Raw genomic sequence first — 72,089 nt, 5'->3', positions numbered from 1 at the left:
GTACAGAGTATGTATGGAGTATGTACGGAGTATGTATGGAGTATGTACGGAGTATGTATGGAGTATGTATGTATGAAGCATGTATGGAATATGTATGGAGTATGTATGGAGTATGTATGGGGTATGTACGGAGTATGAATGGAGTATGTACGGAGTATGTATGGAGTATGTATGTATGAAGCATGTGTGGAGTATGTATGGAGAATGTATGGAGTATGTACGGAGTATGTACGGAGTATGTATGGAGTATGTATGGAGTATGTATGGAGTATGTACGGAGTATGTATGGAGTATGTATGGAGTATATCTGGAGTATGTATGGAGTATGTATGTATGGAGTATGTACGGAGTATGTACGGAGTATATACGGAGTATGTATGGAGTATGTATGTATGAAGCATGTATGGAGTATGTACGGAGTATGTACGGAGTATGTACGGAGTATGTATGGAGTATGTATGTATGAAGCATGTATGGAGTATGTATGGAGTATGTATGGAGTATGTCTGGAGTATGTGCGGAGTATGTATGTATGGAGTATGTATGGAGTATGTATGTATGGAGTATGTATGGAGTATGTATGTATGGAGTATGTATGGAGTATGTATGTATGGAGTATGTACGGAGTATGTATGTATGGAGTATGTATGTCTGGAGTATGTACGGAGTATGTATGTATGGAGTATGTATGGAGTATGTATGTATGGAGTATGTATGGAGTATGTATGTATGGAGTATGTACGGAGTATGTACGGAGTATGTATGGAGTATGTATGGAGTATGTATGTATGGAGTATGTATGGAGTATGTCTGGAGTATGTACAGAGTATGTATGGAGTATGTACAGAGTATGTACGGAGTATGTATGGAGTATGTATGGAGTATGTATGTATGGAGTATGTGTGGAGTATGTATGTATGGAGTATGTACGGAGTATGTATGTATGGAGTATGTATGGAGTATGTATGTATGGAGTATGTATGGAGTATGTATGTATGGAGTATGTACGGAGTATGTATGTATGGAGTATGTACGGAGTATGTATGTATGGAGTATGTATGGAGTATGTATGTATGGAGTATGTATGGAGTATGTATGTATGTAGTATGTACGTAGTATGTATGTATGGAGTATGTATGGAGTATGTATGTATGGAGTATGTACGGAGTATGTATGTATGGAGTATGTATGTATGTATGGAGTATGTACGGAGTATGTATGTATGAAGCATGTATGGAGTATGTATGGAGTATGTACGGAGTATGTATGTATGGAGTATGTACGGAGTATGTATGTATGGAGTATGTATGTATGGAGTATGTACGGAGTATGTATGTATGAAGCATGTATGGAGTATGTATGGAGTATGTACGGAGTATGTATGTATGGAGTATGTACGGAGTATGTATGTATGAAGCATGTATGGAGTATGTATGGAGTATGTATGTATGGAGTATGTATGGAGTATGTATGTATGGAGTATGTACGGAGTATGTATGTATGGAGTATGTATGTATGGAGTATGTACGGAGTATGTATGTATGAAGCATGTATGGAGTATGTATGGAGTATGTACGGAGTATGTATGTATGGAGTATGTATGTATGGAGTATGTACGGAGTATGTATGTATGGAGTATGTATGGAGTATGTATGTATGAAGCATGTATGGAGTATGTATGGAGTATGTACGGAGTATGTATGTATGAAGCATGTATGGAGTATGTATGGAGTATGTACGGAGTATGTATGTATGGAGTATGTATGTATGGAGTATGTACGGAGTATGTATGTATGGAGTATGTACGGAGTATGTATGTATGAAGCATGTATGGAGTATGTACGGAGTATGTACGGAGTATGTATGTATGAAGCATGTATGGAGTATGTACGGAGTATGTATGTATGGAGTATGTATGTATGGAGTATGTACGGAGTATGTATGTATGGAGTATGTATGGAGTATGTATGTATGAAGCATGTATGGAGTATGTATGGAGTATGTATGGAGTATGTATGTATGGAGTATGTATGAAGTATGTATGTATGGAGTATGTATGGAGTATGTATGTATGGAGTATGTACGGAGTATGTATGTATGGAGTATGTACGGAGTATGTATGTATGGAGTATGTATGGAGTATGTATGTATGAAGCATGTATGGAGTATGTATGGAGTATGTATGTATGGAGTATGTACGGAGTATGTATGTATGGAGTATGTATGGAGTATGTATGTATGGAGTATGTATGGAGTATGTATGTATGAAGCATGTATGGAGTATGTATGGAGTATGTATGTATGGAGTATGTACGGAGTATGTATGTATGAAGCATGTATGGAGTATGTATGGAGTATGTATGTATGGAGTATGTATGGAGTATGTATGTATGGAGTATGTACGGAGTATGTATGTATGGAGTATGTACGGAGTATGTATGTATGGAGTATGTATGTATGGAGTATGTACGGAGTATGTATGTATGGAGTATGTATGGAGTATGTATGTATGAAGCATGTATGGAGTATGTATGAAGTATGTATGTATGGAGTATGTATGGAGTATGTATGTATGGAGTATGTATGTATGGAGTATGTACGGAGTATGTATGTATGGAGTATGTATGGAGTATGTATGTATGAAGCATGTATGGAGTATGTATGGAGTATGTATGTATGGAGTATGTACGGAGTATGTATGTATGGAGTATGTATGTATGGAGTATGTACGGAGTATGTATGTATGGAGTATGTATGGAGTATGTATGTATGAAGCATGTATGGAGTATGTATGGAGTATGTATGTATGGAGTATGTATGGAGTATGTATGTATGAAGCATGTATGGAGTATGTATGGAGTATGTATGTATGGAGTATGTACGGAGTATGTATGTATGGAGTATGTATGTATGGAGTATGTATGTATGAAGCATGTATGGAGTATGTACGGAGTATGCATGTATGGAGTATGTATGTATGAAGCATGTATGGAGTAAGTATGGAGTATGTACAGTGGGTCAAAAAAGTATTTAGTCAGTCAGCAATAGTGCAAGTTCCACCACTTAAAAAGATGAGAGGCGTCTGTAATTTACATCATAGGTAGACCTCAACTATGGGAGACAAACTGAGAAAAAAAAATCCAGAAAATCACATTGTCTGTTTTTTTATCATTTTATTTGCATATTATGGTGGAAAATAAGTATTTGGTCAGAAACAAACAATCAAGATTTCTGGCTCTCACAGACCTGTAACTTCTTCTTTAAGAGGCTCCTCTGTCCTCCACTCATTACCTGTAGTAATGGCACCTGTTTAAACTTGTTATCAGTATAAAAAGACACCTGTGCACACCCTCAAACAGTCTGACTCCAAACTCCACTATGGTGAAGACCAAAGAGCTGTCAAAGGACACCAGAAACAAAATTGTAGCCCTGCACCAGGCTGGGAAGACTGAATCTGCAATAGCCAACCAGCTTGGAGTGAAGAAATCAACAGTGGGAGCAATAATTAGAAAATGGAAGACATACAAGACCACTGATAATCTCCCTCGATCTGGGGCTCCACGCAAAATCCCACCCCGTGGGGTTAGAATGATCACAAGAACGGTGAGCAAAAATCCCAGAACCACGCGGGGGGACCTAGTGAATGAACTGCAGAGAGCTGGGACCAATGTAACAAGGCCTACCATAAGTAACACACTACGCCACCATGGACTCAGATCCTGCAGTGCCAGACGTGTCCCACTGCTTAAGCCAGTACATGTCCGGGCCCGTCTGAAGTTTGCTAGAGAGCATTTGGATGATCCAGAGGAGTTTTGGGAGAATGTCCTATGGTCTGATGAAACCAAACTGGAACTGTTTGGTAGAAACACAACTTGTCGTGTTTGGAGGAAAAAGAATACTGAGTTGCATCCATCAAACACCATACCTACTGTAAAGCATGGTGGTGGAAACATCATGCTTTGGGGCTGTTTCTCTGCAAAGGGGCCAGGACGACTGATCCGGGTACATGAAAGAATGAATGGGGCCATGTATCGTGAGATTTTGAGTGCAAACCTCCTTCCATCAGCAAGGGCATTGAAGATGAAACGTGGCTGGGTCTTTCAACATGACAATGATCCAAAGCACACCGCCAGGGCAACGAAGGAGTGGCTTCGTAAGAAGCATTTCAAGGTCCTGGAGTGGCCTAGCCAGTCTCCAGATCTCAACCCTATAGAAAACCTTTGGAGGGAGTTGAAAGTCCGTGTTGCCAAGCGAAAAGCCAAAAACATCACTGCTCTAGAGGAGATCTGCATGGAGGAATGGGCCAACATACCAACAACAGTGTGTGGCAACCTTGTGAAGACTTACAGAAAACGTTTGACCTCTGTCATTGCCAACAAAGGATATATTACAAAGTATTGAGATGAAATTTTGTTTCTGACCAAATACTTATTTTCCACCATAATATGCAAATAAAATGATAAAAAAACAGACAATGTGATTTTCTGGATTTTTTTTTCTCAGTTTGTCTCCCATAGTTGAGGTCTACCTATGATGTAAATTACAGACGCCTCTCATCTTTTTAAGTGGTGGAACTTGCACTATTGCTGACTGACTAAATACGTTTTTGCCCCACTGTATGTATGAAGCATGTATGGAGTATGTACGGAGTATGTATGTATGAAGCATGTATGGAGTATGCATGGAGTATGTATGGAGTATGTATGGAGTATTTATTTTTTTCATTCAACACATTAGCCGGATGATGGGACTACTACTGTCCCATCATTGGCTAATGTGTCAATCACTGTCAGTGTAGCAGGCATAGCCCGATGGGACTTGTAGTCCCATCGGACGATGCTTGCACACACGCATAGAGACGGGGAGAGAATGCACAGAGGAGAGGAAGGAGAGCGACACGGGGAGAGAACGACACGGGGGGGGGGGGGCGGGGAGAGCAACAGGGGGGGGGCAGAGAATGCAGGGGGAGAGGAGGGAGAAGGACGCGGGGAGAGAATGCAGGGAGGAGAGGAGGGGGGAGAGAATGCAGGGAGGAGAGGAGGGAGAGCGACACGGGGGGGGGGGGGGGGGGAGAATGCAGCTTACCGGGACTGTGTGTGAGGAGGCGGAGACATAGAAGCAAAAGCACCAGGGAGGGCAGCGTGTGAGGAGCAGAGGATGTCTGCTCAGAACGTGCAGTGCTTGGAGTACAGACAGGAGCAGGGGGATAAATCACTCGCACTCCCCACTCTCCGGCTCCAGTCAGCATTTCTGTCCTGCAGCGATAGAGAGCAAGAGTATCTGGGCAGATAGCACTGGGCTATAGTAAAATGGCTGCTAGTCTCACCTACAGCAGTGAATTGTGCAGCCCACAGAGGCGTGCCCAGCTCACTGCTAACGCCTCTCTAATGTTATAGATAGGGTCCGCGGCGGTCTATTATCTCCTATGTCCATGGGGTGCCGTATTCTGACACTGATAGTGACGTGCTACTGCTGTGAAACCAAGATGTCAGCCCCCAGTTCCTTCTTTCTACTGATATAACACACAAAATCTGTTTTACATGCATTCAAATCTTGGTTATAACAGCATGTTATGCTACATTACATTCATTAATGAATGATCTACAAACGCGGTACCTTACTTAAGGGTGGCATGTGGTTCAGAGATCGACGTATCTACGTCCCGGAGGTCGTCCGTCTGTAGATCCTCAAGTTGGTACATGACTCCAAGTTGGCTGGTCACAGGGGGGTACAGAAGACACAAGAGTTCCTGAGCCGATTCTTCTGGTGGCCAACTTGCCTGAAGGATACCAAGGACTATGTTCTCTCTTGCGAGGTATGTGCTCGTTACAAGACTCCTCATGTGGCACCTACGGGTCTTCTACAACCATTACCTGTTCCGTCCCGCCCTTGGGGGTCTATATCAATGGACTTTATTGTGGAGCTGCCTACATCGGGGGGCATGTATACAATCATGGTGGTAGTTGATCGCCTGACTAAAGCTGCTCATTTTGTTCCGTGCACCGGCCTCCCCTCAGCTAAAGATACAGTGAACTTGGTTATACAGAATGTCTTCCGGCTGCATGGGGTTACGGATGAGATCATCTCTGACCGTGGAGTGCAGTTCACTTCAAGATTCTGGAAGGGGTTTTGCTCTGCACTCAATATTAATGTCTGTCTCTCTTCCGCTTACCATCCCCAGACAAATGGTCAGACTGAGTGTACCAACCAGACGCTGGAACAATATCTAAGATGCTATGTCAGCCATCTCCAGGATGATTGGTTGGAGTTGCTGCCATTAGCTGAATTTTCATATAACAATTCTCAGAGCGCCTCCACTAAATTTACACCTTTCTTTGCCAATCTGGGTTATCATCCGTGTATCTTACCTAGGTCTCTAATTAATTCTCCGGTTCCGGCAGTGGAGGAAAGGCTTACTGCGATGAGACAGAATCTGGAGGTTCTGAAGGAATCCCTGACCACAGCTAAAGAACGTTATAAGAGATCAGCTGATAGATTCCGTAAACCTGCACCCATGTTCAAGGTAGGAGATTCCGTGTGATTAGCAACTAAGAATCTGAAGTTAAACATTCCTTCACAAAATCTTGGACAGAAACACCCAGTTTTTCATGTATCTTTACTAAAGCCCGTATCTCCTAATACCTTCCAGGGACGTGTTGTGCTACCACCGCAGCCTGTGGTGATTGATGGGCAAGAACAATTTGTGGTGGAGGAAATCGTTGATTCCAGGATTCACAGGAATCGGCTCCAATATCTGATAAGATGGCAGGGATATCCCCCTGAGGAAGACTCTTGGGAACCTGTGGAAAACATCAATGCCCAACAGAAGATTTCTTATTTTCATCAGAGATTCCCTGAGAAACCCGGTCCAGGATCATCCTGAGGCCGCTTCTAAGGAGGGAGTAATGTCAGGACTCTGAACATTTGTATTACCTTTTGTGCATTACTGCCCTTTTCCAAGATGGCATCTTTGTTCTCATGTGCACTGTGTCTTCCTGCTATAAAACTCCACCCCAGCCTTCGGTCTGTGCTAGAGTATTCTGCCTTGCATCCAGCTCCTGACTCTGGTGACTCCCTGGCTATATTCCTGCTCCTGTGAACCTGTGGGGTTATCCTGCTACTCTGCTCTGAGTTCCTGCTGCATACACCAGTTTCCAGTAATCCTCCTTCATCTGCTGCTCGTGTTTACTTCCATCTGCATTTGCTGGACATGTAAGCTGTTGCTGCTCTACAAAAACCTGAGACTATTACCCAGGCCTCCCTGGTTGTGCTAAGATATTATTTGAACTGCCTTATAAGCATATCTATCTGTGTTTGGACTAAAACAAGGACTTATTCATGTCAAGTATCCTCAAGAATAATTGTGCTTCATAGACTTTCTGCGTGATTGCATTTTCCTCTGAAGTTTCCTATAGACTGCTAAGCTGTGTTTAATATTTACACCAAGTGTTGTGGACTTGAGTTTCTCTCTGCACCTGTTTGAATCACCGTGTGATAATATAGACTTTACCACTTATAAAACTGTGTCCTGTAGTTGTCTTGTTCCACGCAAAGAGTCTCCTGAGTTATCCCCTATAATTATTACAGGTCTACTGTCTGATTGGGATGTCCCATCATGAATATGAGTATTGCTTAGCGATGACCCCTTCAGAGAACAGATGGTGGAGGTGGCAGCCCGGGCCATCTGATGGGTCTGCATTTATGTATATGGATGCCCGAAGAGGATACATTCAGATCAAGGAGTCTGTTGTAAGATATTCTGAGGCTACGTTTTCCTTCCCTATTCGTAAAGCTAGCGCTGACCTAGCTATCCCTGTACTCTGGATTACTTCTGATAGTGAAGTTGCTGGGGCCACATCCCTTGCTGATCTCCTGAATCAGCCCTTATCTGTCCCCTCCCCACCCAAGGAAATGGGGAGTTGTGGTGCATAATTATTCACAAACCAGACTAACAAGGGAAGACATACATGGATAAATGAAAACACCAATCATACCAATATGCACTCATAAACAACATAGGATAATACCAAGAAGTAAAGGAAGGAAAACCAAATAGGAGAGGATGAGGATATGCACATAGACAAATCATCAGTCTTCTGAACAACACTCCAAACACCTCTACCAACAAACGACACCTCCAACAACAGAATCAGGCAGTATGAAGCTGACACTGGCAATGCCTGTTTCAAGAGATGAGTATATATATATATATCGCATCAGGGAGTGGCCAACACAGAACAGCTGAGAGCATCACAGTAGGAATGCTCCAGAAGCATTCAACTGAACCGTTTAACCCCTGCACTGCTGGCAGAAACCTGCACTGTTTAATATGATGGTGTGTTGTGAATTCTGCTCTTGGGCTCCCTCCGGTGGTTGTAAGTGGTAGCACTGCTGTCTCTGAATCACAGCATTTATCAGGTGTGTTCACTTTTTGCAATTTGGACTGGGCTATTGAGTCTTGCTTCACCCTTTAGTCAGTGCCAGTTGTCCATTGTTCCTGGAGGATTCACATCCCTGCCTGGTCTCTTCTGCTTGCAGTTCTTTTCAACAAAGATAAGTTCTGGCCTTGATTTTGCTGTCCACATGCTGTGGTCTTATTGTTCAATTCTTTTCTATGTTTTGTCTTGTCCAGCTTGGTCTGTATAAGGATTTTTTTAGCCAAGCTGGTATCTCTGGAGATGCAGATATACCCTCCATATCTTTAGTTAGCTGTGGAGATTCTGTATTTTCTGTGGTGGATATTTTCTAGTGTTTTAATACTGACCGCATAGTACTCTGTCCTATCCTTTCTATTTAGCTAGAAGTGGCCTCCTTTGCTAAATTCTCATTTCAGTCTGTGTATGTTTTTTCCCTCTCCTCTCACAGTCAATATTTTTGGGGGCTGCCTATCCTTTGGGAATTTTCTCTGAGGCAAGATAGTTTTCCCTTTTCTATCTCTAGGGGTAATTAGTCCTCCGGCTGTGTCGAGATGTCTAGGGAGCGCTAGGTACATTCCACGGCTACTTCTAGTTGCGGTGTTAGGTTCAGAGTCTGCGGTCAGTACAGGTACCACCTTCTCCAGAGTACGTCCCATGCTGTTCTTAGGCCACCAGATCATAACAATAGTGTAGTGGTTCTAATAAGTGCAGAAGTACAAATGATGAAGCCTCTGCAAGAGCCACGTGATAGAAATTGCTAGCAAAGAAGAGGAGTGGCTCCCTGCGCTTACAGGACAGCGAGATGCCACTACCACTCCCAGCGGAGTTAGAATATGGGGTGGAAGACAATCTTTTCAGTGGAGTGTCCAAAGCCCTGGAAGTTCTGGAATCACTCCTGCAGGAAGAGCAGTGGAGAACTGAAAGTGCTAATGTTGTCGTCCCTCCTATCTAATACGCGCAGGACATGTTCATGTGGGAACAAATGATGCAAAATGAATGTTCTCAACTTCTGCCAGAGATAGGTTCACGCCAAGGCTCCCCTTGCTCGCAGACTGGCAAACTTAAAGGGAGGAGAAATGCAAAAGGGTGTGCCGCTAAAGGATGCCATTCCTCTGCGTGATATGGCATTTGTGTCCATTGACTGCCACCTACTGCCCCATCAGAACCCTACGGAATTAACACGAAGAGGAAGAGTTTTGGGGAGGAAGAGTCTAGACAGGGCACTAGGGTTGAGCGAAACGGATCGTTCATTTTCATAAGTCGCCAACTTTTGGCAAAGTCGGCGTCTCATGAAACCGAGCCGATCCCTGTGTGGGGTCTGCCATGCGGTACGCGACTTTCACGCCAAAGTCGCGTTTCAATGATGCTAAAAGCGCCATTTCTCAGCCAATGAAGGTGGACGCAGAGTGTGGGCAGCGTGATGACATAGATCTCAGTCCCCACCATCTTAGAGAAGGGCATTGCAGTGATTGGCTTGCTTTCTGCGGCGTCACAGGGGCTATAAAGGGGCGTTCCCGCCGACCGGCATCTTACTGCTGCTGATGTGAGCGTAGGGAGAGGTTGCTGCCGCTTCTTCAGAAGCAGGGATAGTGATAGGCAGGGTACATAAAGCTACAAACCGCTTGTGCTGTAGCGATTTCCACTGTCCAACACCACCTTTTGTTTGCAGGAACAGTGGAAGCTACTTTTTTTTTTCCTCAGCGCTGTCGCTCATTGGGCTGCCCTAGAAGGCTCCCTGATAGCTGCGTTGCTGTGCCTGTGTGTACGCCGCTGTGTAAACCAACTGCTTTTTTCAAAGCACAAATCCTGTTTTTCCTTCCTTTCTGCACAGCTATCTTGTGTTTGTCCACACTTTTGTGTGCAGCAGTCCTTTTTACAGCTGCCTGCCATACTTTTCTGAGATAACTGCAGGGAGATAAATATTGTCAAGTCTGCCTCCGTGCCATTGCTGTGTGTGGCATCTCTCTCTCATTGTGTGGCACCGAAAACACTGTGTAATACTTGGCCTTTTTTTTTTTTTTTCTAAATTCTCCCTTTTCCAAAAAAAAAATAGTGGGAGATAAATATTGTCAAGTCTGCCTCCGTGCCATTGCTGTGTGTGGCATCTGTCTCTCATTGTGTGCCACTGAAAACACTGTGTAATACTTGACCATTTTTTTGGGGGGGTACATTCTCCCTTTTAAAAAAAAAAAAAAAAATTATTGGGAGATAAATATTGTCAAGTCTGCCTCCGTGCCATTGCTGTGTGTGGCATCTGTCTCTCATTGTGTGGCACCGAAAACACTGTGTAATACTGGGCCTTTTTTTTTTTTTTTTTTAGGGTAAATTCTCCCAGAAAAAAAAAAAAATAGTGGGAGATTAAGATTGGCATTTCTGCTTGAGTGCTGGGCCTGTGTGTGCCATCTGTCTCAAATTATTGGGCCACAGAAAACCTAGTGTGTAACATTGGGCCTGATTTTCCTTTCAGTGTCAGGCACCTATAAAGGTATATATAAATCCTACAGAAGTTTGAGTTCACCTTATAAGTTGTTTTACAGTAACAAATAGCGATACTTTGGTTACGTTTTGCAAACAATGAGGAAGTCTAGTGGAAGAGGTCGTGGCCGTGGGCGGTCATTGTCAGCTGGTAATGATGGTAGTGGTGGTGGAGCATCAGGTGGTCGTGGTAAAAGCAGTACAGCACCTAAGTCTCGAGTTGTTGAGCCAGGTTCGTTGTCTGGCTACACAAGGCCTCGAACGCTCTCTTTTCTGGGAGTAGGAAAACCACTTTTGAAGCCGGAGCAGGAGGAACAAGTATTGGCTTTCATTGCTGACTCTGCCTCTAGCTCTTTCGCCTCCTCCTCGGAAAGTGCCAAATGTCAGAGCAGTGCATCGTCAGTGGATGCTCCCGGTCGGGAACAAGTCGCTTCCTTGTGTCCTTCACCCAGAACAACAGTGAAGGATGCGTCAGTCGACACAACAGGTTACTCCATGGAGCTCTTTACACATACCGTTCCTGGGTTAGACAATGAAACAGTTAACAGGCCATGCCCATTAGAAGTTGAATCGGACATGGAGTGCACAGATGCACAGCCACAGCCAGATTACTATGCTGTTCCTTTGACTCAGACCAGAACATTGCCCTCGCAGTGTACTGAGGCAGAATCAAACCCAGCGGAGACTATGGTGCCCCGTCACGGACGCTATACCACCGGCTTACACGGTGACACAGACGAAATCGCACACGACATAGAAGAGGAGGTCATAGATGACCCAGTTGTGGACCCCGATTGGCAGCCATTGGGGGAACAGGGTGCAGGCGGCAGTAGTTCTGAAGCGGAGGAGGAGGAGCCGCAGCAGGCATCAACATCACAACAGGTTCCATCTACCGGGCCCGTATCTGGCCAAAAACGCGTGGCAAAACCAAAACCAGTTGGAGGACAGCGTGGCCATCCGGTTAAAGAAGCTCAGTCTGCAATCCCTGAAAAGGTATCCGATAGTAGAAAGAGTGCAGTCTGGCATTTTTTTAAACAACATCCAACTGATCAGCGCAAAGTCATCTGTCAAAAATGTTCAACTACCTTAAGCAGAGGTCAGAATCTTAAAAGTCTAAATACAAGTTGCATGCATAGACATTTATCCACCATGCATTTGCAAGCCTGGACTAAGTACCAAACGTCCCTAAAGGTTGCAGCACCCTCGGCCAATGAAGCTAGTCAGCAACGCTACATCCCTTCCCTCCCTGTAAGCCGACCATTTCCCACACCACCTGCAGTATCTGTGCAGCTTTCGTCGCCAGGCCAAAGCAGTCAGGGAATCACCAGGTTAGTAGTAGGAAACACTGCATGTAGGGCACCGGCAAGAATACCATCTCCAACCCTCTCTCAGTCACCCATGTCCACCGGCACCACCGCTAGTTCCACGATCCCCAGCTCTCCAGTCCAGCTCACCCTACATGAGACTCTTGTTAGGAAAAGGAAGTACTCATCCTCGCATCCGCGTACACAGGGTTTGAACGCCCACATTGCTAGACTAATCTCATTAGAGATGATGCCCTACCGGTTAGTTGAAAGCGAAGCTTTCAAAGCGCTGATGGACTACGCTGTACCACGCTACGAGCTACCCAGTCGGCACTTCTTTTCTAGAAAAGCCATCCCAGCCCTCCAACAGCATGTTAAAGACCGCATCGTCCATGCACTCAGGCAGTCTGTGACTACAAAGGTGCACCTGACAACAGATGCCTGGACCAATAGGCATGGCCAGGGACATTACGTGTCCATCACGGCACACTGGGTGAATGTGGTGGATGCAGGGTCCACAGGGGACAGCAATATTGGGACAGTTCTGCCTAGCCCACGGTCTAGGAAACAGTTGGCTGTAGGCTTTTTCACCTCCTCCTCATCCTCCTCCAGAAGCGAAAGCCCACGGTCAAGGAAAGAGTTGGCTGTAGGCGTTCACCCCCCCTCCTCCTCTTCCTCCTCCTCATGCAGAAGCGAGAGCTCATCCACACACCGCAGTCGCACATCCACTCCATCCGCAGCTGCCACTGTTGCACACCAGGTGTCCCATTATGGGACAGCTAGTGGCAAGCGTCAGCAGGCTGTATTGGCAATGAAGTGTTTGGGCGACAACAGACACACCGCGGAAGTTCTGTCCGAGTTCTTGCAGAAAGAAACTCAGTCATGGCTGGGCACTGTACATCTTGAGGCAGGCAAGGTTGTGAGTGATAACGGAAGGAATTTCATGGCTGCCATAACCCTTTCCCAACTGAAACACATTCCTTGCCTGGCTCACACCTTAAACCTGGTGGTGCAGTGCTTCCTGAAAAGTTACCCGGGGTTACCCGACCTGCTCCTCAAAGTGCGCAGACTTTGCTCGCATATCCGCCGTTTGCCCGTACACTCAAGCCGTATGCAGAACTATCAGCGGTCTTTGAACCTTCCCCAGCATCGCCTAATCATAGACGTTGCAACAAGGTGGAACTCAACACTGCACATGCTTCAGAGACTGTGCCAACAGAGGCGTGCTGTTATGTATTTGTGGGAGGATACACATACACGGGCAGGCAGTTGGATGGCAGACATGGAGTTGTCAGGTGTGCAGTGGTCGAAGCTACAAGACCTGTGTCAAGTCCTTCAGTGTTTTGAGGAATGCACACGGCTGGTTAGTGCAGACAACGCCATAATAAGCATCCCCTAATGCGTCTGCTGATGCAAAGTTTGACGCACATAAAGGAGCAGGCGTCTGCAGCCGAGGAAGAGGAAAGCCTTGATGACAGTCAGCCATTGTCTGGTCAGGGCCGTGTAGAGGACGCGGTAGAGGCGAAGAGGAGGAGGAGGACGAGGAGGATGATGGGGATGAGTACTTTTTTAATGAGGAAGCTTCTCCTGGGCCAACAGAAATTAGTGGCGTTGCAAGGCCGGGTTCTGTTTATTTAAGGGAGACAAGTGACGTAGATTTGCCTGTAACTGTCCCTCAAACCAGCACAACCACAGATTTGCCAACAGGAACTTTGGCCCACATGGCGGATTATGCCTTACGTATCCTCAAAAAGGCCCCACGCATTACTAAAATGATGAGCGATGACGATTACTGGTTGGCCAGCATCCTTGACCCTCGCTATAAAGGCAAATTGCAAAATATTATGCCACATGAGAACCTCGAACAAATCTTAGCAACCAAACAAGCTACTCTTGTAGACCGTTTGATTCAGGCATTCCCAGCACACAGCGCCGGTGATGGTTCTCACACGAGCTGCAGGGGGCTACATGGCAGAGGTGTTAGAGGTGCACAGATCAGAAGTGGCGTTGGACAGAGGGGTTTTCTGACCAGGTTGTGGAGTGATTTCGCAATGACCGCAGACAGGACAGGTACTGCAGCATCTATTCAAAGTGACAGGACACAACATTTGTCCAGTATGGTTACTAACTATTTTTCTTCCCTTATCGATGTTCTCCCTCAACCGTCATTCCCATTTGATTACTGGGCATCAAAATTAGACACCTGGCCTGAATTGGCAGAATATGTGTTGCAGGAGCTTGCTTGCCCAGCAGCTAGTGTCCTATCAGAAAGAGTATTCAGTGCTGCAGGTTCAATATTAACTGAAAAAAGGACTCGTCTGGCTACCCAAAATGTGGATGATCTCACCTTCATTAAAATGAACCACTCCTGGATTTCAAATTATTTTGCCCCACCTTTCCCGGCTGACACCTAGCTTTCCTATAAAAAGGTCTTGCTTGTGGACTGGTCTTACTGAGAATTCCAATCTCTTAATTTGCAGCAGCTGTTTGTCCAGCATACGACATGTTTACACCTCCCTCAATGGGAAAAGTCCCCCCACGGGGCCGTTGTCTCGCCACTTGGCGCAAGCACCCGTTAGAGTGGCGTTTGTCTGAAGAGGTGGGTGTGCTTGCTTTTGGTCGACGGCACTGCCACTGGGTCCCTCATAGTACAATAAAGTGTCTCTGGCGGTGGTGGCGCGCACCCAACGTCAGACACACCGTTGTAACATGAGGGGCCCTGGGGCGGTACCGCCGGCCACAAGAGAGTTCACCCCCCCCCAGCTCAAACTGTGCTCTACCACGTGCAAAATTATCTCGCACAGCTCCACCAATGTTTAGTCTATGCACTGACATCATTCAATGCCTGGCACTGACAAACAATACCAATTTGTTTGCATCTATGATGCTAGTTAAAGTAGTCTGGGTCAGTGTCCTATATTGACACCAGTAAATACTAATTTACTGCCAAATTACTTTGTCATAAACTCTGCAGATGAGCCCACCCCTGTACCTAAGTATGCCACCTTTTTTTACTTATAGTTGTTTTGCGAGACATTAACATCTATTTATTTTTTTGGAGTACTAACTGTGTCAGACACTCCTTGCAATACTCCTCCACTGACCACAATGCTGCCTGCCTGTGTATCCATGTAACCGATTTAAAACTGCCATGCCTGCCTATTGTTTGTTATTTTAGGCCTTTGATAGCCTGTCTGCGGCCCCTACTTGCAATACTCCTCCACTGACCACAATGCTGCCTGGAGTGCCTGCCTGTGTATCCATGTAACCGATTTAAAACTGCCATGAGCCTATTGTTTGTAATTTTAGGCCTTTGTTAGCCTGTCTGCGGCCCCTACTTGCAATACTCCTCCACTGACCACACCAATGCTGCCCGTGTACCCCTGGAACCTATTTAAAAGTTCATAGAGCCTAGTTATATATTTTATTTACTATTAATAAGGCCATGATGGACTACGCTGTACCACGCTACAAGCTAACAAGTCGACACTTCTTTTGCGAGAAAAGCCATCCCAACCCTCAACCAGCATGTAAAAGACCGCATTGTCCATGCACTCTGGCAATCTGTGAGTACAAAGGTGCACCTGACAACAGACGCATGGACCTGTAGGCATGGCCACGGAAGATTACGTGTCCATTACGGTGCAATGGGTTAAAGTGTTGGATGCATGGTCCACAGGGGACAGCCTACTAAGTCTGTCTGCAGTCCCTAATTCAAATTGTCCTCCACTGTCTAAATCGGAGCTTCCACCTTCTGGCTTTCGGCCAATAGTATCAGATATTAAACTGCATTTGGCCTTCAACTTTGGTAACGGCCTACTAACGGTGTCTGCCCCTCCCTGGTGTTTGTCCTCAACTGAATAAAGCTGAGCTTCATCCTTCTGGCTCTCATTAAGTGCTGTTTTTTTAAAAAAATGGTGTTTAGGGCCTACTAACGGTGTCTGCCCCTCCCTGGTGTTTGCCCTCAACTGAATAAAGCTGTGCTTCAACCTTCTTGCTTTGGGCCTATAGTATCAGATATTAAACTGCATTTGGCCTTCAACTTTGGTTACGGCCTACTAACGGTGTCTGCCCCTGCCTGATGTTTGTCCTCAACTGAATAAAGCTGAGCTTCATCCTTCTGGCTCTCATTAAGTGCTGTGTTTTCAAAAATTGGTGGTTAGGGCCTACTAACGGTGTCTGCCCCTCCCTGGTGTTTGCCCTCAACTGAATAAAGCTGAGCTTCAACCTTCTGGATTTGGGCCTATAGTATCAGATATTAAACTGCATTTGGCCTTCAACTTTGGTTACGGCCTACTAACGGTCTCTGCCCCTGCCTGGTGTTTGTCCTCAACTGAATAAAGCTGAGCTTCATCCTTCTGGCTCTCATTAAGTGCTGTGTTTTCAAAAATTGGTGGTTAGGGCCTACTAACGGTGTCTGCCCCTCCCTGGTGTTTTCTTCAACTGAATACAGCTGAGCTTCAACCTTCTGGCTCTCATTAAGTGCTGTGTTTTTAAAAATTGGTGGTTAGGGCCTACTAACGGTGTCTGCCCCTCCCTGGTGTTTGCTCTCAAATGAATAAAGCTGAGCTTCAGTCTTTAGGCTTTGGGCCTATAGTATCAGATATTAAACTGCATTTGGCCTACTAGTGTGGTTGGGCCCTTAAAACAGTGTCTGCTGCTCCTGGGTTTGCTACTCCACTGAACAAAGCAATGCCGCCTGTTTAGTCCTGTTACCAATTTTGAACTGCATTTAGCCTACTTTATTCTTTGGCCCTATATCAGTGTTTCCTCCTCATCCTGCCCATTGCCCAGCCACTGCTAGATGAGTCTGCTGGTACATTGACCTAGACCACTACATTCCCCTTGCACTCTACACAGCCAGAATCTGACCCTGCTGAAAGTAAGGTTCCCCTTCCCGCATATTATACCACCTTACACAGGGACAAAGAGGAAGGTGCAGATGAAAGTGCAGGTTCCTTCATCAGGTGGGGGGCATACTCGTTGGCGACGTCACTGGCACAGGGCCCCTCAGAGTACGCAAAAGTGTCGCTGCTGGTGGGAGGCGCCCCCGCCGTGCAAACACACCGCTGTACTATGAGGGGCCCTGTGCCAGTGCCAATGCCAATGAGTGGGCCCCCCCTGCTTGCTCAGGATCACAGCACTTGCAACGTTGAAATACTTTCCTCTCCCTGCTCCACCGCCGTGATGTAGTCCACGATTCCTAGGCCCACTAAAATCTTGAGCCAGCCCTACCCCCCCACAAATTTGCCAAATGACCCCCAAGTTCCATTGAACAACTATTATTATAAAGTTAATTAAGATTGACAAGCTTCAGAAACAAGAATGGATGTTTTTGGCATTAAAATGGGCACTGTAGGTGCTTTCCTGGCCTCCACTCACTGTCGACTATGCTTCCCCATTGACTTGCATTGGGTTTCGTGTTTCGGTCGATCCCCGACTTTTAGCGATAATCGGCCGACTGCACTCGACTCGACTCTGGACAAAGTCGGGTTTCACAAAACCCGACTCGATCTTAAAAAAATGAAAGTCGGTCAACCCTACAGGGCACCAGTCATGTGGCCTCGATGACGCAGTTCCCTGGTATAAGAGGCCAGAGTTGCATGTTGGGGACTAATTTGGCGCCAACTGGTGAGACGACCAGGGCGTGTGTGGAAGAGATCCCAAAATAAGCCAAGAGGCCTGAACCAATGTGTTAATGGTGTGCCCGTGAGCAGAATCCAAACGACATCTGGTAAGGTCCGTGAACTAGACCACACCATTCAAGACCTGAGGTCCAGCACTTACTTCCAACACTGATGTACGGCATAGGGTGCGGTCTGGGCAGCAGGTGGGACAGGGAGCGGTCAGTGTGAGGAAGACCCATAGAGCGTTGCTTGATTTTGTCGGAAGGACTTGTGGCCTAGCGGGAAAAAAACGGAGACCCCCTAGGACCTAGAAGAGCCAAAGGGAGCATTGTGATAATACTTTATATGTTTGTGGACACTATCAGAATCGGAGATTAGCTAGATAGTATGGAGAACTTATTATAACAATCCCACCTCCCCATCTGCATCCCAGCTTCTATCACTAACCACTTCTCTCGTCCTCTCACAGCTCTCAACCTCTGAGACAAACAAAGACGGTAACACCCTGGACCTGGACTTTGTCCGGCTCTGTTCAATTTCCTACTTAAATAACTAACCACTTCACCTCTCTGACCACAACATTCTCTCCTTCACGCTCATAAATCCTCGCCCACCCCAGCAGACTCCTACCTACCACACACTCAGAAATCTACAAGCCATTAACCCTCATACACTTTCAGACTCCCTACACTCATCACTGTCCCCAATCTCCTCTTTTTCGTGTCCTGATCGGACTGTACATCACTTCAATGACACTCTTAGAAGCCCCCTGGACCAAGTAGCTCCCCTCACCCTCAGAACCTCCAAACACAGAGTAGAACAGCCCTGGCTCACATCGCAAACCCAATTTCTCCAGCGATGCTCTAGGAGTGCTGAACGCTTATGGAGGAAAACACGCACAGCAGAAGACTTCACACACTTCAAATTTATGTTAAGGTCCTATAACTCTGCCCTCACCTCGCCAAACAGACCTACAACACCACCCTGATCGCCTCACTATCTAACAACCCCAAAAAACTTTTTGACACCTTTCACTCCCTCCTCAGCCTGAAAGCGCAAGCCCCTATCACAGTCATTTGTGCTGATGGCCTGGCCTCCCTCTTTATAGAGAAAATAGATCATATCCATCAGGAAATCCGCTCCCAATTACCAAGTGCAGTGACTCCCATCTATCCCCAGATCTCCTCTGGCTCACTCTCCACATTTGATCCCATCAGAAAAGTCTCCAGGCTCCTCTCTTCTCCTCTTTCGACTACATGCACTTCTGACCCCTTCCCTCACATCTCCTCCAGTCTCTCTCTCCAGTCGTCACTACTCACCTCACTACAATATTTAATCTTTACCTTTCCTCGGCATTTTCCCCTCCTCCTTCAAATACTCTATCATTACTCCATTATTAAAAAAAACCCTCTCGTGACCCATCCTGCACAAATAACTACAGACCGGTCTCCAACCTCCCTTTCATCTCTAAACTCTTGGAGCGCCTGATCTACTCAGAATTCAGTCCTTGGCCCCCTTATCTTCTCTCTCTACACGGCCCCAATTGGACAGAACATCAGCAGATTTGGCTTTCAGTACCATCTTTATGCTGATGACACACAACTATACACGTCATCCCCTGACCTTACCCCCGCTGTACTACAGAACACCACTGACTGTCTGTCCGCAGTCTCCAACATCATGTCCGCTCTCTATCTGAAACTCAACCTGTCCAAAACTGAACTTCTTCTACTCCCGCCGTCTACTAACCTCCCTACACCTGACGTTTCCCTCTCCGTGGGTGGCACCATAATAACAACCCGGCAGCAGGCGCGCTGTCTGGGTGTTACGTATGACTCCAATCTCTTGCCTACTCTTGTCACTTACACTTAAAGAACATCTATAGCATCCGCATCTTTCTCACCATGGAAACAACAAAGACCCTCACTGTTGCTTTGATTCACTCCCGCCTGGAATCAACTTTCTCCACCCCAGAACAACCTTAATGCAGCAGCCAGGATCATCTACCCGGCTAATCGGCACTCGGACGTGTCCACTCTTCACCATTCATTGCACTGGCTGCCCATTATTATAGCATCCAATTCACCCTGCTTGTTCTCACCCACAAAGCTTTCCACAGTCCGGCACTCCTACATCTCCTCCCTCATCTGTAGCACCCTACACGTCCCCTCCACAATGCGGCTCCCCTACATCTCCTCCCTCATTTTTATCACCCGACTCCTCCTCTCCACAGTGCAGCCCTTCTACATCTCCTCCATCATTTCTATCACCCTACCTGTACTCTCCACTGTGCAGCCCCCCTACATCTCCTCCCTCATTTCTATCACCTACCTGTACTCTCCACAGTGCGGCCCCCCTACATCTCCTCCCTCATTTCTATCACCTACCTGTACTCTCCACAGTGCGGCCCTCCTACATCTCCTCCCTCATTTCTATCACCTACCTGTACTCTCCACAGTGCGGCCTCCTACATTTCCTCCCTCATTTCTATCACCTACCTGTACTCTCCACAGTGCGGCCTCCTACATCTCCTTCCTCATTTCTATCACCTACCTGTACTCTCCACAGTGCGGCCCTCCTACATCTCCTCCCTCATTTCTATCACCTACCTGTACTCTCCACAGTGCGGCCCCCCTACATCTCCTCCCTCATTTCTATCACCTACCTGTACTCTCCTGTTATGGTTCTCAATGGCAAGAGAACATAGCCCAGCAAACATACGAACTAGCTCTTGGAAGGATGGAAACTAAACTGACCATGAACTAAACCTGCCGCACAACTAACAGTAGCCGGGTAGCGTAGCCTGCGTTTTATCCCTAGACGCCCAGCGCCGGCCGGAGGACTAACTAATCCTGGCAGAGGAAAATATAGTCCTGGCTCACCTCTAGAGAAATTTCCCCGAAAGGCAGACAGAGGCCCCCACAAATATTGGCGGTGATTTTAGATGAAATGACAAACGTAGTATGAAAATAGGTTTAGCAAAATTGAGGTCCGCTTACTAGATAGCAGGAAGACAGAAAGGGCACTTTCATGGTCAGCTGAAAACCCTATCAAAATACCATCCTGAAATTACTTTAAGACTCTAGTATTAACTCATAACATCAGAGTGGCAATTTCAGATCACAAGAGCTTTCCAGACACAGAAACAAAACTACAGCTGTGAACTGGAACAAAATGCAAAAACAAACAAGGACTAAGTCCAACTTAGCTGGGAGTTGTCTAGCAGCAGGAACATGCACAGAAAGGCTTCTGATTACAATGTTGACCGGCATGGAAGTGACAGAGGAGCAAGGCTAAATAGCGACTCCCACATCCTGATGGAAACAGGTGAACAGAGAGGATGATGCACACCAGTTCAATTCCACCAGTGGCCACCGGGGGAGCCCAAAATCCAATTTCACAACAGTACCCCCCCCTCAAGGAGGGGGCACCGAACCCTCACCAGAACCACCAGGGCGATCAGGATGAGCCCTATGAAAGGCACGGACCAAATCGGAGGCATGAACATCAGAGGCAGTCACCCAAGAATTATCCTCCTGACCGTATCCCTTCCATTTGACCAGATACTGGAGTTTCCGTCTGGAAACACGGGAGTCCAAGATTTTTTCCACAACGTACTCCAACTCGCCCTCAACCAACACCGGAGCAGGAGGCTCAACGGAAGGCACAACCGGTACCTCATACCTGCGCAATAATGACCGATGAAAAACATTATGAATAGAAAAAGATGCAGGGAGGTCCAAACGGAAGGACACAGGGTTAAGAATCTCCAATATCTTGTACGGGCCGATGAACCGAGGCTTAAACTTGGGAGAAGAAACCCTCATAGGGACAAAACGAGAAGACAACCACACCAAGTCCCCAACACAAAGCCGAGGACCAACCCGACGCTGGCGGTTGGCAAAAAGCTGAGTCTTCTCCTGGGACAACTTCAAATTGTCCACTACCTGCCCCCAAATCTGATGCAACCTCTCCACCACAGCATCCACTCCAGGACAATCCGAAGATTCCACCTGACCAGAAGAAAATCGAGGATGAAACCCCGAATTACAGAAAAAGGGAGACACCAAGGTGGCAGAACTGGCCCGATTATTGAGGGCAAACTCCGCTAAAGGCAAAAAAGCAACCCAATCATCCTGATCTGCAGACACAAAACACCTCAAATATGTATCCAAGGTCTGATTCGTCCGCTCGGTCTGGCCATTAGTCTGAGGATGGAAAGCAGACGAAAAAGACAAATCTATGCCCATCCTAGCACAGAATGCTCGCCAAAATCTAGACACAAATTGGGTACCTCTGTCAGAAACGATATTCTCCGGAATACCATGCAAACGGACCACATTTTGAAAAAACAGAGGAACCAACTCGGAAGAAGAAGGCAACTTAGGCAGGGGAACCAAATGGACCATCTTAGAGAAACGATCACACACCACCCAGATGACAGACATCTTCTGAGAAACAGGAAGATCCGAAATAAAATCCATCGAGATGTGCGTCCAGGGCCTCTTCGGGATAGGCAAGGGCAACAACAATCCACTAGCCCGAGAACAACAAGGCTTGGCCCGGGCACAAACGTCACAAGACTGCACGAAGCCTCGCACATCTCGAGACAGGGAAGGCCACCAGAAGGACCTTGCCACCAAATCCCTGGTACCAAAGATTCCAGGATGACCTGCCAACGCAGAAGAATGAACCTCAGAAATGACTCTACTGGTCCAATCATCAGGAACAAACAGTCTACCAGGTGGGCAACGATCAGGTCTATCCGCCTGAAACTCCTGCAAGGCCCGCCGCAGGTCTGGAGAAACGGCAGACAATATCACTCCATCCTTAAGGATACCTGTAGGTTCAGAATTACCAGGGGAGTCAGGCTCAAAACTCCTAGAAAGGGCATCCGCCTTAACATTCTTAGAACCCGGCAGGTAGGACACCACAAAATTAAACCGAGAGAAAAACAACGACCAGCGCGCCTGTCTAGGATTCAGGCGTCTGGCGGACTCAAGATAAATTAGATTTTTGTGGTCAGTCAATACCACCACCTGATGTCTAGCCCCCTCAAGCCAATGACGCCACTCCTCAAAAGCCCACTTCATGGCCAAAAGCTCCCGATTCCCAACATCATAATTCCGCTCGGCGGGCGAAAATTTACGCGAGAAAAAAGCACAAGGTCTCATCACGGAGCAATCGGAACTTCTCTGCGACAAAACCGCCCCAGCTCCGATTTCAGAAGCGTCGACCTCAACCTGAAAAGGAAGAGCAACATCAGGCTGACGCAACACAGGGGCGGAAGAAAAGCGGCGCTTAAGCTCCCGAAAGGCCTCCACAGCAGCAGGGGACCAATCAGCAACATCAGCACCCTTCTTAGTCAAATCAGTCAATGGTTTAACAACATCAGAAAAACCAGCAATAAATCGACGATAAAAGTTAGCAAAGCCCAAAAATTTCTGAAGACTCTTAAGAGAAGAGGGTTGCGTCCAATCACAAATAGCCTGAACCTTGACAGGATCCATCTCGATGGAAGAGGGGGAAAAAATATATCCCAAAAAGGAAATCTTTTGAACCCCAAAAACGCACTTAGAACCCTTCACACACAAGGAATTAGACCGCAAAACCTGAAAAACCCTCCTGACCTGCTGGACATGAGAGTCCCAGTCATCCGAAAAAATCAAAATATCATCCAGATACACAATCATAAATTTATCCAAATAATCACGGAAAATGTCATGCATAAAGGACTGAAAGACTGAAGGGGCATTTGAAAGACCAAAAGGCATCACCAAATACTCAAAGTGGCCCTCGGGCGTATTAAATGCGGTTTTCCACTCATCCCCCTGCTTAATTCGCACCAAATTATACGCCCCACGAAGATCTATCTTAGAGAACCACTTGGCCCCCTTTATGCGAGCAAACAAATCAGTCAGCAGTGGCAACGGATACTGATATTTAACCGAGATTTTATTCAAAAGCCGATAATCAATACACGGCCTCAAAGAGCCATCTTTCTTAGCCACAAAGAAAAAACCGGCTCCTAAGGGAGATGACGAAGGACGAATATGTCCCTTTTCCAAGGACTCCTTTATATATTCTCGCATAGCAGCATGTTCAGGCACAGACAGATTAAATAAACGACCCTTAGGGTATTTACTACCCGGAATCAAATCTATGGCACAATCGCACTCCCGGTGCGGAGGTAATGAACCAAGCTTAGGTTCTTCAAAAACGTCACGATATTCAGTCAAGAATTCAGGAATCTCAGAGGGAATAGATGATGAAATGGAAACCACAGGTACGTCCCCATGTGTCCCCTTACATCCCCAGCTTAACACAGACATAGCTTTCCAGTCAAGGACTGGGTTATGAGATTGCAGCCATGGCAATCCTAGCACCAAAACATCATGTAGGTTATACAGCACAAGAAAGCGAATAATCTCCTGGTGATCCGGATTAATCCGCATAGTTACTTGTGTCCAGTATTGTGGTTTATTGCTAGCCAATGGGGTGGAGTCAATCCCCTTCAGGGGTATAGGAGTTTCAAGAGGCTCCAAATCATACCCACAGCGTTTGGCAAAGGACCAATCCATAAGACTCAAAGCGGCGCCAGAGTCGACATAGGCATCCGCGGTAATAGATGATAAAGAACAAATCAGGGTCACAGATAGAATAAACTTAGACTGTAAAGTGCCAATTGAAACAGACTTATCAAGCTTCTTAGTACGCTTAGAGCATGCTGATATAACATGAGTTGAATCACCGCAATAGAAGCACAACCCATTTTTTCGTCTAAAATTCTGCCGTTCACTTCTGGACAGAACTCTATCACATTGCATATTCTCTGGCGTCTTCTCAGTAGACACCGCCAAATGGTGCACAGGTTTGCGCTCCCGCAGACGCCTATCGATCTGGATAGCCATTGTCATGGACTCATTCAGACCCGCAGGCACAGGGAACCCCACCATAACATCCTTAATGGCATCAGAGAGACCCTCTCTGAAATTCGCCGCCAGGGCGCACTCATTCCACTGAGTAAGCACAGCCCATTTACGGAATTTCTGGCAGTATATTTCAGCTTCGTCTTGCCCCTGAGATAGGGACATCAAGGCCTTTTCCGCCTGAAGTTCTAACTGAGGTTCCTCATAAAGCAACCCCAAGGCCAGAAAAAACGCATCCACATTGAGCAACGCAGGATCCCCTGGAGCCAACGCAAAAGCCCAATCCTGAGGGTCGCCCCGGAGCAAAGAAATCACAATCCTGACCTGCTGAGCAGGATCTCCAGCAGAGCGAGATTTCAGGGACAAAAACAACTTGCAATTATTTTTGAAATTTTGAAAGCAAGATCTATTCCCCGAGAAAAATTCAGGCAAAGGAATTCTAGGTTCAGATATAGGAACATGAACAACAAAATCTTGTAAGTTTTGAACTTTCGTGGTGAGATTATTCAAACCTGCAGCTAAACTCTGAATATCCATTTTAAACAGGTGGACACAGAGCCATTCCAGGATTAGAAGGAGAGAGAGAGAGAAAGGCTGCAATATAGGCAGACTTGCAAGAGATTCAATTACAAGCACACTCAGAACTGAGAAAAAAAAAAAAAAAAAAATCTTCAGCAGACTTCTCTTTTCTCTCCTTTCTCTGTCAATTAATTTAACCCTTTTAGGGCCGGTCAAACTGTTATGGTTCTCAATGGCAAGAGAACATAGCCCAGCAAACATACGAACTAGCTCTTGGAAGGATGGAAACTAAACTGACCATGAACTAAACCTGCCGCACAACTAACAGTAGCCGGGTAGCGTAGCCTGCGTTTTATCCCTAGACGCCCAGCGCCGGCCGGAGGACTAACTAATCCTGGCAGAGGAAAATATAGTCCTGGCTCACCTCTAGAGAAATTTCCCCGAAAGGCAGACAGAGGCCCCCACAAATATTGGCGGTGATTTTAGATGAAATGACAAACGTAGTATGAAAATAGGTTTAGCAAAATTGAGGTCCGCTTACTAGATAGCAGGAAGACAGAAAGGGCACTTTCATGGTCAGCTGAAAACCCTATCAAAATACCATCCTGAAATTACTTTAAGACTCTAGTATTAACTCATAACATCAGAGTGGCAATTTCAGATCACAAGAGCTTTCCAGACACAGAAACGAAACTACAGCTGTGAACTGGAACAAAATGCAAAAACAAACGAGGACTAAAGTCCACTTAGCTGGGAGTTGTCTAGCAGCAGGAACATGCACAGAAAGGCTTCTGATTACAATGTTGACCGGCATGGAAGTGACAGAGGAGCAAGGCTAAATAGCGACTCCCACATCCTGATGGAAACAGGTGAACAGAGAGGATGATGCACACCAGTTCAATTCCACCAGTGGCCACCGGGGGAGCCCAAAATCCAATTTCACAACACTCTCCACAGTGCGGCCTCCTACATCTCCTCCCTCATTTCTATCACCTAACTGTACTCTCCACAGTGCACCCCCCCCTACTTCCTCTCCCTCGTTTCTATCACCTACCTGTACTCTCCACAGTGCGGCCCTCCTACATCTCCTCCCTCATTTCTATCACCTTCCTGTACTCTGCATAGTGTGGCCTCCTACATCTCCTCCCTCATTTCTATCACCTACCTGTACTCTCCACAGTGCGGCCTCCTACATCTCCTCCCTCATTTCTATCACCCTACCTGTACTCTCCACAGTGCGGCCCTCCTACATCTCCTCCCTCATTTCTATCACCCTACCTGTACTCTCCATAGTGTGGCCTCCTACATCTCCTCCCTCATTTCTATCACCTACCTGTACTCTCCACAGTGCGGCCCCCCTACATCTCCTCCCTCATATCTATCACCTTCCTGTACTCTCCACAGTGCGGCCCCCTACATCTCCTCCCTCATTTCTATCACCTACCTGTACTCTCCACAGTGCGGCCTCCTACATCTCCTCCCTCATTTCTATCACCCTACCTGTACTCTCCACAGTGCGGCCCCCCTACATCTCCTTCCTCATTTCTATCACCTACCTGTACTCTCCACAGTGCGGCCCTCCTACATCTCCTCCCTCATATCTATCACCTTCCTGTACTCTCCACAGTGCGGCCTCCTACATCTCCTCCCTCATTTCTATCACCCTACCTGTACTCTCCACAGTGCGGCCCCCCTACATCTCCTCCCTCATTTCTATCACCCTACCTGTACTCTCCACAGTGCGGTCTCCCTACATCTCCTCCCTCATTTCTATCACCCTACCTGTACTCTCCACAGTGCGGCCTCCTACATCTCCTCCCTCATTTCTATCACCTACCTGTCCTCTCCACAGTGCGGCCCTCCTACATCTCCACCCTCATTTCTATCACCCTACCTGTACTCTCCACAGTGCGGCCTCCTACATCTCCTCCCTCATTTCTATCACCCTACCTGTACTCTCCACAGTGTGGCCCTCCTACATCTCCTTCCTCATTTCTATCACCTATCTGTACTCTCCACAGTGCGGCCTCCTACATCTCCTTCCTCATTTCTATCACCTATCTGTACTCTCCACAGTGCGGCCCCCCTACATCTCCTCCCTCATTTCTATCACCCTACCTGTACTCTCCACAGTGCGGCCCCCCTACATCTCCTTCCTCATTTCTATCACCTATCTGTACTCTCCACAGTGCGGCCTCCTACATCTCCTCCCTCATTTCTATCACCCTACCTGTACTCTCCACAGTGCGGCCCTCCTACATCTCCTCCCTCATTTCTATCACCTACCTGTACTCTCCACAGTGCGGCCTCCCTACATCTCCTCCATCATTCTATCACCTACCTGTACTCTCCACAGTGTGGCCCTCCTACATCTCCTCCCTCATTTCTATCACCTTCCTGTACTCTCCACAGTGCGGCCTCCTACATCTCCTCCCTCATTTCTATCACCCTACCTGTACTCTCCACAGTGTGGCCCCCCTACATCTCCTCCCTCATTTCTATCACCTACCTGTCCTCTCCACAGTGCGGCCTCCTACATCTCCTCCCTCATTTCTATCACCCTACCTGTACTCTCCACAGTGCGGCCCCCCTACATCTCCTCCATCATTTCTATCACCTACCTGTACTCTCCACAGTGCGGCCTCCTACATCTCCTTCCTCATTTCTATCACCTACCTGTACTCTCCACAGTGCGGCCTCCTACATCTCCTCCATCATTTCTATCACCTACCTGTACTCTCCACAGTGCGGCCTCCTACATCTCCTCCCTCATTTCTATCACCTACCTGTACTCTCCACAGTGCGGCCTCCTACATCTCCTCCCTCATTTCTATCACCCTACCTGTACTCTCCACAGTGTGGCCCTCCTACATCTCCTCCCTCATTTCTATCACCTACCTGTACTCTCCACAGTGCGGCCTCCTACATCTCCTCCCTCATTTCTATCACCCTACTCATCCTCTCCACAGTGCGGCCTCCTACATCTCCTTCCTCATTTATATCACCTTCCTGTACTCTCCACAGTGCGGCCCTCCTACATCTCCTCCCTCATTTCTATCACCTACCTGTACTCTCCACAGTGCGGCCCCCTACTTCCTCTCCCTCGTTTCTATCACCTACCTGTACTCCCCACAGTGCGGCCCTCCTACATCTCCTCCCTCATTTCTATCACCTACCTGTACTCCCCACAGTGCGGCCCTCCTACATCTCCTCCCTCATTTCTATCACCTACCTGTACTCTTCACAGTGCGGCCTCCTACATCTCCTCCCTCATTTCTATCACCCTACCTGTACTCTCCACAGTGCGGCCCTCCTACATCTCCTCCCTCATTTCTATCACCTTCCTGTACTCTCCACAGTGCGGCCCCCCTACATCTCCTCCCTCATTTCTATCACCTACCTGTACTCTCCACAGTGCGGCCTCCTACATCTCCTTCCTCATTTATATCACCTTCCTGTACTCTCCACAGTGCGGCCCCCCTACATCTCCTCCCTCATTTCTATCACCTACCTGTACTCTCCACAGTGCGGCCCCCTACTTCCTCTCCCTCGTTTCTATCACCTACCTGTACTCCCCACAGTGCGGCCCTCCTACATCTCCTCCCTCATTTCTATCACCTACCTGTACTCCCCACAGTGCGGCCCTCCTACATCTCCTCCCTCATTTCTATCACCTACCTGTACTCCCCACAGTGCGGCCTCCTACATCTCCTCCCTCATTTCTATCACCTACCTGTACTCTCCACAGTGCGGCCCCCCTACATCTCCTCCCTCATTTCTATCACCTACCTGCACTCTCCACAGTGCGGCCTCCTACATCTCCTCCCTCATTTCTATCACCTACCTGTACTCTCCACAGTGTGGCCCCCTACATCTCCTCCCTCATTTCTATCACCTACCTGTACTCTCCACAGTGCGGCCTCCTACATCTCCTCCCTCATTTCTATCACCCTACTCATCCTCTCCACAGTGCACCCCCCCCTACATCTCCTCCCTCATTTCTATCACCTACCTGTACTCTCCACAGTGCGGCCCTCCTACATCTCCTTCCTCATTTCTATCACCTACCTGTACTCTCCACAGTGCGGCCTCCTACATCTCCTCCCTCATTTCTATCACCTACCTGTACTCTCCACAGTGCGGCCTCCTACATCTCCTCCCTCATTTCTATCACCTACCTGTACTCTCCACATTGCGGCCCCCCTACATCTCCTCCCTCATTTCTATCACCTACCTGTACTCTCCACAGTGCGGCCCTCCTACATCTCCTCCCTCATTTCTATCACCTACCTGTCCTCTCCACAGTGCGGCCCCCCTACATCTCCTTCCTCATTTCTATCACCGTACTCATCCTCTCCACAGTGCGGCCCTCCTACATCTCCTCCCTCATTTCTGTTTATCGACCTACTCGCTCATTCGGCTCTGTAAGCGACTTTTGACTAACCTCTGCACTAATCCGTACCTCCCACTCCCACAATAAAATTTGTATGGAATCTTCCAGATCCGCTGATCACTGCTCCTGGATGATGAAGGTAATAAAAATACACAGAAAAAGGAAAAATGGAGCCACTGCAGGAAGGGTGAGAGGCTGCTGTGTGATTACAGGGTGAGCTCCGCTCCTTCCTCCTCTGCGGATATTGCGGCACTTTCTCCAGTTACCAGAATTCTGCGACTTTCATATCGTTCTGATGTAATTATTATTATTGCTCATAAATAAGACAAGGAGCCCCCGACATGGACCAATAGTGACACCTGTGTCTGTGCCCAGATCTACCACTAGGGGGCAAGGACTCAGACAGTGCGGACAATATGTGCGGTAATATCGCCCCCGTGTGGTCACTGCTGTGAACGGCTCATTACAAGAAACTTACAGGACAGGAATCCCTCACTGTCTGCCGGATAGGAGTTGTAGTCACATCCACCTTCTCGTCTCCACATATAGATATCACACACAAGGCCCGGAAGTGTTATTATCACTACACAGCTCATCACACATCACTGAGGAGAGAGAAAGAAAGGGAAATACAGTCATAAGATCAGCCAATCAGTGAGAGGGGAGGAGCCTGTATTGTGACACGCCCCCGAGAGGCGTCATCTTTGTCCAGTTCTCACTCCGGTCCGCTCACGCTCCATATAAGGGAAGGACTCCGTGCTGATCTCACAGTCTGCTGAAGATTTTCTGAGCGATGTCTGGTCGCGGGAAAGGAGGGAAAGGTCTCGGGAAGGGCGGCGCCAAGCGGCACAGGAAGGTGCTCCGGGATAACATCCAGGGCATCACCAAGCCTGCCATCCGCCGTCTCGCTCGCAGGGGAGGCGTCAAGCGCATCTCCGGCCTCATCTATGAGGAGACTCGCGGCGTCTTGAAAGTCTTCCTGGAGAACGTGATCCGTGACGCCGTCACCTACACCGAGCACGCCAAGAGGAAGACCGTCACCGCCATGGACGTGGTGTACGCGCTCAAGCGCCAGGGCCGCACTCTCTACGGCTTCGGAGGTTAATGCTTCTCCGCTCCGTCCTCACCCCCCAAAGGCTCTTCTCAGAGCCGCCCACATCTCCTGGGGAAGGGCTGCAATTCCTGCTGCGGGGCCGGGATACATCCGGTGCTCTGGATTGTAGCTGAGGGGCCTAATGTCTGCGGTACAGGAGGCAGAGCTCCTCGGGAACTGTCCTATTCCAGCGTGTGGGGAGAAGGGACGAGTGCTCCGCTGTGAACACGGGGCGGTGTGGAGGGTATATGGTCGGTGTGCGGGTGATCGATGTCAGCATTACTGAGTCTGCGGTGTAACCCGGGAACTATAGGCCGGATTGGGGTATTGGTAGTTTGTGATAATCCCTGTGGAGTGAGGCCACTGATCACTAAACGCCTGCGATCACCCGAGATCCACTGGACCGACTCCGCGTGTTCCAAGGATGTGGACAAATTGAGAAGTGAGCGGAAATATCACATTCTGTAGTTAGCCAATTACTAGGCTTCAAGTCTACGGCTCCGCCCACAGGAGGTGTCACTGTTAACCATTTGGTGTCTGTTATTTCTTGCCGTTCTCGATAGTCCGTGATTTCCTATCCGCAGTGACCGGAGCCTGAAGTTTTAACTAAAGAGAAGCGCAGATCGGCCGGAGAATTCCTTAACAGACCACGGCGCAGGTCAGCTCTCGGTAGAGCGGACCTGAGCGGGAACTGCAGATCGATGACGCATTTCTTAATTTCAATTTTAAAAAGCGCGCGTGTCCAGCCTCCCGTGACGTCACGGCTTGTGATTCGTTAATGGCGGCCATGTTGCCGGGACGCGGACCAATCACAGCAAGCCGTGACGTATTTTCGTCACGGCTTGCTGTGATTGGTCCGCGTCCCGGCAACATGGCCGCCCTGACCAATCACAAGCCGGGACTTCACGTAACCAAGTAAAAGCGCGAATTTTAAACAAACAACGCTGCCGGTTCCCTCGCTGAGGTCCAGGCTGCGTCGGAGAGGTGAGTATAGCGATATTTTTTATTTTAATTCTTTCTTTTACACATTTATATGGATCCCAGGGCCTGAAGGAGAGTTTCCTCTCCTTCAGACCCTGGGAACCATCAGGAATACCGTCCGATACTTGAGTCCCATTGACTTGTATCGGTATCGGATTGGATCCGATACTTTGCCGGTATCGGCCGATACTTTCCGGTATCGCTCAACACTATCTATCACATAAACCTAACCGATTTATGGGGGAGATATCCGCACACTGCCTCCCAGAGACCTCTATGCGCACAGTACATACCCCGGTGTGATGCGGTTACTACAGACCTGCCGTGGGGTGAATGTTTATTCTGCTACATGATATTATACGGAACAGGGGGCAGCGAATATTCACAGGGAATGTGGCTGTATGAGGCAGCTGGATAGATGGACGCCCTGTGTACCGGGTACGGAGACTCCTATGTGATGACCACGTCCTGGACACTAATGTTTCGGATGGATGGCGCCTCTGAAGACTATTATAACCTCCCCAGAATAATAATGGCGACCGATAAGAAAACCGATCCCCGTGTTTGGGGGCAGTCAGCTGGGAGGACAGGACCCGGTATTATCACTGGGGTAGAGCTGCCCCCACCGGTATACACAGCGACCGCCGCTCCAGCAGAGGGGCCGGTAATAATCCGACCGACAAAGAACAGAGATGGAGCGGGAAATTCAAAACCAGCAACGGATGAATGAGCGAGACACATCCGCAGGCGCCGACCAATCCTAGATACAGGAATATCCGCCTCCATTTAACTCCTCAGTGGCCGTGTGTGTGCTGATCCCCACTACACACTCGCTTCCCCCACCCGAGACCCGGCAGCGTCACATCAGGCTCCGGGCAGAACAGAGGAGACTTGTCTTAGTCGGGCAGTGATAGGATCAGCGCGGACACCGCAGGGAATCTGCCCAGGATAATAAGCGGTGAGTGAGGAGCCTCCTCCTGTGGAGATGGAGCGGAGGAGAAGCCCTGACAGGGATTAACCCCTCTCCCGCCAGCCTGGCAGTGCAATTGAGGGTCGCTCGCAGAACTCCGCGTCAGAATAATCTGCAGATAGCTGGAAACTATCCCTTATGGAAGGAGGACTTTGTGCAGTGATTGGGACAGATAATGGCGATTCCCCCATAGATCCAGGGAGCGGCTAGTCCGCGGTGCCAGGACTGTAAACCCTGCGGCGTGGAAGGCTGTGAGTTCCGGGAGATGTCTCGGGAGTAGCCGCACCCGGTGCTCTATGAGGAGCCGGCTCCCCGTGTGTGATCTCAGTAACATGGAGCCGGATCAGTCCCTTCAGCCATGAACCTCTGCTCTGTGGTGACCGCAGATCTCCTGTGCTCGGTCTGAGCGATCCCTCAGGAGAACATTAGCGGCTCCTTCCTTTCCCGGCGGAGGTTGTTTGTTCTCCGGATTTGTCACCATTTCTCTCTGCCCCATCCCAGCTGTGGGAGCTCCTGTGCGGCTCCTCTAGCAGTGGCGCAGCGCTGTCTGGAGCTATAGGCTCCTGTCCTCTCCGCTCTGGGTCCTGGTGCCGCTGCCTCCAGGGTTCCACTGGTAATAATGGCAGATTATTTCTCGGTGACATTTCCTACAGTCTCTCCTTGTGGTCGGATCTCCGCACTAACCGCCACTAGACCAGTGCATGACATACATTTTTTTGCATGTGTTGTTCTTTTGAGGTTGTGTTTTACACTGTGGATACGGGGAGACAGTGCACTGGTCCATCAAGTTACGCACGATAAAACTGCACTCGGGTTACCCAAAAGTGTTGCAGATTAGTGGGAAATACAGTCAGCACATGATTTATAGGGCTTCACCTGTACTTGCTGCAAAAGTGCAGCATCCATGGGGAAACGCTTTCAGTTCTGCCGTGCAGATCTCCCCCAGACGACACTAACACGCCACTTTCACAAAGTGAAACCACAGATTTAATGCCTGAGACAAAGAAAGTCGGTGAAACCCATCAATGACCTGACAGAGGGGCCAGGTCGCCGGCTATAATTGTAGCAGCAATTAACCCCTGCTGTTACCAAGCAATCACTTGATATTGTTGGGGCTCAGCTGATTCAACCACAAAACAGTGTGACCGATTAGAATATTTACAGCATACAATATTATATAATAATGGAAGTAACGGATGATGAGGGTAGTAGTGAGGACCAGCGGCGTCCAATAGCAGCTCCTGTAGGTGATCACTGTCTGCAGGCGAATTCCTGGGAGCGAAGATTCTGTCCAGCGATGTTCTAAAGCGACGTCACGTTGCTCTGCTGCTTCCATCCTTGTAATTTGGTGACACAATTTATGGCTGATAGAAGACACAAGTCCAACAAGTGCAAACTACAAATCAACAGAATATTTCTGCATTTTCTTCTGCTCCAAGACAAATATCTGTTTTCATCCCTTATCTATTCTGTTCAAAACAAACGTTCTCTATTGGGTGAGAAACTCATTTGACCAATGGAGAGGTATAAGCTCCGCCCTCTGCAGCTCATTGGTGGTTCTCCAAGTCTCTTCTCTATTGGCAGCTTCAGATCTGTCCAATGACAGGAGAGGAGGGCGGGGCAGCAGACTATATAAGGCGGAAGAACACGTTCTCATCTGTACACGGTTTTCTGTCTTCACAGTTATTTGAATCGATCACCATGTCTGGACGCGGCAAACAAGGAGGAAAGGTTCGCGCTAAAGCCAAGACCCGCTCGTCCCGGGCAGGACTGCAGTTCCCGGTCGGCCGTGTGCACAGGCTTCTCCGCAAGGGCAACTACGCTGAGAGAGTCGGCGCCGGCGCTCCGGTCTATCTGGCCGCTGTGCTGGAGTATCTGACCGCCGAGATCCTGGAATTGGCCGGCAATGCTGCCCGGGACAACAAGAAGACCCGCATCATCCCCCGACACCTGCAGCTGGCGGTGCGCAATGACGAGGAGCTGAACAGGCTGCTGGGTGGGGTGACCATCGCCCAGGGGGGCGTCCTGCCCAACATCCAGGCCGTGCTGCTGCCTAAGAAGACCGAGAGCAGCAAGAAGAGCAAGTGAGCGCTGCCGCCGTTCCCTACAACACCAAAGGCTCTTCTCAGAGCCCCCACACCGTCACCGCAAGAGCTGTAATCGGCCGATGGTCCACACTAGCGCCTGCTACACATGTGCCCCGCGGTATCTAGATACAACTACATACACGATCCGTGCTGCGGTCACCAGAGAGCAGAGGCCTGATGTCCATCCTGCCCCATGTCTCCTGGTGATACCGCAGCGGTTATTACCGCGGTATTCTATAATAAATGGTCCAGAGTGTGCGGCTAATACAGTAGATGACGGGAAACTTTCTCCCTCCAGCAGTAGTGGGGAAGCCGGGTTATCATGTAACCTTCACCATCAGATGGAACTTCTAACAGACGCCTCTTGTTTCGGTTCTCCGAGTAATGGATGCCGGGGGTTAGTCGCTGTCGGCGCAGTATAGGCATCTTCTGCAATAATCTGCATGTGTAGATTCAGCAGGAGGCTCCTCTTTCAGCCACTTAATAAATGCAATCAACTGACATGTGCCCGAAAACATGCGGCCTCAGCACCGGAGCCGCTTATAATTTGCGGACACGACCTATTCTATTACATATCCGTGTATATGGGATCGATGTTTATCTCAGAGGCCGCCATCCATCCCAGAGTCTGGTGATCAGGACGCGGTCACATAGGAGTCTGCACTCCGAGTCCATTCATCAATCCAGCCGCTTTCACTGTTCGCAGCCCTCCTACAACCCACACGGATCCGAGCAGGAAGATACAAGGGATCAGAATCTCCTAACACCAGGACTTGGATGTCTGCTCCGTAGTATCAGCAGAATACGGTAGGACTGTGCACAAATTACTATGAACGGCCCAGTGCGGATATATCCCCACCATACACTCCGGGTATATTTCTGTCCTCGATCATCAGGAGAACAGCATCAACCAGCTCCAGAAGGAACAGACTGAACATCTTAAAATGTGCAGCGTATAATGCCTGCACTGGCAGTCACACAAGCACAGTGACCATCAGTCCCCAGCAGTCAGGTGCAGCCTCTCACTGAGAAGATGTGGGCGGCTCTGAGAAGAGCCTTTGGGTTGTCAGGACAGAAGAGAACACAATTAACCTCCGAAGCCGTAGAGAGTGCGGCCCTGGCGCTTGAGCGCGTACACCACGTCCATGGCGGTGACGGTCTTCCTCTTGGCGTGCTCGGTGTAGGTGACGGCGTCACGGATCACGTTCTCCAGGAAGACTTTCAGGACGCCGCGAGTCTCCTCATAGATGAGGCCGGAGATGCGCTTGACGCCTCCCCTGCGAGCGAGACGGCGGATGGCAGGCTTGGTGATGCCCTGGATGTTATCCCGGAGCACCTTCCTGTGCCGCTTGGCGCCGCCCTTCCCGAGACCTTTCCCTCCTTTCCCGCGACCAGACATCGTTCAAAAAATCTTGAGCAGACTGTGAGATCAGCGGAGTCCTTCCTTTATATGGAGGGTAAGCGGACCGGAGTGAGAACTGGACAAAGATGACGCCTCTCGGGGGCGTGTCACAATACAGGCTCCTCCCCTCTCACTGATTGGCTGATCTTATGACTGTATTTCCCTTTCTTTCTCTCTCCTCAGTGATGTGTGATGAGCTGTGTAGTGATAATAACACTTCCGGGCCTTGTGTGTGATATCTATATGTGGAGACGAGAAGGTGGATGTGACTACAGCTCCTATCCGGCAGACAGTGAGGGATTCCTGTCCTGTTAGTTTCTTGTAATAAGCCGTTCTCAGCAGTGACCACACGGGGGCGATATTACCGCACATATTGTCCGCACTGTCTGAGTCCTTGCCCCCTAGTGGTAGATCTGGGCACAGACACAGGTGTCACTATTGGTCCATGTCGGGGGCTCCTTGTCTTATTTATGAGCAGTAATAATAATTACATCAGAACGATATGAAAGTCGCAGAATTCTGGTAACTGGAGAAAGTGCCGCAATATCCGCAGAGGAGGAAGGAGCGGAGCTCACCCTGTAATCACACAGCAGCCTCTCACCCTTCCTGCAGTGGCTCCATTTTTCCTTTTTCTGTGTATTTTTATTACCTTCATCATCCAGGAGCAGTGATCAGCGGATCTGGAAGATTCCATACAAATTTTATTGTGGGAGTGGGAGGTACGGATTAGTGCAGAGGTTAGTCAAAAGTCGCTTACAGAGCCGAATGAGCGAGTAGGTCGATAAACAGAAATGAGGGAGGAGATGTAGGAGGGCCGCACTGTGGAGAGTACAGGTAGGTGATAGAAATGAGGGAGGAGATGTAGGAGGCCGCACTGTGGAGAGTACAGGTAGGTGATAGAAATGAGGGAGGAGATGTAGGAGGCCGCACTGTGGAGAGTACAGGTAGGTGATAGAAATGAGGGAGGAGATGTAGGGGGGCCGCACTGTGGAGAGTACAGGTAGGTGATAGAAATGATGGAGGAGATGTAGGAGGCCGCACTGTGGAGAGTACAGGTAGGTGATAGATATGAGGAAGGAGATGTAGGGGGGCCGCACTGTGGAGAGGACGGGTAGGTGATAGAAATGAGGGAGGAGATGTAGGAGGCCGCACTGTGGAGAGTACAGGTAGGTGATAGATATGAGGAAGGAGATGTAGGGGGGCCGCACTGTGGAGAGTACAGGAAGGTGATAGAAATGAGGGAGGAGATGTAGGAGGCCGCACTGTGGAGAGTACAGGTAGGTGATAGAAATGAGGAAGGAGATGTAGGAGGCCGCACTGTGGAGAGTACAGGTAGGTGATAGAAATGAGGGAGGAGATGTAGGGGGCCGCACTATGGAGAGTACAGGAAGGTGATAGATATGAGGAAGGAGATGTAGGGGGGCCGCACTGTGGAGAGTACAGGAAGGTGATAGAAATGAGGGAGGAGATGTAGGAGGCCGCACTGTGGAGAGTACAGGTAGGTGATAGAAATGAGGAAGGAGATGTAGGAGGCCGCACTGTGGAGAGTACAGGTAGGTGATAGAAATGAGGGAGGAGATGTAGGGGGCCGCACTGTGGAGAGTACAGGTAGGTGATAGAAATGAGGGAGGAGATGTAGGGGGCCGCACTGTGGAGAGTACAGGTAGGTGATAGAAATGAGGGAGGAGATGTAGGGGGCCGCACTGTGGAGAGTACAGGTAGGTGATAGAAATGAGGGAGGAGATGTAGGAGGCCGCACTGTGGAGAGTACAGGTAGGTGATAGAAATGAGGGAGGAGATGTAGGAGACCGCACTGTGGAGAGTACAGGTAGGTGATAGAAATGAGGGAGGAGATGTAGGGGGCCGCACTGTGGAGAGTACAGGTAGGTGATAGAAATGAGGGAGGAGATGTAGGAGGCCGCACTGTGGAGAGTACAGGTAGGTGATAGAAATGAGGGAGGAGATGTAGGGGGCCACACTGTGGAGAGTACAGGTAGGTGATAGAAATGAGGGAGGAGATGTAGGGGGCCGCACTGTGGAGAGTACAGGTAGGTGATAGAAATGAGGGAGGAGATGTAGGGGGCCGCACTGTGGAGAGTACAGGTAGGTGATAGAAATGAGGGAGGAGATGTAGGAGGCCGCACTGTGGAGAGTACAGGTAGGTGATAGAAATGAGGGAGGAGATGTAGGAGGGCCGCACTGTGGAGAGTACAGGAAGGTGATAGAAATGAGGGAGGAGATGTAGGAGGCCGCACTGTGGAGAGTACAGGTAGGTGATATAAATGAGGGAGGAGATGTAGGGGGCCGCACTGTGGAGAGTACAGGAAGGTGACAGATATGAGGGAGGAGATGTAGGAGGGCCGCACTGTGGAGAGTACAGGTAGGTGATAGAAATAAGGGAGGAGATGTAGGAGGGCCGCACTGTGGAGAGTACAGGTAGGTGATAGAAATGAGGGAGGAGATGTAGGAGGGCCGCACTGTGGAGAGGACAGATACGTGATAGAAATGAGTGAGGAGATGTAGGAGGGCCGCACTGTGGGGAGTACAGGTAGGTGATAGAATGAGGGAGGAGATGTAGGAGGGCCGCACTGTGGAGAGTACAGGTAGGTGATAGAAATGAGTGAGGAGATGTAGGAGGCCGCACTGTGGAGAGTACAGGTAGGTGATAGAAATGAGGGAGGAGATGTAGGAGGCCGCACTGTGGAGAGTACAGGTAGGTGATAGAAATGAGGGAGGAGATGTAGAAGGCCGCACTGTGGAGAGGACGAGTAGGGTGATAGAAATGATGGAGGAGATGTAGGAGGGCCGCACTGTGGAGAGTACAGGTAGGTGATAGAAATGAGGGAGGAGATGTAGGGGGCCGCACTGTGGAGAGTACAGGAAGGTGACAGATATGAGGGAGGAGATGTAGGAGGGCCTCACTGTGGAGAGTACAGGTAGGTGATAGAAATAAGGGAGGAGATGTAGGAGGGCCGCACTGTGGAGAGTACAGGTAGGTGATAGAAATGAGGGAGGAGATGTAGGAGGGCCGCACTGTGGAGAGGACAGATACGTGATAGAAATGAGTGAGGAGATGTAGGAGGGCCGCACTGTGGGGAGTACAGGTAGGTGATAGAATGAGGGAGGAGATGTAGGAGGGCCGCACTGTGGAGAGTACAGGTAGGTGATAGAAATGAGTGAGGAGATGTAGGAGGCCGCACTGTGGAGAGTACAGGTAGGTGATAGAAATGAGGGAGGAGATGTAGGAGGCCGCACTGTGGAGAGTACAGGTAGGTGATAGAAATGAGGGAGGAGATGTAGAAGGCCGCACTGTGGAGAGGACGAGTAGGGTGATAGAAATGATGGAGGAGATGTAGGAGGGCCGCACTGTGGAGAGTACAGGTAGGTGATATGTTGTGAAATTGGATTTTGGGCTCCCCCGGTGGCCACTGGTGGAATTGAACTGGTGTGCATCATCCTCTCTGTTCACCTGTTTCCATCAGGATGTGGGAGTCGCTATTTAGCCTTGCTCCTCTGTCACTTCCATGCCGGTCAACATTGTAATCAGAAGCCTTTCTGTGCATGTTCCTGCTGCTAGACAACTCCCAGCTAAGTTGGACTTTAGTCCTTGTTTGTTTTTGCATTTTGTTCCAGTTCACAGCTGTAGTTTCGTTTCTGTGTCTGGAAAGCTCTTGTGATCTGAAATTGCCACTCTGATGTTATGAGTTAATACTAGAGTCTTAAAGTAATTTCAGGATGGTATTTTGATAGGGTTTTCAGCTGACCATGAAAGTGCCCTTTCTGTCTTTCTGCTATCTAGTAAGCGGACCTCAATTTTGCTAAACCTATTTTCATACTACGTTTGTCATTTCATCTAAAATCACCGCCAATATTTGTGGGGGCCTCTGTCTGCCTTTCGGGGAAATTTCTCTAGAGGTGAGCCAGGACTATATTTTCCTCTGCCAGGATTAGTTAGTCCTCCGGCCGGCGCTGGGCGTCTAGGGATAAAACGCAGGCTACGCTACCCGGCTACTGTTAGTTGTGCGGCAGGTTTAGTTCATGGTCAGTTTAGTTTCCATCCTTCCAAGAGCTAGTTCTTATGTTTGCGGGGCTATGTTCTCTTGCCATTGAGAACCATAACTGTTTGACCGGCCACAAAAGGGTTAAATTAATTGACAGAGAAAGGAGAGAAAAGAGAAGTCTGCTGAAGATTTTTTTTTTTTTCTCAGTTCTGAGTGTGCTTGTAATTGAATCTCTTGCAAGTCTGCCTATATTGCAGCCTTTCTCTCTCTCTCTCTCTCCTTCTAATCCTGGAATGGCTCTGTGTTCACCTGTTTAAAATGGATATTCAGAGTTTAGCTGCAGGTTTGAATAATCTCACCACGAAAGTTCAAAATTTACAAGATTTTGTTGTTCATGTTCCTATATCTGAACCTAGAATTCCTTTGCCTGAATTTTTCTCGGGGAATAGATCTTGCTTTCAAAATTTCAAAAATAATTGCAAGTTGTTTTTGTCCCTGAAATCTCGCTCTGCTGGAGATCCTGCTCAGCAGGTCAGGATTGTGATTTCCTTGCTCCGGGGCGACCCTCAGGATTGGGCTTTTGCATTGGCTCCAGGGGATCCTGCGTTGCTCAATGTGGATGCGTTTTTTCTGGCCTTGGGGTTGCTTTATGAGGAACCACAGTTAGAACTTCAGGCGGAAAAGGCCATGATGTCCCTATCTCAGGGGCAAGACGAAGCTGAAATATACTGTCAGAAATTCCGTAAATGGGCTGTGCTTACTCAGTGGAATGCGTGCGCCCTGGCGGCGAATTTCAGAGAGGGTCTCTCTGATGCCATTAAGGATGTTATGGTGGGGTTCCCTGTGCCTGCGGGTCTGAATGAGTCCATGACAATGGCTATCCAGATCGATAGGCGTTTGCGGGAGCGCAAACCTGTGCACCATTTGGCGGTGTCTACTGAGAAGACGCCAGAGAATATGCAATGTGATAGAATTCTGTCCAGAAGTGAACGGCAGAATTTTAGACGAAAAAATGGGTTGTGCTTCTATTGCGGTGATTCAACTCATGTTATATCAGCATGCTCTAAGCGTACTAAGAAGCTTGATAAGTCTGTTTCAATTGGCATTTTACAGTCTAAGTTTATTCTATCTGTGACCCTGATTTGTTCTTTATCATCTATTACCGCGGATGCCTATGTCGACTCTGGCGCCGCTTTGAGTCTTATGGATTGGTCCTTTGCCAAATGCTGTGGGTATGATTTGGAGCCTCTTGAAACTCCTATACCCCTGAAGGGGATTGACTCCACCCCATTGGCTAGCAATAAACCACAATACTGGACACAAGTAACTATGCGGATTAATCCGGATCACCAGGAGATTATTCGCTTTCTTGTGCTGTATAACCTACATGATGTGTTGGTGCTTGGATTGCCATGGCTGCAATCTCATAACCCAGTCCTTGACTGGAAAGCTATGTCTGTGTTAAGCTGGGGATGTAAGGGGACGCATGGGGACGTACCTGTGGTTTCCATTTCATCATCTATTCCCTCTGAGATTCCTGAATTCTTGACTGAATATCGTGACGTTTTTGAAGAACCTAAGCTTGGTTCATTACCTCCGCACCGGGAGTGCGATTGTGCCATAGATTTGATTCCGGGTAGTAAATACCCTAAGGGTCGTTTATTTAATCTGTCTGTGCCTGAACATGCTGCTATGCGAGAATATATAAAGGAGTCCTTGGAAAAGGGACATATTCGTCCTTCGTCATCTCCCTTGGGAGCCGGTTTTTTCTTTGTGGCTAAGAAAGATGGCTCTTTGAGGCCGTGCATTGATTATCGGCTTTTGAATAAAATCACGGTTAAATATCAATATCCGTTGCCACTGCTGACTGATTTGTTTGCTCGCATAAAGGGGGCCAAGTGGTTCTCTAAGATAGATCTCCGTGGGGCGTATAATTTGGTGCGAATTAAGCAGGGGGATGAGTGGAAAACCGCATTTAATACGCCCGAGGGCCACTTTGAGTATTTGGTGATGCCTTTTGGTCTTTCAAATGCCCCTTCAGTCTTTCAGTCCTTTATGCATGACATTTTCCGTGATTATTTGGATAAATTTATGATTGTGTATCTGGATGATATTTTGATTTTTTTCGGATGACTGGGACTCTCATGTCCAGCAGGTCAGGAGGGTTTTTCAGGTTTTGCGGTCTAATTCCTTGTGTGTGAAGGGTTCTAAGTGCATTTTTGGGGTTCAAAAGATTTCCTTTTTGGGATATATTTTTTCCCCCTCTTCCATCGAGATGGATCCTGTCAAGGTTCAGGCTATTTGTGATTGGACGCAACCCTCTTCTCTTAAGAGTCTTCAGAAATTTTTGGGCTTTGCTAACTTTTATCGTCGATTTATTGCTGGTTTTTCTGATGTTGTTAAACCATTGACTGATTTGACTAAGAAGGGTGCTGATGTTGCTGATTGGTCCCCTGCTGCTGTGGAGGCCTTTCGGGAGCTTAAGCGCCGCTTTTCTTCCGCCCCTGTGTTGCGTCAGCCTGATGTTGCTCTTCCTTTTCAGGTTGAGGTCGACGCTTCTGAAATCGGAGCTGGGGCGGTTTTGTCGCAGAGAAGTTCCGATTGCTCCGTGATGAGACCTTGTGCTTTTTTCTCGCGTAAATTTTCGCCCGCCGAGCGGAATTATGATGTTGGGAATCGGGAGCTTTTGGCCATGAAGTGGGCTTTTGAGGAGTGGCGTCATTGGCTTGAGGGGGCTAGACATCAGGTGGTGGTATTGACTGACCACAAAAATCTAATTTATCTTGAGTCCGCCAGACGCCTGAATCCTAGACAGGCGCGCTGGTCGTTGTTTTTCTCTCGGTTTAATTTTGTGGTGTCCTACCTGCCGGGTTCTAAGAATGTTAAGGCGGATGCCCTTTCTAGGAGTTTTGAGCCTGACTCCCCTGGTAATTCTGAACCTACAGGTATCCTTAAGGATGGAGTGATATTGTCTGCCGTTTCTCCAGACCTGCGGCGGGCCTTGCAGGAGTTTCAGGCGGATAGACCTGATCGTTGCCCACCTGGTAGACTGTTTGTTCCTGATGATTGGACCAGTAAAGTCATTTCTGAGGTTCATTCTCCTGCGTTGGCAGGTCATCCTGGAATCTTTGGTACCAGGGATTTGGTGGCAAGGTCCTTCTGGTGGCCTTCCCTGTCTCGAGATGTGCGAGGCTTCATGCAGTCTTGTGACGTTTGTGCTCGGGCCAAGCCTTGTTGTTCTCGGGCTAGTGGATTGTTGTTGCCCTTGCCTATCCCGAAGAGGCCCTGGACGCACATCTCGATGGATTTTATTTCGGATCTTCCTGTTTCTCAGAAGATGTCTGTCATCTGGGTGGTGTGTGATCGTTTCTCTAAGATGGTCCATTTGGTTCCCCTGCCTAAGTTGCCTTCTTCTTCCGAGTTGGTTCCTCTGTTTTTTCAAAATGTGGTCCGTTTGCATGGTATTCCGGAGAATATCGTTTCTGACAGAGGTACCCAATTCGTGTCTAGATTTTGGCGAGCATTCTGTGCTAGGATGGGCATAGATTTGTCTTTCTCATCTGCTTTCCATCCTCAGACTAATGGCCAGACCGAGCGGACGAATCAGACCTTGGAGACATATTTGAGGTGTTTTGTGTCTGCAGATCAGGATGATTGGGTTGCTTTTTTGCCTTTAGCGGAGTTTGCCCTCAATAATCGGGCCAGCTCTGCCACCTTGGTGTCTCCCTTTTTCTGTAATTCGGGGTTTCATCCTCGATTTTCTTCTGGTCAGGTGGAATCTTCGGATTGTCCTGGAGTGGATGCTGTGGTGGAGAGGTTGCATCAGATTTGGGGGCAGGTAGTGGACAATTTGAAGTTGTCCCAGGAGAAGACTCAGCTTTTTGCCAACCGCCGGCGTCGGGTTGGTCCTCGGCTTTGTGTTGGGGACTTGGTGTGGTTGTCTTCTCGTTTTGTCCCTATGAGGGTTTCTTCTCCCAAGTTAAAGCCTCGGTTCATCGGCCCGTACAAGATATTGGAGATTCTTAACCCTGTGTCCTTCCGTTTGGACCTCCCTGCATCTTTTTCTATTCATAATGTTTTTCATCGGTCATTATTGCGCAGGTATGAGGTACCGGTTGTGCCTTCCGTTGAGCCTCCTGCTCCGGTGTTGGTTGAGGGCGAGTTGGAGTACGTTGTGGAAAAAATCTTGGACTCCCGTGTTTCCAGACGGAAACTCCAGTATCTGGTCAAATGGAAGGGATACGGTCAGGAGGATAATTCTTGGGTGACTGCCTCTGATGTTCATGCCTCCGATTTGGTCCATGCCTTTCATAGGGCTCATCCTGATCGCCCTGGTGGTTCTGGTGAGGGTTCGGTGCCCCCTCCTTGATGGGGGGGGGTACTGTTGTGAAATTGGATTTTGGGCTCCCCCGGTGGCCACTGGTGGAATTGAACTGGTGTGCATCATCCTCTCTGTTCACCTGTTTCCATCAGGATGTGGGAGTCGCTATTTAGCCTTGCTCCTCTGTCACTTCCATGCCGGTCAACATTGTAATCAGAAGCCTTTCTGTGCATGTTCCTGCTGCTAGACAACTCCCAGCTAAGTTGGACTTTAGTCCTTGTTTGTTTTTGCATTTTGTTCCAGTTCACAGCTGTAGTTTCGTTTCTGTGTCTGGAAAGCTCTTGTGATCTGAAATTGCCACTCTGATGTTATGAGTTAATACTAGAGTCTTAAAGTTATTTCAGGATGGGTTTTGATAGGTTTTTCAGCTGACCATGAAAGTGCCCTTTCTGTCTTCCTGCTATCTAGTAAGCGGACCTCAATTTTGCTAAACCTATTTTCATACTACGTTTGTCATTTCATCTAAAATCACCGCCAATATTTGTGGGGGCCTCTGTCTGCCTTTCGGGGAAATTTCTCTAGAGGTGAGCCAGGACTATATTTTCCTCTGCCAGGATTAGTTAGTCCTCCGGCCGGCGCTGGGCGTCTAGGGATAAAACGCAGGCTACGCTACCCGGCTACTGTTAGTTGTGCGGCAGGTTTAGTTCATGGTCAGTTTAGTTTCCATCCTTCCAAGAGCTAGTTCTTATGTTTGCGGGGCTATGTTCTCTTGCCATTGAGAACCATAACAGTGATAGAAATGAGGGAGGAGTTGTAGGGGGCCGCACTGTGGAGAGGACAGGTAGGTGATAGAAATGAGGGAGGAGATGTAGGAGGGCCGCACTGTGGAGAGTACAGGAAGGTGATAGAAATGAGGGAGGAGATGTAGGAGGCCGCACTGTGGAGAGTACAGGTAGGTGATAAAAATGAGGGAGGAGATGTAGGGGGCCGCACTGTGGAGAGTACAGGAAGGTGATAGATATGAGGGAGGAGATGTAGGGGGCCACACTGTGGAGAGGACAGATAGGTGATAGAAATGAGGGAGGAGATGTAGGGGGCCGCACTGTGGAGAGGACAGATAGGTGATAGAAATGAGGGAGGAGATGTAGGGGGCCGCACTATGGAGAGTACAAGAAGGTGATAGAAATGAGGAAGGAGATGTAGGGGGGCCGCACTGTGGAGAGTACAGGTAGGTGATAGAAATGAGGGAGGAGATGTAGGGGGGCCGCACTGTGGAGAGTACAGGTAGGTGATAGAAATGAGTGAGGAGATGTAGGAGGCCGCACTGTGGAGAGTACAGGTAGGTGATAGAAATGAGTGAGGAGATGTAGGAGGCCGCACTGTGGAGAGTACAGGTAGGTGATAGAAATGAGGGAGGAGATGTAGGAGGCCTCACTGTGGAGAGTACAGGTAGGTGATAGAAATGAGGGAGGAGATGTAGAAGGCCGCACTGTGGAGAGGACGAGTAGGGTGATAGAAATGATGGAGGAGATGTAGGAGGGCCGCACTGTGGAGAGTACAGGTAGGTGATAGAAATGAGGGAGGAGTTGTAGGGGGCCGCACTGTGGAGAGGACAGGTAGGTGATAGAAATGAGGGAGGAGATGTAGGAGGGCCGCACTGTGGAGAGTACAGGAAGGTGATAGAAATGAGGGAGGAGATGTAGGAGGCCGCACTGTGGAGAGTACAGGTAGGTGATAGAAATGAGGGAGATGTAGGAGGCCGCACTGTGGAGAGTACAGGTAGGTGATAGAAATGAGGGAGGAGATGTAGGAGGCCGCACTGTGGAGAGTACAGGTAGGTGATAGAAATGAGGGAGGAGATGTAGGGGGGGGTGCACTGTGGAGAGGATGAGTAGGGTGATAGAAATGAGGGAGGAGATGTAGGAGGCCGCACTGTGGAGAGTACAGGTAGGGTGATAGAAATGATGGAGGAGATGTAGGAGGCCGCACTGTGGAGAGTACAGGTAGGTGATAGAAATGAGGGAGGAGATGTAGGGGGGCCGCACTGTGGAGAGTACAGGTAGGTGATAGAAATGAGGGAGGAGATGTAGGGGGGCTGCACAGTGGAGAGTACAGGTAGGGTGATAGAAATGATGGAGGAGATGTAGAAGGGCTGCACTGTGGAGAGGAGGAGTCGGGTGATAAAAATGAGGGAGGAGATGTAGGGGAGCCGCATTGTGGAGGGGACGGGTAGGGTGCTACAGATGAGGGAGGAGATGTAGGAGTGCCGGACTGTGGAAAGCTTTGTGGGTGAGAACAAGCAGGGTGAATTGGATCCTATAATAATGGGCAGCCAGTGCAATGAATGGTGAAGAGTGGACACGTCCGAGTGCCGATTAGCCGGGTAGATGATCCTGGCTACTGCATTAAGGTTGTTCTGGGGTGGAAAAAGTTGATTCCAGGCGGGAGTGAATCAAAGCAACAGTGAGGGTCTTTGTTGTTTCCATGGTGAGAAAGATGCGGATGCTATAGATGTTCTTTAAGTGTAAGTGACAAGAGCAGGCAAGAGATTGGAGTCATACGTAACACCCAGACAGCGCGCCTGCTGCCGGGTTGTTATTATGGTGCCACCCACGGAGAGGGAAACGTCAGGTTTAGGGAGGTTAGTAGATGGCGGGAGTAGAAGTTCAGTTTTGGAGAGGTTGAGTTTCAGATAGAGAGCGGACATGAAGTTGGAGACTGCGGACAGACAGTCAGTGGTGTTCTGTAGTACAGCGGGGGTAAGGTCAGGGGATGACGTGTATAGTTGTGTGTCATCAGCATAAAGATGGTACTGAAAGCCAAATCTGCTGATGTTCTGTGCAATTGGGGCCGTGTAGAGAGAAGAGAAGGAGGCCAAGGACTGAGCCCTGAGTAGATCAGGCGCTCCAAGAGTTTAGAGATGAAAGGGAGGTTGGAGACCGGTCTGTAGTTATTTGTGCAGGATGGGTCGAGAGAGGTTTTTTTAATAATGAAGTAATGATAGAGTATTTGAAGGAGGAGGTGACAATGCCGAGGAGAGGTAAAGATTAAATATTGTAGTTAGGTGAGTAGTGACGACTGGAGAGAGACTGGAGGAGATGTGAGGGTAGGGGTCAGAAGTGCATGTAGTCGAAAGAGGAGAAGAGAGGAGCCTGGAGACTTTTCTGATGGGATCAAATGTGGAGAGTGAGCCAGAGGAGATCTGGGGATAGATGGGAGTCACTGCACTTGGTAATTGGGAGCGGATTTCCTGATGGATATGATCTATTTTCTCTATAAAGAGGGAGGCCAGGCCATCAGCACAAATGACTGTGATAGGGGCTTGCGCTTTCGGGCTGAGGAGGGAGTGAAAGGTGTCAAAAAGTTTTTTGGGGTTGTTAGATAGTGAGGCGATCAGGGTGGTGTTGTAGGTCTGTTTGGCGAGGTGAGGGCAGAGTTATAGGACCTTAACATAAATTTGAAGTGTGTGAAGTCTTCTGCTGTGCGTGTTTTCCTCCATAAGCGTTCAGCACTCCTAGAGCATCGCTGGAGAAATCGGGTTTGCGATGTGAGCCAGGGCTGTTTTACTCTGTGTTTGGAGGTTCTGAGGGTGAGGGGAGCTACTTGGTCCAGGGGGCTTCTAAGAGTGTCATTGTAGTGATGTACAGCGAGATCAGGACAGGAAAAAGAGGAGATTGGGGACAATGATGAGTGTAGGGAGTCTGAAAGTGTATGAGGGTTAATGGCTTGTAGATTTCTGAGTGTGTGGTAGGTAGGAGTCTGCTGGGGTGGGCGAGGATTTATGAGCGTGAAGGAGAGAATGTTGTGGTCAGAGAGGTGAAGTGGTTAGTTATTTAAGTAGGAAATTGAACAGAGCCGGACAAAGTCCAGGTCCAGGGTGTTACCGTCTTTGTGTGTCTCAGAGGTTGAGAGCTGTGAGACGACGAGAGAAGTGGTTAGTGATAGAAGGTGGGATGCAGATGGGGAGGTGGGATTGTTATAATAAGTTCTCCATACTATCTAGCTAATCTCCGATTCTGATAGTGTCCACAAACATATAAAGTATTATCACAATGCTCCCTTTGGCTCTTCTAGGTCCTAGGGGGTCTCCGTTTTTTTCCCGCTAGGCCACAAGTCCTTCCGACAAAATCAAGCAACGCTCTATGGGCCTTCCTCACACTGACCGCTCCCTGTCCCACCTGCTGCCCAGACCGCACCCTATGCCGTACATCAGTGCTGGAAGTAAGTGCTGGACCTCAGGTCTTGAATGGTGTGGTCTAGTTCACGGACCTTGCCAGATGTCGTTTGGATTCTGCTCACGGGCACACCATTAACACATTGGTTCAGGCCTCTTGGCTTATTTCGGGATCTCTTCCACACACGCCCTGGTCGTCTCACCAGTTGGCGCCAAATTAGTCCCCAACATGCAACTCTGGCCTCTTATACCAGGGAACTGCGTCATCGAGGCCACATGACTGGTGCCCTGTAGGGTTAAGCGACTTTCATTTTTTTAAGATCGAGTCGGGTTTTGTGAAACCCGACTTTGTCCAGAGTCGAGTCGAGTGCAGTCCGCCGATTATCGCTAAAAGTCGGGGATCGACCGAAACACGAAACCCAATGCAAGTCAATCGGGAAGCATAGTCGACAGTGAGTGGAGGCCAGGAAAGCACCTACAGTGCCCATTTTAATGCCAAAAACATCCATTCTTGTTTCTGAAGCTTGTCAATCTTTATTAACTTTATAATAATAGTTGTTCAATGGAACTTGGGGGTCATTTGGCAAATTTGTGGGGGGAGTAGGGCTGGTTCAAGGTTTTAGTGGGCCCAGGAATCGTGGACTACATCACGGCGGTGGAGCAGGGAGAGGTAAGTATTTCAACGTTGCAAGTGCTGTGATCCTAAGCAAGCAGGGGGGGCACACTTGTTCGCATTGGCACTGGCACAGGGACCCTCAAAGTACAGCGGTGTGTTTGCACGGCGGGGGCGCCTCCCAACAGCAGCGACACTTTTGCGTTCTCTGAGGGGCCCTGTGCCAGTGACGTCGCCAACGAGTATGCCCCCCCCCCACCTGATGAAGGAACCTGCACTTTCATCTGCACCTTCCTCTTTGTCCCTGTGTGAGGTGGTATAACATGCGGGAAGGGGAACCTTACTTTCAGCAGGGTCAGATTCTGGCTGTGTAGAGTGCAAGGGGAATGTAGTGGTCTAGGTCAATGTACCAGCAGACTCATCTAGCAGTGGCTGGGCAATGGGCAGGATGAGGAGGAAACAGATATAGGGCCAAAGAATAAAGTAGGCTAAATGCAGTACAAACTTGGTAACAGGACTAAACAGGCGGCATTGCTTTGTTCAGTGGAGTAGCAAACCCAGGAGCAGCAGACACTGTTTTAAGGGCCCAACCACACTAGTAGGCCAAATGCAGTTTAATATCTGATACTATAGGCCCAAAGCCAGAAGGTTGAAGCTCAGCTTTATTCAGTTGAGGGCAAACACCAGGGAGGGGCAGACACCGTTAGTAGGCCCTAACCACCAATTTTTAAAAACACAGCACTTAATGAGAGCCAGAAGGATGAAGCTCAGCTTTATTCAGTTGAGGACAAACACCAGGCAGGGGCAGACACCGTTAGTAGGCCGTAACCAAAGTTGAAGGCCAAATGCAGTTTAATATCTGATACTATAGGCCCAAAGCCAGAAGGTTGAAGCTCAGCTTTATTCAGTTGAGGGCAAACACCAGGGAGGGGCAGACACCGTTAGTAGGCCCTAACCACCAATTTTTGAAAACACAGCACTTAATGAGAGCCAGAAGGATGAAGCTCAGCTTTATTCAGTTGAGGACAACACCAGGCAGGGGCAGACACCGTTAGTAGGCCCTAACCACCAATTTTTAAAAACACAGCACTTAATGAGAGCCAGAAGGTTGAAGCTCAGCTTTATTCAGTTGAGGAAGACACCAGGGAGGGGCAGACACCGTTAGTAGGCCCTAATCACCAATTTTTGAAAACACAGCACTTAATGAGAGCCAGAAGGATGAAGCTCAGCTTTATTCAGTTGAGGACAAACACCAGGCAGGAGCAGACACCGTTAGTAGGCCGTAACCAAAGTTGAAGGCCAAATGCAGTTTAATATCTGATACTATAGGCCCAAAGCCAGAAGGTTGAAGCTCAGCTTTATTCAGTTGAGGGCAAACACCAGGGAGGGGCAGACACCATTAGTAGGCCCTAACCACCAATTTTTAAAAACACAGCACTTAATGAGAGCCAGAAGGATGAAGCTCAGCTTTATTCAGTTGAGGACAAACACCAGGCAGGGGCAGACACCGTTAGTAGGCCGTAACCAAAGTTGAAGGCCAAATGCAGTTTAATATCTGATACTATAGGCCCAAAGCCAGAAGGTTGAAGCTCAGCTTTATTCAGTTGAGGGCAAACACCAGGGAGGGGCAGACACCGTTAGTAGGACCTAACCACCAATTTTTGAAAACACAGCACTTAATGAGAGCCAGAAGGATGAAGCTCAGCTTTATTCAGTTGAGGACAAACACCAGGGACGGGCAGACACCGTTAGTAGGCCCTAACCACCAATTTTTAAAAACACAGCACTTAATGAGAGCCAGAAGGTTGAAGCTCAGCTTTATTCAGTTGAGGAAAACACCAGGGAGGGGCAGACACCGTTAGTAGGCCCTAACCACCAATTTTTGAAAACACAGCACTTAATGAGAGCCAGAAGGATGAAGCTGAGCTTTATTCAGTTGAGGACAAACACCAGGCAGGGGCAGACACCGTTAGTAGGCCGTAACCAAAGTTGAAGGCCAAATGCAGTTTAATATCTGATACTATAGGCCCAAAGCCAGAAGGTTGAAGCTCAGCTTTATTCAGTTGAGGGCAAACACCAGGGAGGGGCAGACACCGTTAGTAGGCCCTAACCACCAATTTTTAAAAACACAGCACTTAATGAGAGCCAGAAGGATGAAGCTCAGCTTTATTCAGTTGAGGACAAACACCAGGGAGGGGCAGACACCGTTAGTAGGCCGTTACCAAAGTTGAAGGCCAAATGCAGTTTAATTTCTGATACTATAGGTCGAAAGCCAGAAGGTGGAAGCTCCGATTTAGACAGTGGAGGACAATTTGAATTAGGGACTGCAGACAGACTTAGTAGGCTGTCCCCTGTGGACCATGCATCCAACACATTAACCCATTGCGCCGTAATGGACACGTAATCTTCCGTGGCCATGCCTACAGGTCCATGCGTCTGTTGTCAGGTGCACCTTTGTACTCACAGATTGCCAGAGTGCATGGACAATGCGGTCTTTTACATGCTGGTGGAGGGTTAGGATGGCTTTTCTCGCAAAAGAAGTGTTGACTGGTTAGCTTGTAGCGTGGTACAGCGTAGTCCATCATGGCCTTATTAATAGTAAATAAAATATATAACTAGGCTCTATGAACTTTTAAATAGGTTCCAGGGGTACACGGGCAGCATTGGTGTGGTCAGTGGAGGAGTATTGCAAGTAGGGGCCGCAGACAGGCTATCAAAGGCCTAAAATAACAAACAATAGGCTCATGGCAGTTTTATATCGGTTACATGGATACACAGGCAGGCACTCCAGGCAGCATTGTGGTCAGTGGAGGAGTATTGCAAGTAGGGGCCGCAGACAGGCTATCAAAGGCCTAAAATAACAAACAATAGGCAGGCATGGCAGTTTTACATCGGTTACATGGATGCACAGGCAGGCAGCATTGTGGTCAGTGGAGGAGTATTGCAAGGAGTGTCTGACACAGTTAGTACTCCCAAAAAATAGATGTTAATGTCTCGCAAAACAACTATAAGTAAAAAAAGGGTGGCATGCTTAGGTACAGGGGTGGGCTCATCTGCAGAGTTTATGACAAAGTAATTTGGCAGTAAATTAGTATTTACTGGTGTCAATATAGGACACTGACCCAGACTACTTTAACTAGCATCATAGATGTCAACAAATTGGTATTGTTTGTCAGTGCCAGGCACTGAATGATGTCAGTACATAGACTAAACATTGGTGGAGCTGTGCGAGATAATTTTGCACGTGGTAGAGCACATTTTGAGCTGGGGTAGGGGGGAACTCTCTTGTGGCCGGCGGTACCGCCCCAGGGCCCCTCATGTTACAACGGTGTGTCTGATGTTGGGTGCGCACCACCACCGCCAGAGACACTACATTGTACTATGAGGGACCCAGTGGCAGTGCCGTCGACCAAAAGCGGGCACACCCGCCTCTTCAGACAATCAGCACTGTAACGGGTGCTTGCGCCAAGTGGCGAGACAACGGCCCCGTGGGGGGATTTTTCCCATTGGGGGAGGTGTAAACATGTCGTATGCTGGACAAACAGCTGCTGCAAATTAACAGATTGGAACACTCAGTAAGACCAGTCCACAAGCAAGACCTTTTTATAGGAAAGCTAGGTGTCAGCCGGGAAAGGTGGGGCAAAATAATTAGAAATCCAGGAGTGGTTCATTTTAATGAAGGTGAGATCATCCACATTTTGGGTAGCCAGACGAGTCCTTTTTTCGGTTAATATTGAACCTGCAGCACTGAATACTCTTTCTGATAGGACACTTGCTGCCGGGCAAGCAAGCTCCTGCAACGCATATTCTGCCAATTCAGGCCAGGTGTCTAATTTGGATGCCCAGTAATCAAATGGGAATGACGGTTGAGGGAGAACATCGATAAGGGAAGAAAAATAGTTAGTAACCATACTGGACAAATATTGTCTCCTGTCACTTTGAATAGATGCTGCAGTACCTGTCCTGTCTGCGGTCATAGCAAAATCACTCCACAACCTGGTCAGAAAACCCCTCTCTCCAACGCCACTTCTGATCTGTGCACCCCTAACACCTCTGCCCTGTAGCCCCCTGCAGCTTGTGTGAGAACCATCACCGGCGCTGTGTGCTGGGAATGCCTGAATCAAACGGTCTACAAGAGTAGCTTGTTTGGTTGCTAAGATTTGTTTGAGGTTCTCATGTGGCATAATATTTTGCAATTTGCCTTTATAGCGAGGGTCAAGGATGCAGGCCAACCAGTAATCGTCATCGCTCATCATTTTAGTAATGCGTGGGTCCTTTTTGAGGATACGTAAGGCATAATCTGCCATGTGGGCCAAAGTTCCTGTTGGCAAATCTGTGGTTGTTCTGGTTTGAGGGGCAGTTACAGGCAAATCTACGTCACTTGTCTCCCTTATAAAAACAGAACCCGGCCTTGCAACGCCACTAATTTCTGTTGGCCCAGGAGAAGCTTCCTCATTAAAAAAAAGTACTCATCCCCATCATCCTACTCTGCCTCCTCCTCCTCTTCGCCCGCTACCGCGTCCTCTACACGGCCCTGACCAGACAATGGCTGACTGTCATCAAGGCTTTCCTCTTCCTCGGCTGCAGACGCCTGCTCCTTTATGTGCGTCAAACTTTGCATCAGCAGACGCATTAGGGGGATGCTCATGCTTATTATGGCGTTGTCTGCACTAACCAGCCGTGTGCATTCCTCAAAACACTGAAGGACTTGACACATGTCTTGTAGCTTCGACCACTGCACACCTGACAACTCCATGTCTGCCATCCAATGGCCTGCCCGTGTATGTGTATCCTCCCACAAAAACATAACAGCACGCCTCTGTTTGCACAGTCTCTGAAGCATGTGCAGTGTGGAGTTCCACCTTGTTGAAATGTCGATGATTAGGCGATGCTGGGGAAGGTTCAAAGACCGCTGATAGTTCTGCATACGGCTGGAGTGTACGGGCGAACGGCGGATATGCGAGCAAAGTCTGCGCACTTTGAGGAGCAGGTCGGGTAACCCCGGGTAACTTTTCAGGAAGCACTGCACCACCAGGTTTAAGGTGTGAGCCAGGCAAGGAATGTGTTTCAGTTGGGAAAGGGCTATGGCAGCCATGAAATTCCTTCCGTTATCACTCACTACCTTGCCTGCCTCAAGATGTACAGTGCCCAGCCATGACTGAGTTTCATTCTGCAAGAACTCTGACAGAACTTCCGCGGTGTGTCTGTTGTCGCCCAAACACTTCATTGCCAATACAGCCTGCTGACGCTTGCCACTAGCTGTCCCATAATGGCACACATGGTGTGCAACAGTGGCAGCTGCGGATGGAGTGGATGTGCGACTGCGCTGTGTGGACGAGCTCTTGCTTCTGCATGAGGAGGAGGAAGAGGAGGAGGGGGGCAAACACCTACAGCCAACTCTTTCCTTGACCGTGGACTAGGCAAAACTGTCCCAATATTGCTGTCCCCTGTGGACCCTGCATCCACCACATTCACCCAGTGTGCCGTGATGGACACGTAACGTCCCTGGCCATGCCTACTGGTCCAGGCATCTGTTGTCAGGTGCACCTTTGTAGTCACAGACTGCCTGAGTGCATGGACGATGCGGTCTTTAACATGCTGTTGGAGGGCTGGGATGGCTTTTCTAGAAAAGAAGTGCCGACTGGGTAGTTCGTAGCGTGGTACAGCGTAGTCCATCAGCGCTTTGAAAGCTTCGCTTTCAACTAACCGGTAGGGCATCATCTCTAATGAGATTAGTCTAGCAATGTGGGCGTTCAAACATTGCAACAACTTCTAATGGACATGGCCTGTTAACTGTTTCACTGTCTAACCCAGGAACGGTATGTGTAAAGAGCTCCATGGAGTAACCCGTTGTGTCTCCTGACACATCCTTCTCTCTTGTTCTGGGTGAAGAAGACAAGGAAGCGACTTGTCCCTGACTAGGAGCATCCACTGACGATGCACTGCTCTGACATTTGGCACTTTCCGAGGAGGAGGCGAAAGAGCTAGAGGCAGAGTCAGCAATGAAAGCCAATACTTGTTCCTGCTGCTCCGGCTTCAAAAGTGGTTTTCCTACTCCCAGAAAAGAGAGCGTTCGAGGCCTTGTGTAGCCAGACAACGAACCTGGCTCAACAACTCGAGACTTAGGTGCTGTACTGCTTTTACCACGACCACCTGATGCTCCACCACCACTACCATCATTACCAGCTGACAATGACCGCCCACGGCCACGACCTCTTCCACTAGACTTCCTCATTGCTTGCAAAACGTAACCAAAGTAACACAATTTGTTACTGTAAAACAACTTATAAGGTGAACTCAAACTTCTGTAGAATTTATATATACCTTTATAGGTGCCTGACACTGAAAGGAAAATCAGGCCCAATGTTACACACTAGGTTTTCTGTGGCCCAATAATTTGAGACAGATGGCACACACAGGACCAGCACTCAAGCAGAAATGCCAATCTTAATCTCCCACTACTTTTTTTTTTCTGGGAGAATTTACCCTAAAAAAAAAAAAAAAAAGGCCAAGTATTACACAGTGTTTTCGGTGCCACACAATGAGAGACAGATGCCACACACAGGACTGGCACGGAGGCAGACTTGCCAATATTTATCTCCCTGCACTTATCTCAGAAAAGTATGGCAGGCAGCTGTAAAGAGGACTGCTCCACACAAAAGTGTGGACAAACACACAAGATAGCTGTGCAGAAAGGAAGGAAAAACAGGATTTGTGCTTTGAAAAAAGCAGTTGGTTTACACAGCGGCGTACACACAGGCACAGCAACGCAGCTATCAGGGTCAGGGAGCCTTCTAGGGCAGCCCAATGAGAGACAGCGCTGAGGAAAAAAAAATGTAGCTTCCACTGTCCTGCAAACAAAAGGTGGTGTTGGACAGTGGAAATCGCTACAGCACAAGCGGTTTGTAGCTTTATGTACCCTGCCTATCACTATCCCTGCTTCTGACGAAGCGGCAGCATCCTCTCCCTACGCTCAGATCAGCAGCAGTAAGATGGCGGTCGGCGGGAACGCCCCTTGATAGCCCCTGTGACGCCGCAGAAAGCAAGCCAATCACTGCAATGCCCTTCTCTAAGATGGTGGGGACTGAGATCTATGTCATCACGCTGCCCACACTCTGCGTCCACCTTCATTGGCTGAGAAATGGCGCTTTTAGCGTCATTGAAATACGACTTTGGCGCGAAAGTCGCGTACCGCATGGCAGACCCCACACAGGGATCGGCTCGGTTTCATGAGACGCCGACTTTGCCAAAAGTCGGCGACTTATGAAAATGAACGATCCGTTTCGCTCAACCCTAGTGCCCTGTCTAGACTCTTCCTCCCCAAAACTCTTCCTCTTCATGTTAATTCCGTAGGGTTCTGATGGGGCAGTAGGTGGCAGTCAATGGACACAAATGCCATATCACGCAGAGGAATGGCATCCTTTAGCGGCACACCCTTTTGCATTTCTCCTCCCTTTAAGTTTGCCAGTCTGCGAGCAAGGGGAGCCTTGGCGTGAACCTATCTCTGGCAGACGTTGAGAACATTCATTTTGCATCATTTGTTCCCACATGAACCTGTCCTGCGCGTATTAGATAGGAGGGACGACAACATTAGCACTTTCAGTTCTCCACTGCTCTTCCTGCAGGAGTGATTCCAGAACTTCCAGGGCTTTGGACACTCCACTGAGAAGATTGTCTTCCACCCCATATTCTAACTCCGCTGGGAGTGGTAGTGGCATCTCTCGCTGTCCTGTAAGCGCAGGGAGCCACTCCTCTTCTTTGCTAGCAATTTCTATCACGTGGCTCTTGCAGAGGCTTCATCATTTGTACTTCTGCACTGATTAGAACCACTACACTATTGTTATGATCTAGTGGCCTAAGAGCAGCATGGGACGTACTCTGGAGAAGGTGGTACCTGTACTAACCGCAGACCCTGAACTTAACACCGCAACTAGAAGTAGCCGTGGAATGTACCTAGTGCTCCCTAGACATCTCGACACAGCCGGAGGACTAATTACCCCTAGAGATAGAAAAGGGAAAACTATCTTGCCTCAGAGAAAATTCCCAAAGGATAGGCAGCCCCCACAAATATTGACTGTGAGAGGAGAGGGAAAAAACATACACAGACTGAAATGAGAATTTAGCAAAGGAGGCCACTTCTAGCTAAATAGAAAGGATAGGACAGAGTACTATGCGGTCAGTATTAAAACACTAGAAAATATCCACCACAAAAAATACAGAATCTCCACAGCTAACTAAAGATATGGAGGGTATATCTGCATCTCCAGAGATACCAGCTTGGCTAAAAAAATCCTTATACAGACCAAGCTGGACAAGACAAAACATAGAAAAGAATTGAACAATAAGACCACAGCATGTGGACAGCAAAATCAAGGCCAGAACTTATCTTTGTTGAAAAGAACTGCAAGCAGAAGAGACCAGGCAGGGATGTGAATCCTCCAGGAACAATGGACAACTGGCACTGACTAAAGGGTGAAGCAAGACTCAATAGCCCAGTCCAAATTGCAAAAAGTGAACACACCTGATAAATGCTGTGATTCAGAGACAGCAGCGCTACCACTTACAACCACCGGAGGGAGCCCAAGAGCAGAATTCACAACACACCATCATATTAAACAGTGCAGGTTTCTGCCAGCAGTGCAGGGGTTAAACGGTTCAGTTGAATGCTTCTGGAGCATTCCTACTGTGATGCTCTCAGCTGTTCTGTGTTGGCCACTCCCTGATGCGATATATATATATATATATATATATATATATATATACTCATCTCTTGAAACAGGCATTGCCAGTGTCAGCTTCATACTGCCTGATTTGTTGGAGGTGTCGGTTGTTGGTAGAGGTGTTTGGAGTGTTGTTCAGAAGACTGATGATTTGTCTATGTGCATATCCTCATCCTCTCCTATTTGGTTTTCCTTCCTTTACTTCTTGGTATTCTCCTATGTTGTTTGTGAGTGCATATTTGTATGATTGGTGTTTTCATTTATCCATGTATGTCTTCCCTTGTTAGTCTGGTTTGTGAATAATTATGCACCACAACTCCCCATTTCCTTGGGTGGGGAGGGGACAGATAAGGGCTGATTTAGGAGATCAGCAAGGGATGTGGCCCCAGCAACTTCACCATCAGAAGTAATCCAGAGTACAGGGATAGCTAGGGCAGCGCTAGCTTTACGAATAGGGAAGGAAAACGTAGCCTCAGAATATCTTACAACAGACTCCTTGATCTGAATGTATCCTCTTCGGGCATCCATATACATAAATGCAGACCCATCAGATGGCCCGGGCTGCCACCTCCGCCATCTGTTCTCTGAAGGGGTCATCGCTAAGCAATACTCATATCCATGATGGGACATCCCAATCAGACAGTAGACCTGTAATAATTATAGGGGATAACTCAGGAGACTCTTTGCGTGGAACAAGACAACTACAGGACACAGTTTTATAAGTGGTAAAGTCTATATTATCACACGGTGATTCAAAGAGGTGCAGAGAGAAACTCAAGTCCACAACACTTGGTGTAAATATTAAACACAGCTTAGCAGTCTATAGAAAACTTCAGAGGAAAATGCAATCACGCAGAAAGTCTATGAAGCACAATTATTCTTGAGGATACTTGACATGAATAAGTCCTTGTTTTAGTCCAAACACAGATAGATATGCTTATAAGGCAGTTCAAATAATATCTTAGCACAACCAGGGAGGCCTGGGTAATAGTCTCAGGTTTTTGCAGAGCAGCAACAGCTTACATGTCCAGCAAATGCAGATGGAAGTAAACACGAGCAGCAGATGAAGGAGGATTACTGGAAACTGGTGTATGCAGCAGAAACTCAGAGCAGAGTAGCAAGATAACCCCACAGGTTCACAGGAGCAGGAATATAGCCAGGGAGTCACCAGAGTCAGGAGCTGGATGCAAGGCAGAATACTCTAGCACAGACTGAAGGCTGGGGTGGAGTTTTATAGCAGGAAGACACAGTGCACATGAGAACAAAGATGCCATCTTGGAAAAGGGCAGTAATGCACAAAAGGTAATACAAATGTTCAGAGTCCTGACATTACTCCCTCCTTAGAAGCGGCCTCAGGATGATCCTGGACCGGGTTTCTCAGGGAATCTCTGATGAAAATAAGAAATCTTCTGTTGGGCATTGATGTTTTCCACAGGTTCCCAAGAGTCTTCCTTAGGGGGATATCCCTGCCATCTTATCAGATATTGGAGCCGGTTCCTGCGAATCCTGGAATCAACGATTTCCTCCACCACAAATTGTTCTTGCCCATCAATCACCACAGGCTGCGGTGGTAGCACAACACGTCCCTGGAAGGTATTAGGAGATACGGGCTTTAGTAAAGATACATGAAAAACTGGGTGTTTCTGTCCAAGATTTTGTGAAGGAACGTTTAACTTCAGATTCTTAGTTGCTAACCACACGGAATCTCCTACCTTGAACATGGTGCAGGTTTACAGAATCTATCAGCCGATCTCTTATAACGTTCTTTAGCTGTGGTCAGGGATTCCTTCAGAACCTCCAGATTCTGTCTCATCGCAGTCAGCCTTTCCTCCACTGCCGGAACCGGAGAATTAATTAGAGACCTAGGTAAGATACATGGATGATAACCCAGATTGGCAAAGAAAGGTGTAAATTTAGTGGAGGCGCTCTGAGAATTGTTATATGAAAATTCAGCTAACGGCAGCAACTCCAACCAATCATCCTGGAGATGGCTGACATAGCATCTGAGATATTGTTCCAGCGTCTGGTTGGTACGCTCAGTCTGACCATTTGTCTGGGGATGGTAAGCGGAAGAGAGACAGACATTAATATTGAGTGCAGAGCAAAACCCCTTCCAGAATCTTAAAGTGAACTGTACTCCACGGTCAGAGATGATCTCATCCGTAACCCCATGCAACCGAAAGACATTCTGTATAACCAAGTTCACTGTATCTTTGGCTGAGGGGAGGCCGGTGCACGGAACAAAATGAGCAGCTTTAGTCAGGCGATCAACTACCACCATGATTGTATTCATGCCCCCCGATGTAGGCAGCTCCACAATAAAGTCCATTGATATAGACCCCCAAGGGAGGGTCGGAACAGGTAATGGTTGTAGAAGACCCGTAGGTGCCACATGAGGAGTCTTGTAACGAGCACATACCTCGCAAGAGAGAACATAGTCCTTGGTATCCTTCAGGCAAGTTGGCCACCAGAAGAATCGGCTCAGGAACTCTTGTGTCTTCTGTACCCCCCTGTGACCAGCCAACTTGGAGTCATGTACCAACTTGAGGATCTGCAGACGGACAACCTCAGGGACGTAGATATGTCGATCTCTGAACCACATGCCACCCTTAAAGGTAAGGTACCGCGTTTGTAGATCATTCATTAATGAATGTAATGTAGCATAACATGCTGTTATAACCAAGATTTGAATGCATGTAAAACAGATTTTGTGTGTTATACCAGTAGAAAGAAGGAACCGGGGGCTGACATCTTGGTTTCACAGCAGTAGCACGTCACTATCAGTGTCAGAATACGGCACCCCATGGACATAGGAGATAATAGACCGCCGCGGACCCTATCTTTAACATTAGAGAGGCGTTAGCAGTGAGCTGGGCACGCCTCTGTGGGCTGCACAATTCACTGCTGTAGGTGAGACTAGCAGCCATTTTACTATAGCCCAGTGCTATCTGCCCAGATACTCTTGCTCTCTATCGCTGCAGGACAGAAACGCTGACTGGAGCCGGAGAGTGGGGAGTGCGAGTGATTTATCCCCCTGCTCCTGTCTGTACTCCAAGCACTGCACGTTCTGAGCAGACATCCTCGGCTCCTCACACGCTGCCCTCCCTGGTGCTTGCTTCTATGTCTCCGCCTCCTCACACACAGTCCTGGTAAGCTGCATTCTCTCCCCCCCCCCCCCCCCCGTGTCGCTCTCCCTCCTCTCCTCCCTGCATTCTCTCCCCGTGTCCTTCTCCCTCCTCTCCCCCTGCATTCTCTGCCCCCCCTCCCTGTTGCTCTCCCCGCCCCCCCCCCCCCCCCCCCCCCCGTGTCGTTCTCTCCCCGTGTCGCTCTCCTTCCTCTCCTCCGTGCATTCTCTCCCCGTCTCTATGTGTGTGCAAGCATCGTCCGATGGGACTACAAGTCCCATCGGGCTATGCCTGCTACACTGACAGTGATTGACACATTAGCCAATGATGGGACAGTAGTAGTCCCATCATCCGGCTAATGTGTTGAATGAAAAAAAAAATACTCCATACATACTCCATACATACTCCGTGCATACTCCATACATACATACTCCATACATACATACTCCATACATACTCCATACATGCTCCATACATACTCCATACATACTCCATACATACTCCATACATACATACTCCGTACATACTCCGTACATACTCCATACATACTCCATACATACATATTCCATACATACTCCATACATGCTTCATACATACATACTCCATACATACTCCGTACATACTCCATACATACATACTCCATACATACATACTCCATACATACTCCATACATACTCCATACATACTCCATACATACTCCATACATACATACTCCGTACATACTCCGTACATACTCCATACATACTCCATACATACATACTCCGTACATACTCCATACATACTCCATACATACTCCATACATACTCCGTACATACTCCATACATACTCCATACATACATACTCCGTACATACTCCGTACATACTCCGTACATACTCCATACATACATACTCCGTATATACTCCATACATACTCCATACATACTCCATACATGCTTCATACATACTCCATACATACATACTCCGTACATACTCCATACATACTCCATACATACTCCGTATATACTCCATACATACTCCATACATACTCCATACATACTCCATACATACATACTCCGTACATACTCCATACATACTCCATACATACTCCGTATATACTCCATACATACTCCATACATACTCCATACATACTCCATACATACATACTCCATATATACTCCATACATACTCCATACATACATACTCCGTACATACTCCATACATACTCCATACATACATACTCCGTACATACTCCATACATACTCCATACATACTCCATACATACTCCATACATACATACTCCGTACACTCCGTACATACTCCATACATACTCCATACATATTCCATACATACTCCATACATACATACTCCGTATATACTCCATACATACTCCATACATACTCCATACATGCTTCATACATGCATACTCCATACATACTCCATACATACTCCGTATATACTCCATACATACTCCATACATACTCCATACATACTCCGTATATACTCCATACATACTCCATACATACTCCATACATGCTTCATACATACATACTCCATACATACTCCATACATACATACTCCGTACATACTCCGTACATACTCCATACATACTCCATACATACATACTCCATATATACTCCATACATACTCCATACATACATACTCCATATATACTCCATACATACTCCATACATACATACTCCATACATACCCCGCTGAGAAAGCGAATACGTGAAACGCGCGTCCGGGGGCGCCAAGCAAGGAGGGGGTAATCTACCTGTATGACTGCAATGGGTAAGCTTGATATCTTGTTTTGCTATATTCAGCAATATAATTAGGTTACTTTCTGTGTGGGATACCGGCTGGTCCTTATACATGTTATCAGGGTCTTTCCATTGCTGCTGATTTAGAAAGGGACGTAGATTGACCCATGTTTCCCCCGACTGTGCTTGGTTTTTGTCATGTCTCCTTCCTGCTGCTCTCCTTTTAGTGCACAATGCACACAATATTGTGTTATAATTGTTTATATTGAGTCTAATTTATGAGAAATACAGATTTAATGTTTTTTATAAATATGTGGCTTTGGACATTTCTACTCCGTTTCCTTGTGTTCAATACTCCATACATACTCCATACATACATACTCCGTACATACTCCATACATACTCCATACATACATACTCCATACATACTCCATACATGCTTCATACATACATGCTACATACTCCATACATGCTTCATACATACATACTCCATTCATACTCCGTACATACTCCGTACATACTCCATACATACATACTCCATACATACTCCATACATGCTTCACACATACATACTCCGTACATACTCCATACATACTCCATACATACATACTCCGTACATACTCCATACATACTCCGTACATACTCCATACATGCTTCATACATACATACTCCATACATACTCCATACATGCTTCATACATACATACTCCATACATATTCCATACATACTCCATACATGCTTCATACATACATACTCCATACATATTCCATACATACTCCATACATGCTTCATACATACATACTCCATACATACTCCATACATGCTTCATACATACATACTCCATACATATTCCATACATACTCCATACATGCTTCATACATACATACTCCATACATACTCCATACATGCTTCATACATACATACTCCATACATATTCCATACATACTCCATACCTGCTTCATACATACATACTCCATACATACTCCATACATACTCCATACATGCTTCATACATACATACTCCATACATACTCCATACATACTCCATACATACATACTCCGTACATACTCCGTACACACTCCGTACATACTCCAGACATACTCCGTACATACTCCAGACATACTCCATACATACTCCATACATACTCCATACATGCTTCATACATACATACTACATACTCCATACATACTCCATACATGCTTCATACATACATGCTTCATACATACATACTCCATACATACTCCGTACATACTCCGTACATACTCCATACATACATACTCCGTACATACTCCAGACATACTCCATACATACTCCATACATACATACTCCATACATACATACTCCGTACATACATACTCCGTACATACTCCAGACATACTCCACACATACTCCATACATACATACTCCATACATACATACTCCGTACATACATACTCCGTACATACTCCATACATACATACTCCGTACATACTTCATACATACTCCATACATACATACTCCGTACATACTCCAGACATACTCCATACATACTCCATACATGCTTCATACATACATACTCCATACATATTCCATACATACTCCATACATGCTTCATACATACATACATACTCCATACATACTCCATACATGCTTCATACATACATACTCCATACATATTCCATACATACATACTCCATACATACTCCATACATACTCCATACATGCTTCATACATACATACTCCATACATACTCCATACATACTCCATACATACTCCATACATACTCCATACATACATACTCCGTACATACTCCAGACATACTCCATACATACTCCATACATGCTTCATACATACATACTCCGTACACATAGCTCCCAACTGTCCCTCATTGTGCGGGATTGTCCCGAATTTCATGCTGTGCCCCGCTGTCCAGCGCAGGACGCTGTGGTCCCGGACACAGATCAGGAGAAACTCCGCCACGCCCCCTTTTGTTAGGCCACGCCCCTTCCCCTGTATGTTCCTGAGTCTCCCAGTGTCACTGTTCAGAGAGGGAGAGAGAGGGGACACTTCTAGTTTGAGGTATGTAACAGCAGAGCCTGGGTGCCGGCGGCAATGTAAGCAGTTGCCAGCAGACCAGTGTGGACTGCTGACAATGCCTGCTAGTATAAATCGTGCGTGGAATGAGTCTGGGGCTGAGCAGGGAGGGATGGACACACTCACAGCCTCCCTGTTTGCCTCCAGAGCTCACAGATCGATGACTCACTGACACTCCAGTCAGTGCATTTCAGAGGAGGAGAGGGTGACGACGCTATTGTGGCTGCTTTTTTTCCCCACGCAAAAATGGGCAAAGCCAAAGCCCCTGTGACAGTCTGATACTATCATCATGTGCTATAATGAGACAGCAAATCATGGCACAATTAAGGTGTGTGTGCGAGGTGTATTTAGCGGAGCAGTGTGTGTGAGGTGCACAGAATGGAGCCGTGTGTGTACGAGGTGTACGGAGTGGAGCCGTGTGTGTATGAGGTGTACGGAGCGGAGCCGTGTGTACGAGGTGTACGGAATGGAAGGGTTTGTTAGGCACACCCCACGGCTACTTCTAGTTGCGGTGTTAGTTCAGGTTTTGCGGTCAGTACAGTTTCCACCTACTCCAGAGAAAGTTCATGCGGCTCCAAAGTCACCGGATCATAACAGCAGACATGGAGTTGTCTGGTGTGCAGTGGTCGAAGCTACAAGACCTCTGTCAAGTCCTTCTGTGTTTTGAGGAATGCACACGGCTGGTAAGTGCAGACAACTAGGGTTGAGCGACTTTTATTTTTTAGGATGGAGTCGGGTTTCGTGAAACCAGACTTTGTCAAAACTCGGTTCGAGTGAAATCGGCCGATTATCGCGAAAAGTCGGTGATCGACCGAAACACGAAACCCAATGTAAGTCAATGGGGAATCAAAGTCGGCAGTGAGTGGAGAACAGGAAAACACCTACACTGCCCATTTTAATGTCAAAAACATAAATTATTATCACTTAAGTTTGTGAATCTTAATTTACCTTATAATATTAGTTAGGCATTGAAAATTGGTGGTCATTTGGCAAAAGTTGTTGGGAGGGGGGTAGGGCTGGCTCAAGATTTTTGTGGGCCCAGGAAATGCGGACTATGTCACGGCGGTGGGGCAGGGAGAGGTAAGTATTAAAACTTTGCAAGTGCTGTGATCCTGAGCAAGCGGGGGGGGGGGGGGGGCCCACTCGTTCGCATTGGCACTGGCACAGGGCCCCTCAAAGTACGGCGGTGTGTTTGACGGGCGGGGGCGCCTCCCACCGGCAGAGACACTTTTGCGTACTATGAGGGGCCCTGTGCCAGTGACGTCGTCAATGAGTATGCCCCCCCCACCTCATGAAGGAACCTGCACTTTCATATGCACCTTCCTCTTTGTCCCCGTGTAAGGTGGTATAGTATGCGGGAAGTGGAACCTGACTTTCAGCAGGGTCAGATTCTGGCTGTGTAGAGTGCAAGGGTAATGTAGTGGTCTGGGTCAATGTACCGGCAGACTCATCTAGCACTGGCTGGGCAATGGGCAGGATGAGGAGGAAACACAGGTATAGGCCCAAAGAATAAAGTAGGCTAAATGCAGTTCAAAATTGGTAACAGGAGTAAACAGGCGGCACTGCTTTGTTCAGTGGAGAACACGAAGCAGCGGCAGACACCGTTAGTAGGCCCAACCAAACAAGTATGCCAAATGCAGGCTAATATCTGATATAGGCCAAAAGCCTGAAGATTGAAGCTCAGGTTTGTTCAGTGGAGGAGAAAAGCAAGGAACGCCAGACACCGTTACTAGGGCCCAACCAAACTAATAGGCCAAATGCAGTTTAAAATTTCCTATAGGCCGAAAGCCTGAAGATTGAAGCTCAGCTTTGTTCAGTGGAGGAGAAAAGCAAGGAGCGGCAGACACCATTAGTAGGGCCCAACCAAACTAGTAGGCCAAATGCAGTTTACAAATTCCTATAGGCCGAAAGCCTGAAGATTGAAGCTTAGGTTTGTTCAGTGGAGGAGAAAAGCAAGGAACGCCAGACACCGTTACTAGGGCCCAACCAAACTAGTAGGCCAAATGCAGTTTAAAATTTCCTATAGGCCGAAAGCCTGAAGATTGAAGCTCAGCTTTGTTCAGTGGAGGAGAAAAGCAAGGAGCGGCAGACACCGTTAGTAGGGTCCAACCAAACTAGTAGGCCAAATGCAGTTTAAAATTTCCTATAGGCCGAAAGCCTGAAGATTGAAGCTCAGCTATATTCAGTGGAGGAGAACACCAAGGAGCAGCAGAAGCCATTAGTAGGGCCCAACCAAACAAGTAGGCCAAATGCAGTTTCATATTTCATATAGGCTGAAAGCCTGAAAATTGAAGCTCAGCTGTGTTCAGTGGAGGAGAACACCAAGCAGCGGCAGACACCTTTAGTAGGCCCAACCAAACAAGTAGGCGTGACCGCTACGCGACCAATCACAAAGCAGTGACGTCACCTAAGGTCTTTCAAGCGCTTGAAATACCTTAGAAGATGTCACTGCTTTGTGATTGGTCGCGTAGCGGTCACGCGACCGCTACGCGACCAATCAGAAGCTGTGGACGTCTTCTAAGGTATTTCAAGCGCTTGAAAGACCTTAGGTGACGTCACTGCTTTGTGATTGGTCGCGTAGCGGTCACGCGACCGCTACGGACCAATCAGAGTGCAGTGACCTCATCTAAGGCCCTTCAAGCGCGCATTCTTAGGTACAACGGCTCCCGGTTACGGCGGTAAAGTCCAGGCTGCATCGGAGGGTGAGTATATCCCTATTTTTTATTTTAATTCTTTATTTTACACATTGATATGGATCCCAGGGCCTGAAGGAGAGTTTCCTCTCCTTCAGACCCAGGGAACCATACAGGATACCGTCCGATACTTGGTGTCCCATTGACTTGTATGGGTATCGGGTATCGGTAACGGATTAGATCCGATACTTTGCCGGTATCGGCCGATACTTTCCGATACCAATACTTTCAAGTATCGGACGGTATCGCTCAACACTAGTCAGCGGTCATTGCGAAATCACTCCACAACCTGGTCATAAAACCCCTCTGTCCAACGCCACTTCTGATTTGTGCACCTCTAACACCTCTTGCATGTTGCCCCCTGCAGCTCGTGTGAGAACCATCACCGGCGCTGTGTGCTGGGAATGCCTGAACCAAACGGTCTACAAGAGTTGCTTGTTTGGTAGCCAATATTTGCTCAAAGTTCTCATGTGGCATGATATTTTGCAATTTCCCTTTATAGCATGGATCCAGGAGGCAGGCCAACCAGTAATCGTCATCGGTCATCATTTTGATAATGCGGGGGTCCCTGTTTAGGATAAGCAAGGCATACTCAGCCATGTGGGCAAATATTCCAGGTGTCAAATCACTGCTTGTGCTGGGCTGCGGAGCACTTTCTGGCAAATCAACATCAGTTGTCTCCCGCAAAAACCCTGTACCTGACTTTGCAACGCCACCAGTTTCTATTGCCCCCTGAGAAGCTTCCTCCTCCCATAAATATTCATCCCCATCATCCTCCTCCTCTTCGTCCGCAACCTCGTCCAGGAGAGTTCCCTGGGCAGACAATGGCTGACTGTCATCAAGGCTTCCCTCCTCCTCGGCTGCAGACGCCTGCTCCTTAATGTGCGACAAACTTTGCATCAGCAGACGCAAGAGTGGGATGCTCATGCTTATGATGGCGTCATCTGCACTAACCAGGCGTGTGCATTCCTCACAAAACTGAAGGACTTGACAGAGGTCTTATAGCTTTGACCACTGCACACCAGACAACTCCATGTCTGCCATCCAAGTGCCTGCCCGTGTATGTGTATCCTCCCACAAATACATGACAGCACGCCTCTGTTCGCACATCCTCTAAAGCATGTGCAGTGTGGAGTTCCACCTTGTTGCAACGTCTATTATTAGGCTGTGCTGGGGAAGATTCAGCAATCGCTGATGGTTCTGCATACGGCTGGAGTGTACAGGCGACCGGCGGATGGGGGAGCAAAGGAGCAGGGCTGGTAAATCAGGGTAATTCTTGAGGAAGCACTGCACCACCAGGTTCAAGGTGTGAGCCAGGCAAGGAATGTGTTTCATTTCGGAAAGGGCTATGGCAGCCATAAAATTCCTTCTGTTATCACTGACTACCTTGCCTGCCTCAAGATGTACACTGCCCAGCCATGAATGAGTTTCTTGCTGCAAGAACTCGGCCAGAACTTCCGCAGTGTGTCTGTTGTCGCCCATACACTTCATTTCCAACACAGCCTGCTGACGCTTACCACTAGCTGTTCCACAATGGGACACCACGGGTGCAACACTGGCAGCTGCGGATGAAGTGTTCGTGCGACTGAGCTCTGTGGATGAGCTTTCGCTTCTGGAGGAGGACGAGGAGGAGGAGGAGGTGAAAAAGCCTACAGCCAACTGTTTCCTAGACCGTGGGCTAGGCAGAACTGTGCCACTATTGCTGTCCCCTGTGGACCCTGCATCCACATTAACCCAGTGTGCCATGATGGACACGTAACGTCCCTGGCCATGCCTACTGGTCCATGCATCAGTTGTGAGGTGCGCCTTTCTGCTGACCGATTGCCTCAGTGCATGGACAATGCGTTCTTTGACATGTTCGTGGAGTGCTGGGATGGCTGTTCTCGCAAAGAAGTGTTGACTGGGTAGCTCGTAGCGTGGTACAGCGTAGTCCATCAGGGCTTTGAAAGCTTCGCTTTCAACCAACCGGTAGGGCATCATCTCTAACGAGATTAGTCAAGCAATGTAGCCGTTCAAACCCTGTGTACGCGGATGAGAGGAAGAGAACTTTATTTTCCTATCAAGAGTCTGTTGTAGGCTGAGCTGGACTGGAGAGCTGCATATGGTGGAAGTAGCGGAGGTGGTGGTGGACATGGCAGATTGAGAGAGGCTTGGTGATGGTATTCTTGATGTGGGCCTACCTACAGTGTTTCCAACCAAGAACCTTGTGATTCCCTGACTACTTTGGCCTTGCGACAATACCTCCAAATTTGTTACTGGTGGTGTCATAACCGGTGGGCTTACAGTGAGGGAAGCAATGTAGTTTGCTGACTACCTTCATTCTGAGCAGGTGCACCAACTGTACAGGACGTTTGGTAGTTAGTCCAGGCTTGCAAGTGCATGCTGGTTAAATGTCTATGCATGCACGTTGTATTTAAATTTTTTACATTCTGCCCTCTGCTAAAGGTCCTTGAGCATTTTTTACAGATAACTTTGCACTGATCATTCGGATCTTGGTTAAAAAATTGCCACACTGCACTCTTCCTACTATCGAATACCTTTTCAGGCATTGCATGCTGTGCTACTGTCACCGGATGGCCACGCTGTCCTAAAACTGTTTTTGGTTTTGACACACGTTTTTGGCCTGATACGGGCCTGCCAGATGAAAGCTGTTGCGATGTTGATGCCTGCTGCGGCTCATCCTCCTCCGCTTCAGAGCTACTGCCAGTGGCACCCTGTTCCCCCAATGGCTGCCAATCAGGGTCTACAACAGGGTCATCTATCACTTCCTCTTCAATGTCCTGTGCACCTTCCTCTGTGACACCGTGTAAGGTGCTATAGCGTTTGGGACGGGGCACCATAGTCTCATCAGGGTCAGATTCTGGCTCAGTACACTGTGAGGGCAATGTTGTGATCTGAGTCAATGGAACAGCATAATAATCTAGCTGTGGCTGTGCATCAGTGCACTCCATGTCCGATTCATCTTGTAATGGGCAGTGAACTATTTCCCTTTCTAACCCTGGCACGGTATGTGTAAAGAGCTCCATGGAGTAAACTGTAGCGTCGCCTGACGCATCCTTCACTTTTGCTTTGGGTGAAGGACACAAGGAAACGACTTGTTCTTGACCGGGAGCATCCACTGACGACTCGCTGATTTTACATTTGGAACTTTCGGAGGAGGAGGCGAAAGAGCTAGAGGCTGAGTCAGCAAGGAAAGCCAAAACTTTTTCCTGCTGCTCCGTCTTTAAAAGCTGTTTACCTACTCCCAGAAAAGGGAGCCTTTGAAGCCTTGTGTAGCCAGACGATGACGCTGGCTCAACAACTTGAGCCTTAGGTGCTATTTTGCTTTTCCCACTACCACCAATTGCTCCACCACCACCACCATCATTACCAGCTGGCAATGACCGCCCACGGCCACGACCTCTTCCACCAGACTTCCTCATTCTTGGGAAAATGTAACCAAACTAACAACCGTTATATAGTACTGTAAAACAAGGTAGAAAGTGTATGTAAACTTGTTGTGAATTTAAATCTCCCTTTCTATATGTGTGGGAGACTGCTGCAAAATTCAGGCCCACTGTATTACACTACACAGTATAAGTGGCGGAAAGTGACTGGCAGATATACGCCAAACAGAACAGACGCAGATGCACTTAGTGGCAATATTAATCTCCCTTTTTATGTGTGGGAGACAGCAGAAAAAAATCAGGCCCACTGTATTACACTACACAGTTTGAGTGGCAACAGAGCAGTGTGTACAGTATAGACCAGTGTACAGTATAGGGAGCAGTGTGTACAGTATATAGAGCAGTGTGTACAGGACATAGAGTGGTGTGACAGTCTCGTGACACTCTCTTGTTCCTCTCTCATGACTCTCCTGACTCTCTTTCTTCATACTCTCGTGACTTTCTAGTGCCTCTTTTGTGACTCTCGTGACTTTCTCATGACTCTCTCATGACTATCTCTCGTTCCTGCAGAACGTGATCCGTGACGCCGTCACCTACACCAAGCTCGCCAAGCGGAAGACCGTCACCGCCATGGATGTGGTATACACGCTCAAGTGTCAGTGCCGCACTCTCTACGGCTTCGTAGGTTAGGTGAACGCAGCAGTGTGTTTCAAGGTCCCACAGCCATGGCCGATTCCGGTATCCGATATACTGAAAATATCGGAACTCGGTATCGGAATTCCGATACCGCAAATATCGGCCGATACCCGATACTTGCTGTATCGGAATGCTCAACACTACCACAGAGGTGTGTTTTGAGGTCCGACAACTGCGGTGTTGCGTTTAGAGGTCAGACAGCGGTGGTGGCTCATTTTGACGTCCGACAGCCGCGGACGGGTGCTTTATTATATTTCCAACAGCGGCAGAGGTGCGTTTCGAAGTCCGACTACCGCGGCCTTGCATTTCAAGGTCTAGCAGCGGCGGCTGCATATTTCATTGTCTGGCAGC

General features: G+C 48.0%; 4 protein-coding genes across 4 annotated transcripts in view; 3 read left to right on the top strand and 1 right to left on the bottom strand.

Annotated features, from left to right (window-relative positions):
- Positions 1–30,453: 30,453 nt before the first annotated feature.
- LOC143781673 (histone H4) lies at positions 30,454–30,933 on the top strand. Its single transcript, XM_077268401.1, has one exon. The coding sequence runs from the start codon at positions 30,458–30,460 to the stop codon at positions 30,767–30,769; it is 312 nt and encodes a 103-aa protein (XP_077124516.1). The 5' UTR covers positions 30,454–30,457; the 3' UTR covers positions 30,770–30,933.
- A 3,420-nt stretch (positions 30,934–34,353) lies between these two features.
- On the top strand, positions 34,354–34,843 carry LOC143781672 (histone H2A type 1-like). Its single transcript, XM_077268400.1, has one exon. It carries the CDS (start codon positions 34,410–34,412, stop codon positions 34,794–34,796), a length of 387 nt encoding a protein of 128 aa, XP_077124515.1. The 5' UTR covers positions 34,354–34,409; the 3' UTR covers positions 34,797–34,843.
- Positions 34,844–35,833: 990 nt separating this feature from the next.
- LOC143781671 (histone H4) lies at positions 35,834–36,199 on the bottom strand. The gene has a single exon (XM_077268399.1). It carries the CDS (start codon positions 36,192–36,194, stop codon positions 35,883–35,885), a length of 312 nt encoding a protein of 103 aa, XP_077124514.1. The 5' UTR covers positions 36,195–36,199; the 3' UTR covers positions 35,834–35,882.
- Positions 36,200–65,209: 29,010 nt separating this feature from the next.
- Positions 65,210–72,089, top strand: part of LOC143783336 (histone H4-like) — an 8,116-nt gene continuing 1,236 nt past the window's right edge. Inside the window, exons 1-2 of the mRNA XM_077271738.1 lie at positions 65,210–65,236; positions 71,613–71,723. Of these exons, the coding sequence (XP_077127853.1) occupies positions 65,210–65,236; positions 71,613–71,723 (138 nt within the window). The remainder of the gene's footprint in view (positions 65,237–71,612; positions 71,724–72,089) is intronic.

Source organism: Ranitomeya variabilis, chromosome 6 (genome assembly GCF_051348905.1).
Source record: "Ranitomeya variabilis isolate aRanVar5 chromosome 6, aRanVar5.hap1, whole genome shotgun sequence".
Taxonomy (NCBI): domain Eukaryota; kingdom Metazoa; phylum Chordata; class Amphibia; order Anura; family Dendrobatidae; genus Ranitomeya; species Ranitomeya variabilis.
Note: the sequence above shows the minus strand (reverse complement) of the source record. Positions and strands in the feature narration are given on the sequence as shown.

Bases quoted from the DNA above. Each gene is read 5' to 3' on its own strand.
- LOC143781673 (XM_077268401.1), top strand. From the start codon at position 30,458: ATGTCTGGTCGCGGGAAAGGAGGGAAAGGTCTCGGGAAGGGCGGCGCC.
- LOC143781672 (XM_077268400.1), top strand. From the start codon at position 34,410: ATGTCTGGACGCGGCAAACAAGGAGGAAAGGTTCGCGCTAAAGCCAAG.
- LOC143781671 (XM_077268399.1), bottom strand. From the start codon at position 36,194: ATGTCTGGTCGCGGGAAAGGAGGGAAAGGTCTCGGGAAGGGCGGCGCC.